At 33.4% G+C, this 72,089-nt stretch overlaps 3 protein-coding genes across 3 annotated transcripts; all 3 read right to left on the bottom strand.

Moving 5' to 3' along the window:
- Positions 1-8,238: 8,238 nt before the first annotated feature.
- LOC112000000 (UPF0481 protein At3g47200) lies at positions 8,239-10,576 on the bottom strand. Its single transcript, XM_024032108.2, has 2 exons — positions 10,059-10,576; positions 8,239-9,076 (listed from the first exon to the last, which is right to left on the bottom strand). Exons 1-2 carry the CDS (start codon positions 10,574-10,576, stop codon positions 8,251-8,253), a joined length of 1,344 nt encoding a protein of 447 aa, XP_023887876.1. The 3' UTR covers positions 8,239-8,250.
- Positions 10,577-25,247: 14,671 nt separating this feature from the next.
- On the bottom strand, positions 25,248-32,186 carry LOC111999999 (UPF0481 protein At3g47200). Its single transcript, XM_024032107.2, has 2 exons — positions 30,843-32,186; positions 25,248-25,472 (listed from the first exon to the last, which is right to left on the bottom strand). Exons 1-2 carry the CDS (start codon positions 32,184-32,186, stop codon positions 25,248-25,250), a joined length of 1,569 nt encoding a protein of 522 aa, XP_023887875.1.
- A 13,527-nt stretch (positions 32,187-45,713) lies between these two features.
- On the bottom strand, positions 45,714-50,069 carry LOC111999973 (UPF0481 protein At3g47200). Its single transcript, XM_024032074.2, has 2 exons — positions 49,764-50,069; positions 45,714-47,227 (listed from the first exon to the last, which is right to left on the bottom strand). The coding sequence occupies exon 2, from the start codon at positions 47,207-47,209 to the stop codon at positions 45,806-45,808; it is 1,404 nt and encodes a 467-aa protein (XP_023887842.1). The 5' UTR covers positions 47,210-47,227; positions 49,764-50,069; the 3' UTR covers positions 45,714-45,805.
- Positions 50,070-72,089: the final 22,020 nt, after the last annotated feature.

The following is a 72,089-nucleotide window of genomic DNA, read 5'->3' on the forward strand; positions in this document are numbered from 1 at the left end:
ATTAGCTACTTTAAAATTAAACAATGAAAACAAAATCAAAGCATAAGTGAAAGAAAAGATACTCACTCGATACTAGACCGTACCAAATCCTTTATTCCACTTTGTAATGTCCCAAAATGAAGCCATCTTTGAGAATTTAATAAATAAATTTCCTAATGTACACTTTTTACTTATTTAAAAAAGGAAATACCCCTCTTTCACTAAAGTTTAAATTAAGGAGAGTACTTTGGAAACTTATACATTTTTATGTACAAGATAGTGCATTAAATGATGTACTCTTAAAAAGTGGGATTTTATAAACAAGTCTACCAATATGAGATTGAGAGAATACTAAATAACATATGCAATCGATAATTAAAAGACTATTAAATGTGTGCTTAAGTTAGTAAAAAAGTAAAACATTTTTCTATCCACTTAAGAAATACATTCAAATAAAATATTTTTCTATCCACTTAAGAAATACATTCATATTCCTAACTATATTAGTCTTAAAAACCTCTATTCTAGTGACATGTGATGTAATAGAAATCAATTCATTTTTTTTAAGAAACAAACACACACACACACAAGAGAGAGGGAAAGGGGGTTTAACACAAAGGTACACCACAACTCCACTCAAAAGTTATGGTAACTTTTAAGGGAGGGTGGGGCAAGTTATACTACACACAACACATTTTCTTAAGTAATGTAGGATAATCATCCTTTTTTTTTTTTTTGAGAAACAAACACACACATACAGAAGGGAAAGGGAAATGAGTTCTAACACAAAGGCACACGACAACTCCACTCAAAAGCTATGATAACCTTTAAGGGAGGGCGGGCCAAGTTATACTAGACACAACACAATCTCTTAAACAATGTGAGACAATTACCTTTTTTTTTTCTTTTTTTTTTTCTTTTTTTTTTTTTTCTTGAGAAACAAGCGCGCGCACACACGCACACACACAAGGGAGAGGTGAAGGGGTTCTAACATAAAAGCACACCATAACTCCACTTAAAAGTCATGGTAACTTTTAAGGGAGGGCGGAGCCACACAACACACTCTTAAGTAATGTGGGACAATTACGAATTAAACTCTCAAACTTTATCTAAATATCAGTTTAGTCATATAACTTTTGATTTATTCATTTCAGTCCTATTACTTTAAATTTTTATCAATGTAGTGCTTATATCTATTTCATTAAGTGGGTTTCTATTAACTTCCCCGAAAACTATATCGTTTTGAAATCTAAAAACTAGTAAAACAATTTCGTTAAGCTCAAATGATTTGTAGATAAACCCTATCCCCTTTGATCCATTCTATACACACAATCTCTTCTCCATTGACACACCCCGCAATTTGTACTTAAATTCGTTTTGTACTTGCTTGTTCAGTTAACTGAAAAACGTTTTTCATTACTTTTTAAAATGAAGTTCTATTCTTTAATTTCCGGGCTATAAATTCTGTGAGAATATAAGGCGTAACGACATATTGTAATGGAATAAGACAAAAGGACTACATTAAAAATGGAAGAAGATATAAGAATGAAAAATCGGAGGTTGCATGACTAAATTAAATTTTGGCAAAATTAGACTGTTTAATTTATAATTTTCAAAATGAGTTCCTATTAAAATAAGTCAGTGAAATAATTTCTTATTAAAATTTTCAAAATGAACTGTTAACATACACGTGCAACACACCGAACATTGACTAGTTATTCTTAAAAGTTAATCACCAGTAGGCATTAACCTTACAAGAAACAATGATATTATTATTAGCATTTAGTAGTAAAGTGAAAAAACAGTTGATAAACATTATCGGCTAAAATACATACTCAGTTATATGGTAATTAGGAACGAAAGGTATCATAGGATTAAAAAAATGACAATCCAAGAGATCTGAAGGTGGTTTGAAGCTGAAGTCGTTTTACAATTGGAGAAAACGTGTGTCATTTTAAGAAAACGTGTCTCATTTTTTATAAAATTTGATGAAGAATGAATTATATTCTCACGCTTCTAACTGTACAAACAGAGGAGGTATTTATACAAGTTGAATTTCTAACTAATCCCTAAATATACGGATCTAAAACTAACAATACCTATCAGCTACTTACACGTGTCCATAAATATCACCACTGTTAACTACAACTAAAACTACCAGTGACATAGAAAATTACAATATAATGCTACAGGTCATTTAGATAGAACCAATAGCTGATTCTTTGTGCTTGTCCTGCTCAGATTGCAACTTGTAGTTTCGAGCTTGAAGCTGACCCTTCTGATACTCCCCCTCAAGAGGAACAGGGGAATGTATATTCAACAAGTTCATCTTGGACAGCAAATGATGAAACTGTTGTGAACTGAGAGCTTTTGTTAACAAATCTCCAACTTGAGACTTAGTTCGAACATGTAACAGCCTTATCACCTTAGCTAAAACTTTATCCCTGACAATGTGGCAGTCTATTTCAATGTGTTTCGTCCTCTCATGGAACACAGGATTTGCCCTAATGTGTAAAGCAGCCTGACTGTCACTGAAGAGCAAGGCTGCCTTAGAAGAAAACTAATCAACCACACAATTTCACAAACAGCAACAGCCATTGCTCTATATTCTGATTCTGCTGATGATCTTGAGACAGTGTGTTGCTTCTTAGATTTCCAAGAAACAAGTGAATCTCCAATAAAGACACAATAGCCTGTAGTTGACCTTCGAGTATCAGGGCATGCAGCCCAATCCGCATCAGCAAATGCCTTGATATGCAACTCAGACTGACTAGAGTACAATAAACCCTGTCCAGGTGATCCTTTGATGTAGTGCAGAACCCTATGTGCAGCTTGAAGATGTGGCAATCTAGGCTTACCCATAAACTGACTTAGCTTATGGACTGCAAATGTGATATCAGGTCTTGTGATAGTTAAGTAAAGCAACCTTCCAACCAATCTTCTATACAAACTAGGATCCTTCAACTCCTTTCCTTCAAACTTACTCAATTTCAAATTCTGCTCCATAGGTGTCTTTGCTGGTTTACAACCTAACAAGCCTGCATCCTCCAAAAGCTCTAAGGCATACTTCCTTTGACACAAGTGTATTCCTTCTTTGGATCTGGCTACCTCCAAGCCCAAAAAGAACTTCAAGTCACCCAAGTCTTTAAGCTTGAACTGTCTATTCAGCAACACCTTAAGTTCATCTACTGCCTTCACATTATCACTAGCAATAAGAACATCATCCACATACACCAATAGTGCAATAAAACTACTAGAATTGCTCCTTGTGGAAAGGGAGTAATTTGCCTTGGACTGTTGAAAACCCAGCTGGACCAAAGCATGAGAAAACTTAGAGAACCATTGCCTGGATGCTTGCTTAAGACCATACAAAGACTTATTCAGCTTACAAACAGCCTCCCCCTTGCTGTGAAAGCCTGGAGGTAAAACCATATAAACCTCTTCGTCAAGCTCTCCATGGAGGAAAGCATTATTCACATCAAGCTGAGACAAAAACCACCCTTTCACAGCAGCCACAGCAAGTAAAGCCTTAACAGAAACCAGTTTAGCTACTGGGGAAAAAGTTTCAAAGTAATCTAGACCCTCCCTTTGGGTGAACCCCTTGGCAACAAGTCTAGCTTTATACCTCTCTATACTCCCATCTGCCTTATGTTTGATTTTATACACCCATTTACAGCCTATAGGCTTCTTATGAGTAGGCAAAGAAGTCAAGGACCAAGTATTGTTAGCTTCCAAGGCAGCAATTTTTGCAGCCATAGCCTCCCTCCACTTAGGATCCTGAACAGCCTGGGCATAGGTAGTAGGTTCCACAACAGAAGAGATAGAATTGCAAAAATGTCTATGGGAGGCAGAAAGTTTAGAGTAAGAAAGAAAGTGTTGAAGTGGATGAGAAGTACCTTTCTTGAGAAGAGTGGAAAGGAAAGGTGAAGCATGCACTTGGTTGCAATGATAAGACTGCAAATAGGAGGGTTTGTGGGAAACCCTGTCAGACCTAAGAAGACCTTGGACAAGAAGTTGGGGCTGGTCAACCAATGATGGCTCAATTGAAGGAAGAGATTGGGTGGAAGATGTGGGAGAGGAATCAGTAGGTAAGGCAACAGGCTGAGAGGCAGCAGGCAGAGTGGACTGAGGAATAGTGGATGAAGGAGCTAAGAGAGTAGGATCAGCAAGATGAACACCCTGAAGTGAATCAGATGATGATGAGCTAGGAGCATCATCATCAAGATCAGAATCTGAATCAACATTAGATGCAAAATGCTGATCATTAAGAAAAGAATCATGAAACACAGGTGAGGAGTTAGAATCAAAAAGTAAGGTGGTAGTATCAGAATCTGACACAGGAGGAAGGGAAGTAGTAGAGGGAGTGGAATACACAGAATCTAAGGAAATGAAAGGAAAAATAGACTCATGGAAGACCACATCCCTAGAAATGAAAATCTGTTTAGAAGTGAGATTAAGAAGCTTATAACCCTTTGTGGCAGGAGGGTAACCTAATAGAACACAAGCTTGAGACCTAGGTTGAAACTTATCTCTATGAGCAGAAATAGTTGAAGAGTAACACAAGCAACCAAAAACTCTCAAATGGTTATATGAAGGTTTAATATGAAAAAGAAGCTCAAAAGGAGATTTGTTTTGAAGGATGGGAGAAGGTAATCTGTTGATAATATGAGCTGCAGTGAGAATGCAGTCTCCCCAATAGCACAAAGGGATATTTGACTGAATTCTAAGTGCTCTAGCTACTGACAAAAGATGCTGGTGCTTTCTCTCTACAACAGAATTCTGTTGAGGAGTATAAACACAGCTCTTCTAGTGTATGATGCCATGAGCAGAGTAAAAATCAGTAAGGAGAAACTCTTGTCCATTATCAGATCTAATAGATTTAATGTTGGCACCAAATTGGGTTTGAATCAATTTATGGAAAGCAATAAGGTACCTTCTAACCTCAGATTTAGCTTTTAAAAGGTAAATCCAAGTACATCTAGTAGCATCATCAACAATGGACAAGAAATATTTAAAACCTTCATAAGTAGGAATAGAGTAAGGTCCCTATACATCAACATGAACAAGATCAAATGCAGAAGCAGAAAAGTTATTATTAAATGGAAATGGTAACCTTTTTTGTTTTGCTTTAGGACAGATGTTACAAACATCATTACAAGTATCAAAGGAAACAGATAGACTATCTTGCAAAGATAGCAACTTATTCATGGAAGGATGACCTAACCTAAAATGCCACACTCTAGACATGCTAGTTACAGAATTAACAGAAGAAGAATGACCAGACTTGTGTTTGAGAAGATGATCTGCCAAGGAAGAAGGACTGATGCAGTCTGATCTTTGCAACAAATAGAGGCCATTGTGCACTTCACCTAATCCAATCGTCTTCCAAGATGAAAGGCCCTGAATAAAGCAAAATTTGGAGAGAAAAACAAGACAATATGGCAATTGTTGAGTCAGATTGCTAATGGACAACAAATTGAAAGAAAAGGAAAGGACACAAAGAACATGATCAAGAATTAAGGTTGCAGAAAGCTTGACTGTGCCAATATGAGTCACTTGAGCAGTTTCACCATTAGGCAACTCAACAACACGCTGGGTTAAGGTGGTGATAGAGGTTAATAAGTTCACAGAACAGATTATGTGATTAGTAGCACCTGTATCTAAAATCCAAGTATTGCAACTAAAGGCATTTCTATTCACTACCTTGGCAGCAAAAACAGAATGCTTTAAGTTGAAAGAAGTACCTGCAAGTGGAGTGGTGGCTGTGACACTGTTGGCCATTGCAGTGGGAACAGCTTCAGGTGCTGCCATATTACCATGACTAGTGCTTGAACCCCCAATCATAGCCAAAATCCTTTGACACTATTCTGCAGTAAAAGGGAAGACTTGGGAAGGAAAAGATTGTGACACAGAAGCAGAATCTGGCTCCATAACACCAAAGTTTGCCCCAAAATCAGGTCCTGCAACTTGATTAGCCTTTGCAGTCTTGCCCTTGGGTTTGTAACCAGGTGGATAGCCGTGGAGTTTGTAGCATTTCTCTACGGTGTGACCTATGACCCCACAATGGCTACATGTTGGCCTCTCCTTTGCTTTGTTCTTGTTACCCTTAGCACCTAAATTATTGCCATAAGTGTGTCCAAAACCAACAGCTCCAGCAGATGACTTGGTTGCCAAAGCAGTAGATTCAATGTAGGCACCAATAGAATGACCAATTGATCTTTGGCTCTCATCTTGAATCAATAGAGAGTTGACCCTATTGATTGAAGGAAGGGGATCCATCAACAAAATTTGGCCCCGAACTTGACTGTATGTCTCATTGAGTCCCATAAGAAACTGCATAACTGAATCTTGCAACTGATATTGTGTCAATTTCTCATTAATTGAGCAAGTGCAAGAACCACAGGTACAACATGGTAAAGCTCTGTAATTTTCAATTTCATCCCACAGAGCATTCAACTGAGTGAAATGATTTGTGACAGAGAGATCTCCCTGAGTAATCGTTGAAAGCTCCTTCTGAAGTTGAAAAAGCTTTGGTCCATTCTTTTGTGAAAACCGATTCTTGAGATCGATCCATACTTCTAAAGCAGTGTTCTTATAAACAACACTTGCAAGAATCTTTGGAGAAACACAATTCAGTATCCAAGATACAACCATGTTGTTGCATTTGGTCCAAGCTTGAACAAGCAATGGATTTTTCGCCATGGAAGGAGTCAATGAAAGACTTCCATCAATAAACCCTAACTTACTCTTAGCTCCCAAAGCTCTCTGCATTGATTTAGCCCAACTAGGATAGTTATCATTGACTAGAGGCTGAGCAACGAGAATCGCACCTGGATTCTCTCCGTAGTGCAAAAAAAACGGATGCGATTCATCAATTTTGGTAATAGAGGCAGAGGCTTCAGTGGTCGCCATTGAAGAAATTTCAAGCTTGGAAAGAAAATCTGATATAACTCTGAAGGAAAATTCGAGATTAAGGAGAAAAATCTGAGATGAATCTGCTTCAGAATGAAACCAAAATGAATCTGAAGCAAAATTCTAGAAGATCTCAGAAGAAAACTTGTAAGAAAAATCAAGTGTGAAAGAAAATCTGGAAAGAAACTAAGAAGAATCTAGAAGAGCTCAGAGTGCTCTGATACCATATAAAATTTGATGAAGAATGAATTATATTCTCACGCTTCTAACTGTACAAACAGAGGAGGTATTTATACAAGTTGAAGTTCTAACTAATCCCTAAATATACGGATCTAAAACTAACAATACCTATTAGCTACTTACACGTGTCCATAAATATCACCACTGTTAACTACAACTAAAACTACCAGTGACATAGAAAATTACAATATAATGCTACAGGTCGTTTAGATAGAACCAATAGCTGATTCTTTGTGCTTGTCCTGCTCAGATTGCAACTTGTAGTTTCGAGCTTGAAGCTGACCCTTCTGATATTTTTGCCGTTGGTATATGGACTCTTTGGAACCATCATAACAGGGTGGTTTTTAAGAATATGCCTGCTAGTGAAGCCATTCACAAAGATGTAATTCATAGGGCAGTGGAGTATGCCCTTGTTGCTCAGAATACCATTACCAGACAGCCTCGGATTGAAAGGAATATTCGTTGGGAGAGGCCAAATAGGGGTTGGCATAAACTAAACACAGATGACTCTTCATTAGGTAATCCTGGAATGGCTATTAGAGGTGGCATTCTTCGCAGTGAGTCAGGTACCTGGATTAAAGCCTTTACAAGGAAGATTGGGATAGCCACAAGCTTTGTTGCAGAGCTTTGGGCTCTTAGAGATGGACTCAACATGTGTCTAAATATGCAGATTAGTGCTCTAGAAATCGATTTGGATGCAAAAGTAGTTGCTGACTTGATGTGTAATGCTGAAACTTTGAAGAATGATAATGCTGCTATTGTATCTGACTGCAGGCTTCTTCTCTCCAAATTTCCTCAAGTCAAAGTGTCCCACTGCTATCGCGAAGCTAACCGGTGTGCTGATGCTCTAGCTAGACTAGGTTGCTCCCTTGTCACTGACTTTATGTACTTCAATTCCCCTCCCCCTTGTATTTTGAATGCTTTTCTTTCGGATTTGTATGGGCTGTCTCAGTTGAGGCTCTGTCCTATTTCCAATGTTTCAGGTTCTTTTTAGTTGAATAAAATTCCCTGTTTACCAAAAAAAAAAAAAAATGACAATCTCAGATGCAATTCATAACATGTAGACCAAACCCAATACACTCCAACGGATACTAAGCACAACTCATGTTTTGAATCTTTTTAATGACGTACGTAAGGCCTTATGAAATTCCAAAGAGTGAACCCCAGGACTATAAGACCAATAATAGTTGCAGTGCCTCTCCAAAGATTGGAGAAATAGCTACTTCTCAAGTTTCCCATATTACGATTGCAACATTCGTCATAGTGCTTGTTGAGGTCTTGAGTGAGACCAAAATAACAGGAACCCGTTTCCACAATTTCAAGTCCAAGTTTGTTTACCATTGTGGCAATTGCTTCATTGCTGCCTAACATGTTAATTATAATCTTTTTATCAACGAGCAGCTCCACATCTTCTCTAGTGTTGATAAGATAATCCAAGAGACATATATAATTGCATATGTAAGCTTCAGATGGATAATGACATTGTTCCAGGGCCATGAGGTTTCGAAAAAGGCCTTCAGTTTTGTCTTGTACCAAAAACTGAGGAACATACAGGAAAGTTTGAGTTCCTTCCAAGCAAGGAAAGCACTTCAAGCATGGTAAGCAATTTAAAAGCCATGAGCAATTGAAGCATGGACATCTTTTCAAGGGCATGTTTGGGAATTGAATGTCAAGTAACATTCTTCCCTTTTCACTTGTTTTGAATATAACTCCTGCCTCGTACAACTCTGTTGCACTATGTAGATCAGATATGATGTCATTTCCACTTTTAAGGGTAGATGGATAATAGAAATATCTGATCAAATCGGTGAAATGTTTTATTTCCTTCTCGAGCAATTTCTTGCCAGTGAGATGAAAAAACTTACATGCAAGCCTATGAAAGGAAATATTGTTGTTTTCTTCAGGCCTGGAAAATTGATTGTGCAACTCCTTGAGTATAAAAAATTGTTAGGACATATATGTTTTAACTTGTTTAAGAACATATGTCATTTAGTTATGTATATTGGCTAATCCTTTGACAAAACGCACTTTGCTTGTAATTGGGTAGTTCTAGGTGTTTTTAATACTTCAAGAAACAATGTTTCAAGGTCAAGTGTTGAAGTCATCAAGTCTGTCCAAGAGAAAGCAAGTTAAAGTGCAAAATTTATAAAGCTCGACACCTCTTGACAGCTACCTCGACACCTGCTATCTGTCGAGATTTAAAAAGTCAGATTTCCAATCTGATTTTCTTGGGATCCGTGAATATGTTTTTGGGCCCTCTTTTCTTTTAACCCTAAACATATAAAATGATTATTTTAAGAGCCATTTTGGGTGACACAAGTTGCATTATCATTGAGCAATCTCTGTTTAAGCAAATTGTGATCAACAGACGAAGTTTTTGATCTAGTTCATCTTCCATCAAGAAGTTGCTGTGTATTTGCACCATAGGGTTTTGTAACCAAGCATCTTCCTGCTATTCATCAGAAAGGATGATCTGAAAAACTTTGCAGCCAACCATTCTTCATCAGTTGGTGTTCTGAAGTCGCGTACTTGGATCCGCACATTGGTTAGTCACGTACTTGGGAGCCGTGCATCAAAGGTGGAGACTGTCACTACAGATCAAGTCCAATTGGGTATTGGGGTAAGGGTTCAACTGTAGGTTGGTAAGGTACTTGGGATTCCTTTACTTGTAACCGCTTGATTTGATAATAGTGGAGTTTCGAGAGTGGTGACCTGAAAATCACCCGGTGGGGTTTTTGCCATTAGGGTTTTCCCCATTCGTAAATAAATCACCGTGTTATTTTATTTTCCGCTGCATATTTAGTTGATTGGTGATTTGTTTGTGCTTCCATAAAATTGCATGATTAATTGATTAATTAATTACTTGGCTAAATTAATTAATTAGAGTTAATCACAAGGGGTCATTCAGATTGTGACCTATCAAAAATGGAAGCTGATTCTCAAGTAATATCAAGTCATGACTTATGCCTATCTTTAGCCATGGTTTACTTAATATATAATCATTTTCATTTTCATATTCTTCCTCCATGTAACTCCTCAAAAAGAGCTCAATGATAAATGTTGAATCCAATAGAACCATTTTCACGAAATCTTCATGGCAAATATCAAAGCTTTCTGAGTAACAACGACGAATCTTTTCTTCGTTTTCTTCAATGATCCTTGCTATTTCCTTTTGGGATTTCCTAGTTCGATTACAAAATTTCTTTAAGTAACCCACTTTCAGCTTTTCCATTTCCCTTTGTTCTCTTTCACCATCCTTGTCTCTTGGTTCTTTTCCACCATAGTGAAAAGGGCCTATTGAGATTAGCTTTGGAGTGTAGGCCTCTTTATTTACCTCGTGAAGTTTCTTGGGGGCCCTGTAGATGCAACACTCGGGCCACCAAGCTGGCTCCATGGCTAGTGAAACATCAATGATCGACTCGTGGCACATAAGATCATTTTCCATGACTATTGGAATGTTAATGCTTAGCTCTTTGCACATACGTTTATTTTTAAGTGAACCAGCAACAGTAGTAGGCAAAGTATCGCCAAGTTCCTTTTTTTTTTCCCTAATGACAAGCAGAATAATCACATGCACTGTAATAATATATATATATATATATATATATATTTATTTATTTATTTATAACTCAATTTTTATTGTGAATGAGGAGGGGAGATTCTAACCCTATTCTCCTAATAAAGAAAACCAGGTAATGCTATTAAATTACACAATTCTTAACCACTATAAGAATAATTTTAGGGACACATCCAACTATAGACCCAAATCCATAATATACTTAAGTGTTATCTTGTAATTGGAGCACCTAATTTCTTCTTCTTCTTCTTCTTCTTCTTCCTTTTTTTATTTATTTATTTATTTATTTTTTCAGCAAGTATTCAAGGTAGTTTCATGTGTAAGTCTGGAAATCTAATCAAAAGTTGATAGCTAAGCATGTTGTAAAATTAAGTGTGAGTCTAGGTGTGTCAGTAGGTGGATTGACTTTATAATGGAACCAATAGCTTTAATAATGATACCATCTTTTGCTCCTTTTTGGGAATTTTTAAAAAATTCATTAGAGTGAGGCCCACTGAAAATAAGATATTCAATTATACAATAGAAAACACACAATATTTTTGATAATGGTGAGCAACTACCTTCTTATGCATAACACAAGATGGGATACAAGATGAACATGTGACTATTTTAGAATAGTGTTAGTTTCAGTGCAAAAAGGAAGCAAAACCCTGAGGACAATAGTAAACCTTGGTGAAAGGGAAATAATATTTTGAACCTTTTTGTTAGGTTTCAAAGATTCTTTAATTTTGTAGTTTTTTTTTATTCGACATAGAACCTCTTGGAGACATGAACCATGTCCCTTGCCCCTCTCATCCAACGAAAATTTAGACTTGTGAAGTGATCACTACGTTAAGGGTGTATGATGATAACAATTTTGTAGATAATATCATTATTATTTGAAGAAAAGGAAAATTAATTAATAAACATTTAATGCCTTAAAAATATTGTGCAATTCTGCTTATAGAAAAATTTTCCAATTGCAATATTTTGTATAATACCATTAAAAAGAGAATAGTAAAGCTAATAATGTTTTTTATTAATATTTTATAGAATGATTATAGCATTTGATGTTGGCATCACAATTGTCAATAGAGAACTTTTATGTGAAATTTGACACATAATAATTACAACATGATGATGTGTATATTATCCTAAGCCAAGGAATGTAAAAGAGTGAAGCTCATGATTACAAAAGTATTCAATAAATAATTGACTTGATATTAGGAAGCTACAAATACAATATCAAATTAGAGCTAGAGAATCATTCACCTCTTAAAATTTTTTATTTGAGAGTAAATCAATAATATAGTATCAAATATATATTGAAATAATATTTTGAAAAATTCCTTACACTGTAACATTTGTATTTTCTTGAAAGCTTGGACTTCTATCATACCTTTTCTTGAAAGTTGATGGTTATAACAAATCACGAATGGACTTTTCTTTTCAAGTCTCTACTCTAGAGTCTAGACGTGGCTTTTTTTTAGTTGATAAAAACAATTACACACTATTACACACATAAAAAAGCAATTGAAATTATAATTTGAAGTTATAATTTTCAACTCAAAAATTATGTCTTCAAGTCATAGTTTTAGTTGCCTTTTCATGTGCGTGTATTAAATATGTGTGTAATAGAGTATAGGTAATATACACAATTTTTTCTCTCTCACTAAACTTACTTTAAACTCAAAATATTTTATAATATATATATATATATATACACATATATTAGGGCTATTTCAACGACAAGATCTAATTTATCAAAAATTTAAGTAGGCAGAAGTTTAAATAAAACTCATAGAAATTTTAAATCTCAATAACAGATCCAAGTATTACCAAGCAAAGAGGCCCGGAAATAACGAAAAGCTTTTACCCTTGAGAGTTGAGAGCACCTCATAAATAGTAAATAAGCACTTATATAATTGAGTCTTTCGCAGGTGATCTCTCTTCTTGCAATTCTATTTATACGCTTATAGATTTTGTGATCCTTTCTCTCTCTCTCTCTCAGACGAATAAACACTAAATACGTTATGGTACACCATCAAATAGTTGGAGAACATTCTTAGCTTGTTTAGAGAGTCGTACTTCAGTATAGCTTCTTGTTTAAAAAATCGAAATCAATTATACTCACATTTTCACGGAACTTCAATCTACATCGTGAGTTCAAAACAAAGAGTGTAATGTATGTATTGCAGAACAACCAAATCACTATCAAATAGTTGCAGAAACATTCTTAGCTTAGCTTCTACAATCTTATTGCAGCAGCTTCTTGATTTAAAAAGCATAGTTAGAAAACTTATCACAGTTACACAGTCTTTCAACCTACACTGTGTCCGTGACTTTAAAACAAAGAGCGTACTTGCATGAATGTATATTACATGTACGTAACACACTAACAACTTATTTCAAGGTGATTATCCTAGCTAATCGAGTTTATGATTGGCTTGGTTTTATTTAGATTCTTTGAGTGAAGTGGTATCAAGAAACCAAAATTGATCCTGCATGATCAAGNTGAGGAGGGGAGATTCTAACCCTATTCTCCTAATAAAGAAAACCAGGTAATGCTATTAAATTACACAATTCTTAACCACTATAAGAATAATTTTAGGGACACATCCAACTATAGACCCAAATCCATAATATACTTAAGTGTTATCTTGTAATTGGAGCACCTAATTTCTTCTTCTTCTTCTTCTTCTTCTTCCTTTTTTTATTTATTTATTTATTTATTTTTTCAGCAAGTATTCAAGGTAGTTTCATGTGTAAGTCTGGAAATCTAATCAAAAGTTGATAGCTAAGCATGTTGTAAAATTAAGTGTGAGTCTAGGTGTGTCAGTAGGTGGATTGACTTTATAATGGAACCAATAGCTTTAATAATGATACCATCTTTTGCTCCTTTTTGGGAATTTTTAAAAAATTCATTAGAGTGAGGCCCACTGAAAATAAGATATTCAATTATACAATAGAAAACACACAATATTTTTGATAATGGTGAGCAACTACCTTCTTATGCATAACACAAGATGGGATACAAGATGAACATGTGACTATTTTAGAATAGTGTTAGTTTCAGTGCAAAAAGGAAGCAAAACCCTGAGGACAATAGTAAACCTTGGTGAAAGGGAAATAATATTTTGAACCTTTTTGTTAGGTTTCAAAGATTCTTTAATTTTGTAGTTTTTTTTTATTCGACATAGAACCTCTTGGAGACATGAACCATGTCCCTTGCCCCTCTCATCCAACGAAAATTTAGACTTGTGAAGTGATCACTACGTTAAGGGTGTATGATGATAACAATTTTGTAGATAATATCATTATTATTTGAAGAAAAGGAAAATTAATTAATAAACATTTAATGCCTTAAAAATATTGTGCAATTCTGCTTATAGAAAAATTTTCCAATTGCAATATTTTGTATAATACCATTAAAAGAGAATAGTAAAGCTAATAATGTTTTTTATTAATATTTTATAGAATGATTATAGCATTTGATGTTGGCATCACAATTGTCAATAGAGAACTTTTATGTGAAATTTGACACATAATAATTACAACATGATGATGTGTATATTATCCTAAGCCAAGGAATGTAAAAGAGTGAAGCTCATGATTACAAAAGTATTCAATAAATAATTGACTTGATATTAGGAAGCTACAAATACAATATCAAATTAGAGCTAGAGAATCATTCACCTCTTAAAATTTTTTATTTGAGAGTAAATCAATAATATAGTATCAAATATATATTGAAATAATATTTTGAAAAATTCCTTACACTGTAACATTTGTATTTTCTTGAAAGCTTGGACTTCTATCATACCTTTTCTTGAAAGTTGATGGTTATAACAAATCACGAATGGACTTTTCTTTTCAAGTCTCTACTCTAGAGTCTAGACGTGGCTTTTTTTTAGTTGATAAAAACAATTACACACTATTACACACATAAAAAAGCAATTGAAATTATAATTTGAAGTTATAATTTTCAACTCAAAAATTATGTCTTCAAGTCATAGTTTTAGTTGCCTTTTCATGTGCGTGTATTAAATATGTGTGTAATAGAGTATAGGTAATATACACAATTTTTTCTCTCTCACTAAACTTACTTTAAACTCAAAATATTTTATAATATATATATATATATATACACATATATTAGGGCTATTTCAACGACAAGATCTAATTTATCAAAAATTTAAGTAGGCAGAAGTTTAAATAAAACTCATAGAAATTTTAAATCTCAATAACAGATCCAAGTATTACCAAGCAAAGAGGCCCGGAAATAACGAAAAGCTTTTACCCTTGAGAGTTGAGAGCACCTCATAAATAGTAAATAAGCACTTATATAATTGAGTCTTTCGCAGGTGATCTCTCTTCTTGCAATTCTATTTATACGCTTATAGATTTTGTGATCCTTTCTCTCTCTCTCTCTCAGACGAATAAACACTAAATACGTTATGGTACACCATCAAATAGTTGGAGAACATTCTTAGCTTGTTTAGAGAGTCGTACTTCAGTATAGCTTCTTGTTTAAAAAATCGAAATCAATTATACTCACATTTTCACGGAACTTCAATCTACATCGTGAGTTCAAAACAAAGAGTGTAATGTATGTATTGCAGAACAACCAAATCACTATCAAATAGTTGCAGAAACATTCTTAGCTTAGCTTCTACAATCTTATTGCAGCAGCTTCTTGATTTAAAAAGCATAGTTAGAAAACTTATCACAGTTACACAGTCTTTCAACCTACACTGTGTCCGTGACTTTAAAACAAAGAGCGTACTTGCATGAATGTATATTACATGTACGTAACACACTAACAACTTATTTCAAGGTGATTATCCTAGCTAATCGAGTTTATGATTGGCTTGGTTTTATTTAGATTCTTTGAGTGAAGTGGTCTCAAGGAACCAAAATTGATCCTGCATGATCAAGGTAGGGATCTATACCAAATTGGTTATTTTCTCTTGCATAACGCATTGGTCTTGGAACAAGTACACGAAAACCTATTCTTCACAATTTTAATGTGACAATTATGAGTAGTTACTTATCATTTTTACATAAACTTATTTTTCTTGATTACTTACAATCGATCACTTCAAAGTTATGACAAAATTTATGGTAGAAAAGTTGTGTTCATAAATTTTCTCAAACTCAATGGGTCCGGGCCTCAAATTTTCTCCACTAGCAAGCCTGATTTACGAAGTCCAGTCACTAAAGTACCGAACGCCTCTCTCAAGACAATTCACCAAACTTTTTTGGGCCCAAATCTTCCCCCCCCCCCCCCAAAAAAAAAAAAAAAAAAAAAACAAAGTCTTTGTAACCGGATCGCTTTAAGGGCAGGCTAGCCCATAGGACATCGGTGGATCTTCTATAAAGAGTCCAGTCACCTTACCTCACCTGGTCTCTCCCAACTTTGGTAGTATCATCACTTAGGAGAAACAAGAATGTGGACCTAAGGCCTGTGAGGCCCACGTACTTGTGGAAATTACTGCTATCTTTTCCAAACAAGGTGGTTTTGATTGGCTTATCAGATTGCTAATTAAACCGAACGTAGATATACTTACATTTTTAGATATCCAAGTTCTCATGCATCACAATCGATCCTAATAATAATTTAGATGTTTGGGGGCATATTAAATTCTTTAAACCAAACACAGGCTAAGTTTTTTATTTTATTTTTATCAACCCTATTTCAGGAAGTTATGGAAGGTTGAGTGTGTAGGTCAAAGCTTTTTCTCCTTCTTTACAATATCAAATCACATTATATTGTCTAATCCCTTAGTTAATTAGGGATGCCAATGGGTCATGTTTAATGGGTTTTTGAACTCAATTCGAATCTAATAGTAAAGGTTTGGGATTTTCTAAATACATTGACACTAGTTATGATTTAAAATTTTAAAATTTTAAATTCTAATAAGCTTGAAGATAAAATGGCTGTCGTTTAAGAGAGAACTTATTCATATGGTTGTAGCTTTGCTTATTTATATCTGGCATGTGAGAAGCACGTAATTACTAATTAGAGAAGTTAGTTAAAGATTCTAACAACTTCATTGCACAGTTATTCTATATATAGAACATAGTTGTATTGCTGAATGAATTACTTACAACCTTAGAGGAAATTTCCAATCTGTGTGCAGAATTTGATAAAATTCTATAGTAGGCATTACAAGCACAAGGAACAATGATATTATTAATAGCATTCAGTGGTAAAGTGAAATTACAGAAGATAGAACATTATTATTGGCTGAAATTCAAGAATGCTGAAACAATTTTTCAAAAACCCAACACTCAAATATTTTTCATCACTATCAACTTATATTCTCAGAGCCAAGGTCACCATTCCATTGTCCACCATGTTACTTCCTAGAAGATTGTCTTCTATTATCCAGTATTTTCTTAATCCCAAATTTTAAAATTTTCTCTTTTTTCATCAAAGATATCTCTATCATCAACTCCTTCATCACTCATGGAAAATAAGACAACCCTTGGCACTCCTTATTAATATCATCCTCACCCTCCATTAATTTCATTGAGAAAATCACTAAGACCTTCAAGTCATTTGTTTCAACCTCCATTGGAACATTAATTAGAATTGAGGTTGGGGTTGAACTAATTATCTTATGAGCTTGCTCGGGCTCATAAGATACGGGTTCTTGGGGTTGGGGCTCAGGTAGTAGTAATAAAGGAGGGTTGGCTATTTGGTTGGAGTATATATAATGGATTAACTCCTTGCTCAAGATACACCTGAATTATCCTATGATCCTCAATTCTCTATCTTATTCTTTACGGGTACAAATTGATTACTCTTAAAAAATAAAATTCAAAAAATAAAAATAATAAAATTGTCAAAATTCTCAAGAAAATAAGCTTGAAGATAAAACGGCTGTCGTTTAAAAAAGAACTTATTCATATTGTTGTAGCTTTGCTTATTTATATTTGGCATGTAAGAAGCACGTAATTACTAATTAGAGAAGTTAGTTAAAGATTCTAACAATATATATAGAACAGAGTTGTATTGCTGAATGAATTAGTTACAACCTTAGAGGAAATTTCCAATCTGCATGCAGAATTTGATAAAATTCTATATTAGGCATTACAAGCACCAGAAACAATGATATTATTAATAGCATTCAGTGGTAAAGTGAAATTACAGAAGATAGAACATTATTATTGGCTGAAATACATTATCTTCAAGGATGCTGAGACAACGTTTCAAACAACCAGCATCCAAATATTTTGTAGCAGACCCTGTTAGGAACAAGAGGATATCAAAAGCTACACAAAATGACTAGTTCAGATGCAATTCATACATGTAATCCAAACCAAAGCACTCAGATATTGAACTACACAAATTCTGAATCAATTTGATAGTAGACCTAACGAAATCCCAGAGAATGAATCCCAAGATTATAAGACCAACAACAGTTGCAGTGCCTCTCCAGAGATTGGAGAAATAGGTACTTTTCAAGTATCCAATATTACGGTTGCAACCTTTCTGATAGTGGTTCTTAAGATTTTTAGCAACATCACTGTAACAGGAATTTTCTTCCACAATTTCAACAGCAATTCTGTTAACCATAGTGGCAACTACTTCATAGCTTCCTAGCGCGTTAACAATAATCCCTTTGTCAGCAAGCAACTCTACATCTTCGCTAGTGTTGATAAGATGATCCAATAGCACCATATAATTGCATAAGTAAGCTTCAAATGGATAATGACACTGCTCCAGAGCCATTATGTTTCTGTAAATGTCTTCAGTTCTATTATCTGCCACAAAGCTTGGGAGATACAGTAATGATTGCATGTGGATTCCAAGCAAGTAAAACATTTCAAGCATGGTATGAAAATTAGGAGCCATGAGAAATTGAAGCATTGACATTTTCCCAAGGGCTTCCACTTCTTGAGCTTTATTTTATCAAACCTTCCCTCTTCAGTCACTTTGAATCTCACTCCTGTCTCATATAGCTTTGTTGCACTATATACATAAGAAACAGCATCTCCAGTTGTGAGCTCTGATGGATAGTAGATATATATCTAATCAAATCAGTTAAATGCTTTACTTTTTTCTCAGCTGGTTTTTGCTTCTCCGCTGAAAATAAATATTTCCAGAAATATTCGCAGGCAAGTTCAAAAAAGGAGTCTTCAGGATTTCGTCTGAAAAATTACTTGTATAACTTATGGAGAATAAAAAAAGGAATTTGATTCTCAAGTAATATTAAGTCTAGCATTATATGCCCTTTCAACCATGGTTTACTAACCGTACGTTCCATATGATTGTTCCCATTTTCTCCTCCAGCAGTAGCCCTAACGAAATACTCAACGATAAAGATGGAATCTAATAGAACAATTTTCAAGATATCTTGGCTGCTGATCTCTAAGCCCCCATCATAACAATAGATAATTTTCCGTTGCCTCTTTGCAATGATACTTGCTATATCCCGTGGGTCTGTCCCAGTCCGTTGAAGGAATTCCATGTAGTATGTCAATTTCAGCTTTTCCATGTCCTTTAGTTCTTCTTTATCGTGGTGAAAAGGGCCTATTGAGATTAGCTTTGGAGTGTAGGACTCTCCCTTTAACTGGCGAAGTCTCTTGGGGACTCTGTAGATGCAACACTTGGCCCACTGGGGCGGTGGCTCCAGGACTTGTGGTGGAAGGTCAATAATAATTTCTTCGCAATCAATTGGAGGTCTGGGCGCATTTTTTTTTTCATTTGCAGGTGAAGCAGCAGTAGAACTGGTTGCAAGTTTTTTTTCATTTGCAAGTGAATCAGCAGCAGTGGTAGAACTGGGCGCATTTTTTTTTTCATTTGCAAGTGAATCAGCAGCAGTAGTAGAACTGGGCTCCATCTTTAGCAATCGTCTACTTCCGTTTTCCTAGTGACAGATCACAAAGAAAAATCATATAGACTTCTTTAAATGTACATTAATAGAATCATTAATTTCACCGCTTATTCCAAGAGGCATTAATTGCAATTTGCAAATAGCTTCGACTTCGAGCTTATAGGTTCGGGTCAAAAAGCATTATTGTCGACAGTAGTGACAAACTTTGGCGAAAGGTTCATAAAATTAAGAACTTTTCCTTGTTGAAGTATAACATTTTTTTTTCTTTAAGAAAGATTTTATTCAAAAAAACTATAAGCATAATTCCCCTCCAAAACATTGAAGACAGATAGGGGCCAAATAGTAAATGAAATAGGGCCTGCAAATTACAAGAGAATGCCCATTTGACAAGGGCATGAGCAACGGCATTAACTTTCCTTTTGATACAAAGAAAACTATAGATCTATCAACAAAGTACAGATGTCTTGCACGAACCCTTTGTTAATTATTATCATTTTCATCCGAACACAGTGCAAGATTGAAAGATTAAAATAGTAAGGAAATTGTTTTTTTAATTAAAAAAATAAAAAAATTAATAAAAGAACATTTATTTTATTCTCTTAAAAAAAACGTGTACTTGTTTTCTAACTGCACCAATGTTTATTATAATTATAATATATATATATATATATAATAAGATTTTATTATAGAATGATTTTAGTTTGGCTAAATATCTTTCTAATGATTAATTGAGCAAAAGTGAATCAAAATAATTGAGCAAAATACTCCTAAGTCATAACATTTGCAAATTGAGCAAAATACTCTAAAATATCTTCCAAATACCACAAAATTTTCAAAATCATCAAAATAACTTTGAAACTTCCATAATAACAAGAATACATTCAAAACCTCCAACAAATTGAATACTTCCAAAAAGAAAAAAAAAAAAAAACTATTGTTGTATATGAACCGAGTTTTGTCAAATATTAAATGTTCAAGTTTGGCTTAAGTTTGAACCAAACATGTAAACAAAGTTTGAGTTTCAACTTGTCAAAAAAAAAAAAAATCAAAAAGCTTGAGCTTGGTTTGGCTTGATTTGATTCATTAGTCTAGCTGAGCTCGAGTTTAATATCAAACGCAAACTCAAGCTCAAGAGTTTGAAATCCAATACAAATACATTATCAAGCTTATTTAGTCTCAACTCGCAATTAATTAAAGGATTAGTAAAGTATGAATTCATTTTTCAAACTCATATCAAGTTCATTACCAAGCTTATAAACCAATCTAAACATGGCTTATCAAGTCCTATTATTCACGGTTTGTTCGTGAACATTTGTTTTTACTTAGCCTGTCATTAATTAGATGTGCATAAAATTATGAATCAAGCTTGACTTGTTTACAAACAAATAAACATGAAATGGGCTTTTTATCGACTCAAACATAAGTTGTTTATAAAAGGCTCAATTCATTTACACAACCTTATTTAAAACTACCTAATTGGGGAATAAAAATTTAAAACCAAACCCATTGAAATGATTACTAATATCTATATAAAAATATAAAAAATTAGTAAGGTTTTTTATATGAACCAAAGTTGGAAAATGTTTTGGAAAACATTTTAAAGAACACAGCTAAATACTAGGGAAAAAAATGTTTACCGTAGACATGTTTTCAATTAAAAACATTTTTTGATGACATTCAATGTAGAGAGAAATGAAGCATTCTACTTGACAAAATATATGGAATGGCCAAGATTTTGATTAAAAAAAAGAAAGACAATAGGGGAATAGAATTTATAACCACGCTACGTGCACCAAGAAATTCACCCTCCTGTGGTGAAAAATACGATTTAGCCTCTGCTTGTTTTGACATAAAATATTTTTCATTAGAAAATATTTCAACATACAACATTTTCAAGGAGGACTATTTATTTTCCTGCGTTTGGCTTCATTCATGACAATGCTCCTGAAAATATTTTCTGAAGTTGTACATAAAACCACAGGAAAAAGGAGATCAATATCACAACACATCAAAATTTAAACCCAAATAACCGTTATATATATGTATATATATATACAGCGGCGGCACTAGGATATATTTTTAGGGGGATCAATAAGAAGAAGTATTTTGGGTAAAAAAAAAAAAGAATCTTGCGGTCTATATGATTTCTTTATTACAAAATTTTTTCATAATATGTACTAGCAAGAGAATAAAAGATGAGAAGTGCTACATCTAAAACATTTTACAACACTTTTCTAACAAATTTTAGGTTATAAGTTGTTATTAGTTCTAATTTAAACTCACTACTGAAATTACTTTTTTCTCTCATTAGTAACAACCAGTGACAATTTACCAATTAGGCTTTATTATGAGCGTATTTTGATCATAACGTTCCTCATATAAGATAAACTATAAATTCATTGCATATTGTTTATTAATATGCTGAAGATAATAATTATTGATGCTAAGATTAAATCTTAGAAATCATCTTTTGTTTTTAAATACAATCAACATATGACTTATTGTTGTTAAGTGAACTCCAAGTGAGATCTAAATACAATAAACTTTTATGTATTAGTTTATTTCAAATTTGTTAAGATGTAAATGATGTTTTTTAGATTTAAGATGAAAAAATTTATACTTTTGTTGTTAAGCTTACTATTTTTTCCCCCCATATTTTTAGATCATATTGGTTTTTTTTTTTTTTTTTAATTAAAAAGACCAAGATATTTTTAAGATGATCATATTCAAATTCATTTATGCTAAGCTTAAAAAAAATTTAGGTCTAGAGGGTTCAAAATTTATTTTAGGAGGATAAAATTAAAAAATTTATATACAATTTTTTTTTGGCCCAGCTCAGGGGGTTCATTTGAACCCCCTGGGCTGCACCTAGAGCCGCCCATGTATATATACAAAAACACATCACTATTTCATAGAAATCCAACCAAAAATTTCTTTAGTATTTTTGTATTCATTCATATTAATTCATTCCTAAAATATTTCAAATAAAAAAAAAATGTCAGAAACATCAGTGGTAGAAGAGGTCATCAAAAGAACAAAGAATCCAGCAGATTGAGTGATGGGCAAGAGTGTGGAGGAGTTGCTCGATGATGGGCAAGAGTAGAGAATGCAAATTATCTGTACTACTTTTTGTATACCACTCTATATTCCACCAATCACTAATTACAATGTATATGATTGCTTTCCATTTTAGACTTCAATTATTTTATAAGGAAAGTAAAATCAAAATGTGGAAAGTCATAATTGGTGGAACACAAAGTAGTATAAAAAGAAAATTGTACAGATGGTCTATATTCAAGAGTAGAACCAATAATTTTGATTTGGGGAGCCAAGATAAAACTATCACGTTGATTTGCACCTCAAGAGATATTAATTCAAAGTAATATGTATATGTGTGTGTGAGTATGTTATTGTTAGAAAATTTTGAACAATGTAATTCTTATTAGCATTGAAATTATAGGGTAAATTATAACTTAGCTACATGTGGTTTAAAACTATAAGTAAGCAAATTAAATTTCAGTTAAACCACAGGTGGGTAACTTATTAATAAATCTAAATGACTAATTAAGCATCTTAAGTTCATTTTTAATCCAATTGAACTACAGATATGACATGCCATAATGGATGCCATTATATTGGAGTTATCGATCACTTGTAAACTACATATACAAGAAGATATAATAATAATAATAATAATAAATATAACAAAATCATTATGAAAAAAAACCATAAAATATATGAATAGAATTTAAATTCTATCAAATTGGACTACTATGGTAAAAGTAAAAAATAAAAAATTCAAAGTACTTACATACGTCACAACTAAATAGAAATTGAACTAAAGTGGAAATGAAAGAGGAAAAGAATTTTTGTAACACGCAAGATTCGCTTAACTTCAATTAAGAAAAATCTTTGTTAAGAGAGATGGAGGAGCAAAAGAAAATGTGACTATGTGATAGTCTTTTTGGTGGCTAGAAGGTGGAAGGACACTACGACTTTTGGAAATGAATTATGATAAAGATATATACAACAAATTTTATTATATAATGCTTACAAACTAATACATTAGTTTGTATACATTTTGAATGCATTTAAGAATAACTTATTTGTTTTAATTTATTTGCATAGTGTTTATCAAAAGTTATAGTTCTTGTAACTTTTATTTAAATGTGTGACGAAAAAATTAATAACTAGCTCTTAAAAAAAAAAAAAAAAACTAAAAGTTAGATTATTTGCAAAAAAGCAAGTAAATAAATAAATTAAATTGGGACAAAAAATAGGCAAAATAGTTTTTCCCAAACAGAAAATTGTAGTAAAATTTGTTGTTTATTTTAGCATTTTTCTGCATGAAAAGTTGAATGTAGCTTCTTTAGAGCTTTCACATCAAAGATGTGATAAATGCTAAAAAGCTATTTTAGCAACAAAATCACCAAAAATCCCTCTACATCAATGGTGCTAAACTTAAATTTTTTTAGCAACTTGTTACAATAAGTTGCTATTAGTAACAACCTACTATAAGAGCATTCATAGTAAGGGTGTTAAAAATCATAACTTTTAGCAACTCAAAATACTATTTTATTTATTTTATAATACACTCTACAACAAAAATTTTATATTTTTTACCACTTCATTAAAATATTATTTCTTTATTATTTTTTAATTCTTTATTATTATCAATCTCATCTCTTCCTCTCTTTTTCTTCTCCTCCCTTTCTCGGTGTGTATTTCTCTTTTTCCAAACAAAACAACCAAAACCCACTCTACCACAATAGATATTGTGAGCCACCACTACCATCAGACACTGCCAAGCCACCACCCACCATCAAAAACTCATTACAAAAACCAAAACCCACTGCCACACCCACTGTCACAACCCACCATCACAAACCAACTACAAAAACCAAAACCCACTGCCACACCCATGCCACCACTACCCACAACCACTGCCACAGCACCACCACCCATAGCCTCAACCCAAATCAAAACCCAATCACAAACCCAAAACCCACCAAATCGACCAAAACCACTAGATCAACTAAAACCCAAACAAACCCAAAAATTATCAGATCATTCAAGCTTGGATTCAGTCTAGAGAGAACCATGATCTGAACCACAATCCATGATTCACCACCACGACGATTGACCAGTGAAAAGGAAAGAGAACCGAAGAGAAGAGAGAAGGAAAACAAACAAAGAAAAAAAGAAGAAGAGAAAAACGACACTAAATAGAGGATAACAAAAGAGAGGAAAAGAAGAGAAAGAACAAAAAAATAAAAAATAAAAAAGAAGAAGAAAGAAACAACTTAGAGGAGGGGAGGGAAAAAAAGGGTGAGGGGAAAAACCGACATAACAGAGAGAAAATGAAAAAATATATTTTTTAAGTAAAAGAAGAGAGAAAGAGTAAATAAAATATTAATTTTATTTATAAGTTTGGTGCTACACTAGGTTGTCACTATTGTAGCTCTATTGCTATTGTTTTTTTTTTTTTTTTTTTTTTTTTTTTTTTTTTTTTTTTTTAATGTATAGCTCCTTTGTTGTAACTTGCATTTTGGTATTTTAGTTGCTAAAATAGCATTATAGCAATTACACCACCCTTGTTGTGAGTGCTCTAGCAAGTTGCTACCATTTTTTTTTTCTCTCTCTCTCTCTCTCTCAACAACACGTCAAGCTGACCCAATCCTCCAATCTTGGACTTCATTAGAGTCGTGACATAGTCAAGCAGGGTCAAAAAACCCAGGATAAGCAAATGCAACTTCTAAAGGTGCCTCATTTGGACCTTGAAAGTAACCATTTCCAAATGAGTTCATCACTGTCTGAGCTAAAAGACTAGCTAGGTTAATAACCATGCCATCTAGAGCCACATCATTGTTGAAACCAGTGAAGATGATAGAGAGGTAATGAAATAGGTGACAATGGCTTTTTGGGAAGGTTTGAACTTTCTGTACCAAATGAGAATAATGGAGATTTTGCCTGAAAGATCCTCCAATTTCTTCATTTAATTTGAGTTCTTCTGCTTGGGCTTGGTGGCAATGGTGGTAGTGATTGATTTTGGGTGTGAGTTTCGTGGGTTGGTGGCTGTGGTGGTAGTGGTGATTGATTTTGGTCGTGAGTTTTGTGGGTTGGTGGCTGTGGTGGCGGTGGTGGTTGATTTTAGGTGTGGGTTTTGTGGATAGGTGGTTGTGGTGGTGGTGGTGGTGGTGGCGGTGGGTTATGGTGATGGTGGGTTGTTGTGGCTGTGGCTGTGGCTGTGGCTAGTGGTGATGGTTATGGTTTTGTTTTGGTTTTTTCTTTTGCAATGTTGTAATTGCCATGGTACCACAAAGCTGGTGGAGTGGTGGGGGAGGTGGCTGTTTGTAGGTTTTTTGTTTTTTTTTTTAATATTATTTTCATGAGTTGTTTATATTATTTTAGATAAAGTTGTAAAAATATAGAACGTTTAATGTTGGGTGTATTGTAAAGTGGATTGTTAAAATATATAAAATAGATTTTTGAGTTGTTAAAAATTATATTTTTTAAAAGTTTTAGTGTGAATGCTCTAAAAAACGTTAATAGTGACAGGCTAAACGTTAGTAAAAATTAAGGGTAAAAGATAGTCAAAGTTATGGGATAGAGCTGACAGTTTAGGAGGATAATGGAGAAGACTATTGAAAGGATTTGGGATTAGGGAGGGGGTGGTGCAAACTTCAAATGGCGTACATGTAGGGTGGGGAGCGAAACTTTGTCAAGATTTTGTCATACCAAACACACCAAAACATTGAAAACATTTTCAAGAAAATATTTTATTCCACGCCAAATACAGCTTTAATTTGTCCTTTTTGAGAATATACAATAGAAATTATTTTCCTCCTAAACCATACATTTTATCACGTAAATAGAACTCATAAGCCATTCACAACAGAAATTTTTAGTAGCAACTACTAGCAATTGGACAAGATTTTACTATATAACTAATGGCCTGTTTGAATAGAGGAGGGAAGGAGGGAGAGTGAAGAAGAGTAGAGTAGAATTGGCTAAAAATAAGTTAATTTTATGCTAAATCTACTCTACTCTACTCTCTCTCCTTCTCTTTCAATCCAAACGGACCATAAGGTTACCGAACAAATTCATGATCTGATACGATGAAACCCAAACATCTACTTTCCATTTATAAAAATAAATATATAAAAATCATGCGCCCCCTAATACTTGTTATACGAAAATTAGTTGATTATAAAAACATTAAAATCCAACCTTGCAAGGTATATTTTTTTTTAACTAAAATCCCAAAATACACGTTAAAATATGAACTCAATTAAATTACTAAATTATAAATCTTTGGCTAACTTTATATTGAAGAACAAAAATAAAGTGAAAGGATGAAGAAAAGAACCTGCAGATTTTATTTGAAAGAAATTGCTTGTATACTTAATTCCAAGAAGCAGCAAAATCTTCTAGAGATCACGTCTAATGAAGCAAGCTTTTTTTTTTTTTTTTTTTGGGTAAGAATCCTCTCTCCTGATATTGCTAAAACTCACTCATAAAAAATAAATAAATAAACTTGTACACTTGATAGCTCTAGTTAAAATCCTCTTGTGCTCCAATTTATAGTGTGTTCCCTCTCTTAGAAAGAAAAAGCACAAAAGAAAACACGTCATAGCCATCACATCATTCTCAAAAATTCACAAGCATCACACAATTAGTGGGCTGGCGAAAACATTAATGATGAAGGGCCACACGTCAATATCTTGGCATTGCTGGGATTGACTTCTCAAGGTCCTTTGTGTGACAGGAAGAGAAACTGGATCCAAATAGAGTTGAACACATGAGCCACGCATTGTGGATGAATCATTAACGTTTACCAATGAGGGAAAAGATGATGTAGCAAGGATATGATATGGTCATGAAATCCTTACCACATAAGGCAGAAACAGTACTGAATATACTATAAACTAAAGATTACCAAATGGCAATCTGATTTGGGCTGAGACTCCACATAGGATTTTCATGGAGAAAAGCGCATGTCAAGCTACCATGGAGATAATGTGTGGCAATGACGAAATTCGAAGTTTTCTAAGGAAGAGGGCGAGCAAAATGGCAAGCATGATTTCCCAACTATATATGTGTACAACTTCACTTGGAATGTGCTAAAACTATGCAGAGAAGATCAATTGAGCAAGTAGATCAGAATGAATGATTGAGTTCATTAAATCGACTAATCTGTAAAAAGTTCCTTTGTTTTATACAATAAAAACAGAGGCTACTATTAAGTTACATAAATAACTAGCCATTAAAACATTAATAACAGCTTCTAACAAACTCATAGGACTACTTTAAGAACTCTAGCCAATTACAATCAAACACCTATACAAGTAAAAGCATAAGAGACGCAGATGAATTTTTTTTTTATATTTTTTTTTACAAGATATAAATTTTATTTTAGTTTAATCAAGTATATGTGTGTGTGAAGCTCCCTCCTTGAGACTTGAATCCCAGTCCTTTCCCTCCATACCTCCCAAACACTTATACTTGTGGAGTGACCATCACACCCAGAGTGTGCAGTGGTACGCAAATTACTTTTTCAGCTATTTATAATGTCAGATGATAGAAAAATGGAAATGACCCGTAGCTTGTGTAAGTTCCTCAAGACATGTTGCACAGCTGCTATGCTACTCGCCCTCACATGATGGGGAAAAAAAAAAAGTTTGAACTCTGTTTGTTTCAACATAAAATATTTTCCGCTCAAAAATATTTTCAATTGAAAATATATTCTAGGAAAATACTTATTTTCAATTGGACAAATTTTCTTGATAATTCAAAAATCTTTTTGGTTTTTATCAAATCAAGGTGATATTTGGAGTTTCTATTTAATTCTTATCTAGTATTTTTCCTACATATATTCTAGAGTGTTATGCTCATATATTATATTGAAGGGAAAATTACACTTTACTCTCTTTTATACTTACTTCCTAAATTACAAGAATGAATACTTTATTCCTTCTAAATTATTTTCCGTATAATATTTGCCCCCATAAACCATGAAAGTGTCCATTTAGCCCTTAAATTATTAATAGTGTAACACTTAGCCCCCCATCCAATGAGTAATAGTTTACAAAAGTAAGCTTGCATTCTCATATTTTAAGGGAATAAATGTAAAAATGGTATAATTTAGGGGAGTATAATGTGTATTTTCATCATTTATGATGGAAAGTATAAAAAAAAAATTATAGCGTCTACTAATTGATATCCACACAAATCTTCGTCCAACGAAAAAATAAAAAAGAAAAGGGAAAAAAAAATACATCTCTTAAAACTTTGTGTGTGTGTGTGGAGAATAGCGTCTCCTAAATTATAATTTTGAAATATGAACTCAATTACTTACTAAATTATAAAAAATAAAAAATAAAATAAATTATCAATTTTTAGCTAACTTTATATTGTAGAACAAAATTAAAGTGAAACGGAGTAAAGAATCAGCCACCTGCAAATTTTATTTAAACAAAAATAAAGTGAAAGAATGGAGTAAAGAACCTGCAAATTATATTTGAAAGAAAATGCTTCAGCCTTCTAAACTTAACTCCAAGAAACAGCAGAATATGATAGAGATCATTTCCAACGAAGCAAGGCTATGGCTATTTGATTCTCTCTCTTCTCACTCATAGCTTAAACTCACTCATCTGAGAAACAATCTTCTACTTCTGTATACTTCAAAGCAATTCTCAAAACCTTCTTGCCCTCATATTTATTGAGTGAATCCCCAACCCTTATTATCTCTACGTCATTACTATGACGTCTTTTCTGACAAACATACAACTGTCTCATTTACTTGTCATTATTGGTCACAACTAACAAGCACCATTATTGCCATTGTCTTTTTTCACTCAGGGCAACAATTCTTAAGGTTGTCACTGTTCAACTTCACAAGCTGGCCTGTGAAAACAAACAGTCAAGATAAAGGGCCACACCCCATAAATGATTAAAGTTGTCTTGACTTGTTTTTAGTCTTTGTGACAAGAGAAACATGATCTACACACATGACCTGAATTTTTTTTTAGTAAACATCACATGACCTTATTCACTTACATCTTTTTTTTTTTTTTTTTTTTTTTTGAGGAACTATTCACTTACATCTTAATCACACAGAATGGTAGCTAGAAGCAGGACCCCATGTAACCTATAAGAGAAATATGCACGTTGCATTGTGGATGCATTTGGTTGGTTGTTAAAATGTCGGTGATTAAAAATATGAAGGAAAAAAGGTGAGTGATGGAAAAGATCTTAATTTTTACTTATGATGTTTTGTTTCTGGGATGAAAAGTTGAGGACTATTAAATTCTTTTTTGTTGTTGTTGGTTTTTTTTATTGAGAAAAAAAATGAGATGATGAAAAATGTAGTTTGCGAAAATTTATTTGCATACCACTATTAGATTAAAACAAAGTGATGAAATATTTTTATGTGGATAAGCATTTCATTAACAAAAGAAAAACAAAGTATAAGGAAAAAAACCAAAATAGATGAACACAAATAAAAATAAAAAACCCAAAATGAGAAGCAACATAAAAGGAAAAAAATTTCAGAAGAAAAAGACAAAAGCTAAAATAAAAGCAAGTTTATATTTTATGTATAATTTTAAATTACAAAAAATAGCAATTTAAACAATTGGTTGATGACATAGCTATTAATATTTAATTTTTTAGAAATTTTGCAAGCATGGAGGAAATAAGAAAAAGATGTTATCTAATGGTAGAATTTTCAAAGTTTATCTCCAATAAAAAGATATTGAGTAAAGTTGTAAGGGTACAACCAATTTTGTAACTAAATTTTGTCATTTTCTCTCCAATTTCCTCACCCCCTAAAATTATCCCAACTAAATAGATCCTAAGAGATGCATGCACACATGAAATATGCATTTAGTTTCACATGCCTACAACATGATAGGCTCTATTGTGAGTGAATATGTACCATAGATGCACCAAGTTAGAATTATTGAAATAATTAGGTACTCACTCCACCTCCCCTTCCTCTACTATTTTTATTTATCTAAAAAAATCGACAAACGTAATCAGGTATACAATTTGATTTAAAATTTATTGTGACAACAATTTGTTTTCTAATCTAATAGCTATAATAATGGGAGAAGGGCATGAGAGGGAAACAAAAAAAAAAAAATGGTGTGAGACTCCAACAAAAAACAAAAACTTAACATATTGGCAATTTTGAAACCAAATACAAGCAATGCCATGAAACTTACAACTAATTGACAATATCACAATAAAAATTATTAAATATTAATCTTGAAGAAAAAAGGCCTAAGGAAAGTCAAGATTGTTACAAGCAGGACTATTGTCCCTATAAAAGTTGCAGTGCCTCTCCAAATATCACCAAAATATATTGTTCTCAAGGATCCCATATTACGATTGCAATCGTTGGCATAGTACCGATTAAGTTGTTGAGCAAGTTCTAGGTAACAGGATCCCTTTTGCTCTATTTCAAGGCCAAGTTTGTTAACCATAATGGCAACTGCTTTATTGCTACCTAACTTGTTAACAATAATCCCTTTCTCAACAAGCAACTCCACATCTTCTCTAGTGTTGATAAGAAAATCCAATAGCACCATATAATTGCATATGAAAGCTTTAAATGGATAGTGGCACTGCTCCAAGGCCATGAGATTTCTGAAAATGCCTTCAGTTTCGTCATGTAACTCCAAGCGTGGGACTTCTAAGAAAGTTTGAGTATTCACCAAGAACGGAAAGTGTTTCAAGAACGGTAAGCAACGCAAGAGCCATGAGCAAGTGAAGCAAGGAAATATTTCCGTAAGGTTACTCTTCTTGAATTGTATATCAAGTAACCTTCTCCCATCAGCCTTTTTGAAAATCACTCCTGCCTCGTCCAGCTTTTTTGCATTATGAAGAGTTTCAATAGGTTGTCTAGTGCTTTTAAACTCCCAAGGATAATAGAAATATCTCATCAAATCAGTAAAATGTTCTACCTTCTTCTTATCATTGTTTGTTTTTTTCTCAAAAGAAGAGAAAAAGTAATTATGGGCAAGCTCAAGAAAGGAAATACGTATGTTTTGTTCAGACTTGGAAAATTGTGTGTGTAACTCGTCGAGAATAAAAAATGGAAGCTGATTTTCAAGTAATAACAAGTCTTGTTGCATATGTTTCCTCAGCAATGGCTTACTTAATATGCAATCCTTTCCATCTCCTCTCGCATTGCTGCATCCATCTTCTTCACTTGCATAGCTTTCTTCTTCTCCACAGGCAGGGGTCCTATTAAAAAGCCCATCACTCGCAGCAGCCCTCAAGAAGTGCTCAATGATAAAGATTGAATCCAATACAACCATTTTCACAAAATCTTCGCTACTGGTATCAAAGATCTCTTCATAACAGCGACGGATCTTTAATTCGTTTGTTTCAATGACACCTGCAATATCCTTGTGGCATGTCCTAGTTCGATAACAGAATTCCCTGAGATATCTTAGTTTCAACATTTCCATGGCATGTAGTTCACATTCCCCATGGTGGAGAGGGCCTATTGAAATTAGTTTTGGAGTGTAGGCATCTTTATTTACCTCACGAAGCTTCTTGGGGACCCGGTAGATGCAGCACTCAGGCCACTGGACTGGCTCCATGACTAGTGGCATGTCAATGGCTAACTCTTTGCAACCCATTTCTTTTTCTAGTGTATCCAGCCAAAGAAATAAATTCTTTTCTAAATGATTCAGTAGATTGGCCGTTTTTTCCAAAAATAAATAAGTTTACTTTTCCTAGTGTCAGGCAAATAACAATCATAAGCACCGGGATAAAATATTTAATTACAAAGGTATTAAAAACATTTATTGATAATTACACGCAGTAACAAATGAGATTAAACAGGGCTATGTCCTATATGCAAAAAAATTGATAAATTCTTGGTAAATTATAAAATTATTTCTTATTTTTTACACTATATGTTAATATAGTTCTTATCTTTCAATTATGTCAATTTGATGCTTAATATTTTTAATATCGTATTAATTTAGCCTCTATTATTATCTTTTGAATGAAAAAAACTGTTATGTTAAACAGAATTATAAAAAATTACCCCATATGCCACATCAATTGCTAACGGTATTACCACATCATGTTTAAAAAAAATAAAATAAAATAAAATTAAAATATTCTCCCTCATCCTCACACGAATTAGAAGTGTCAAGACATGAATTTGCAGACGGCGGTGGCTATAGGTTTGTTTCTCTCTATCTCACGATTTCTCTCTTGTCTCCCTCTTCGGCGGTGCGTTTTCTCTCTCTCGAGTGGGTCACGGGTTGTGGGTCATTTCTCTCGTTGAACGAGAACCTGAATAGCTTGTTGGTGCTACTATGCTGCTTGATTTTTTGTGGGTCACAGTCTTGATTGCCATTGGATCCGTCCTCGATGGCCACATCGGAGGAGCTTGAAGTTGACACGAATAAGACCCATTTGCCCTTATCATTGTCTCCATCAAAAGAAGTCTTTTGGGAGGAGTAGGTTTCAGATTCATTGTTTCTTTGTTGATTAGGCGAGTCATTTAGATCCCACATTTTTTGTTTTGATCTGTGAAAGACAGATTTGTTATTTTATGGGGGAAGATGAACCTTTAGTGTTTTGTTTTTGTACAAATTCTGATCATTCTTTAGTCTCCCTCTCATATAAACACCGGAATATATGTTTGTCTTTGGTACAAAAGTTTATTAAAAAAAAAAAATTGTTTCAGGGTAAATAAGAAGAGATGTGTAAGGTCTCAGCCAAAATAATAATAATAATAATAATAATAATAAATAAAATAAAATAAGGAAGACAATAGTGAAGCGAAGTGAAGAAGGTAAGACAATTATTCAAGAAAAAGAAGAAGAAGATGATAAGACAATTACAAAAAAGAAAGAAAGATGACTGGCCTCTGTGAACATTTTAATTTGTGTTTATTTTTTTAATATGATGCGGCAATCCTGTTGGTAGATGATGCGACCTGAAAAGCAATTTTATATTGAGTAATGCTGCAACTATAAACTATTTTACAATATTTTTACAAAATGTTGACGTAGCCAACTTTTTATTGGTTTTCATCTAATCCCACCATTAATATCATTTTTTTATTTATCAATAATTATTCAGTACTCAATAGTTTGTAAAATTTTTCGTAAAATAATTTGTATCTCTAGCATTATTCTTTTATATTATTCTGTTCGACACATCATCAGTTGTTTCCATCTAATAGGTAATGGAAAAGACTAAATTTATGCGACATTAAGAAGTTAGAAACCAAATTGAGACTATTAAAATGTTAGAGACCAAATTAATCTATACATGATGTAAAGCATAAAAACCAAATTTGTAGTTTTCCCTTAATTCTTTTCTAAGTGATTAAGTAGATTGGCAAATAATCCAGTTTACTTTTCCTAGTGTCAGACAAATAACAATCATAAGCACCGGGATAGAGTCTTTAACTACAAAGGTAATTTCAATTACAAACATTTATTGATAATTTACTCGCAGTTACCAATAAGATCAAACCCGTGGTCAATTGCATTAAGGATGGAATACCGGGCTGCATTCTATATGCCAAAAAAAAAAAAAAAAGATATAATTTTTCTCATACATTTTTTTTTTAAAATTTTATTTTTTGTAGTTATCATCTTTACCATCATCATCCCTGGGGCAAGATTGGAATATAACTCGTAGGCAATTTAATTCGAAAAAATTAGTGAAGACAAAATTTAGTGTCTTTAAATAGTGTGAAATTTTTAAGTTTTCTATATAATATGTGCTTATAGAAAAGTTATCCAATTGCATCAAATTGACATTTTATTAGTATTATGTAAAAAAATAAAGCTAATTAAGGTTTTGTAGTAGAATGAATTTAATTCATGAGAAATTTACTGACTAACTATTACAGTTGCAATATGATGATATGATCATATGAACATTATCTTAAGCCGAGAGAATAAATTAACTTGACATTTGGAGTTTCCTCAAAAAAAAAAAAAAAAAAAACCTTGACATTTGGAAGCTACAAGTCCAAGATCAAATTAGAGCAAATCAATTATTCACCTATTAAAACTTTAGTTTCATAATATATCAATAAGAGTATTTAATATAAATCTTTATAAAATGTAGAAATGAAAAAAAAGAAAAAAAAGAAAAAAAGAGAGAAGTAAATACTAAATAGATGTATAAATAGATATAAAATTAGAGAAAATTGGTATTATTTTTAAAAAAATCTATATAAATAATAGAAATGAAAAAGAATAAGAGTAAATAGACATATAAATGGATAGAAAATAAATTTGAATGAAAAAATATGGAATTAAAAGAATGGCTAAATTTATCAAGTAGTTTCATTTATATTTTTAGATTAACTTGTGTATGTTAGTATTCTTACCGATTTTGGCCAATAGCACCATATGTGTTAGTGGATGGCTTGAGTCAAGGATATTAAATGACATGGATCAGTCCTAATATGTCTTATTTAATAATTATGTCAAAAATTTTCAACCTTAACATGACATGTTTATTAAGGGACTTGACATGACATGATCCATGTAATATGTTGGGTTGATACAACCAAAACATTTTTTTAACCCATTTTAAAAAAACCAAAATGATTAATATATTTTTAATTAGAACATAATTATAAGTATAATAATTGTAAACAAATAAATTCTACACAAATTATATTTTAGAACAACATTGATTAAAGTGCTATTAACATATAATCTAAATTTTCTTATTGCATCCCAATGATACCACCCAAAAAAAAAAAAAACTTTCACATATAATTCAAACATTTTGATTTTTAATTATTTAAAATCTAATATACCTAATTAACTTAGATCTAATCCTTTGGATTATTAAAAAAATAAAACTTATAGATTAAAGAAATAATTCACGATCATAAAAATTGAAAGTGTTGATGTTTAGTAATAAATAGTAAAACATGGAAATTGAAATAAGGATCTTCTAATTTTATACTCCTATATATATATATATATAATAACAAAAATTATCACAGTAAAGAATTATGTTGGCAATATGAGTACTATAGTTTAGTCAAGGGGCTGGTCGACAATGTTGCAACAACATGGAAAGAGAATTGCATCGACATTTGTTGAGAAAAAAAAGAAAAAAAGAAAAAAGAGAGAGAGAGAGAGAGAGTCTGGTAAGTTAGTGAAAATTTCCAATTCTCCCAAAGAAAAGAATGAGTTCGAATCTACCAAATTAAAAGAGGAAATTAGTTTAATTAGTATAAAAATATTTAGAGACCCAACATACAAGGTTATATTTTTTAATTAAAATCTCAAAGTTTATATGAACTCAATTAAATTAGTAAATGATCAGTTTTTGGATAAACTTTATCTTGAAGAACAAAAGATAAAGTGAAAAGATGGAGTAAAGTACCTGCAAATATTTATCTTGAAAAGAATTATTGTATTCTAAACTCCAAGGGACAGTAGTGTCAGCTAGAGATTATGCCTGATGAAGCAAGCTTTGCTAATTTGGATCTTTCGCTTTCTCTATGCAGTGCTCATACCTAAAACTCAATTATAAAAGAAAATATATTGTGCACTTGATCGCACTTCTTAATATCTTATTGGGCTCCTATTTATAGAGTAATCTCTCTCTCTCTCTCTCTGTGAAAGCTAAAAATACGTCATGCTTATGCTCTGTGAAAGCTAAGAATACGTCATGCTTATGATGACATTATTCTAACAAGTCTACGGGAGTAACTTTTTTACCTAATAAAGCAACAAAACTTTGGTCCCAATTATAACATGTGCATAATGTGGTTAGTAATTTGTCACTTTCACATGAAATCATTATTTAAATTTTTACATTAAAAAATCATAATTTTTTTTCACTGCTCATAATCTTTTACATGGACTATCAGAGTCTGTTTAATATTAGCTTTAACTTTTAGCTTTTATTTTTTATATATAGAACTTTTTAAAATCACACTTTTTTCAATTTCTTTTTCACTTTTTTTTTTCACATTTTTCAAGGTACAAGTATAATTTAGTATATTTTTAGTAAAACGTTTTTAATAAAAAACTAAATAAGTTTTTCTCAAACAGAATACTTAGTTATGACAAAAATTGTGATATTTTATATGATACTAGAATTTTTGAATTTAGTCAATTTACAAACATCTCATATACGGTATTTTTCACCTTTATCCAGCTTTAAAGTTACAATTTAAAAAAAAAAAAAAAGATAAGGCAATCAAATTTTATGGAACCATTATGAATAATATTTTTCATTTTTTTTTATATTATTTATTTATATTTTAAATTTTAAATTACACAAATATGTATAACATTATTAAAGACACTGTAACAATGTACTTATTCATGCAAATAAGTACAATTATATTAACTTTACATGAACAACAGTGTAAACTTACAATCCTACACTTTACAGGACTAGCATTATTTTTATGCAACATGAAACTTGCACTAATATGTTCATTAGTCATTCCCACCACCACCAACAACAACCCCCAAAAAAAAAAAAAAAAAAAAAGCACTAATATGTTCATTAGTCATTCCCACCACCACCAACAACAACCCCCAAAAAAAAAAAAAAAAAAATCATTAGTCATATTGAGGACCAATGGACCATTGCTGCTGTCATTTTCCCGAGCACAATAATTAACGTGCGATTGACTAAAAAAAGCAAGACTTGCTAAAGATAACTTGGTGTACCACAAGAGAACATGGTCCACAGTCCACTCACACCTGACTAGCTTGACCGTTTACTTTTACATCTTATTCACCCATAATTGAAGAAACAAGACCCAGCAATAAGTCTTTTTTTAATGTTTCTTTTTTTGGATTAATCACCTAAAAAGTCTTTTTTTTTTTTTTGAATGTTTTTTTTTTGAATGAATTGCCCAATAAGTTTGTCAATAGTAAGAAATGAACACTCGTTTAGATAGATGCACATGCGTGCCAAATGGTTGGTGCCATTGTGATTTTTTTTTATGCGACCATTGTGAATATTGAATAATGCATATAAAAGGTGGACCAAACTTGTAGTTAGGATTATTGAATTAGTTAGGTACAAAAATTTTAAAAAAATTTCACGTGACCACTAGTTTTTTTTTTTTTTTTTTTTTTGGTTATGGTAGTTATTATGATTATGTTTGTGTCTAAATACCATTGGAATAAGTCAATAAGATATGACATGGCAAGATTAAGGTCGGGTATAAAAATATGATGAGGTTGTATAAGAAAGAATTTTAGAATTCAAACTCAATTAATTAATACAAACACATGCTCCCTGATGTACAATTTTATGACATGATTTCAATTTAGTTTGCTATCTTTTGTTATAGTATTAGAGCCATAATTTTGAGCCCTCCCAGAGTAATCTTCTCACTACGTTAGCTTTTTTATAGAACTTTTTGTTAATAACAAAAATCCTCTAACATGTCAATAACTCTTATGGTCTTGCCTCTTGTCTCTCAAGTCTCAATCATTTTTTTTTTTAAAGAAATAATTATAACATGTTACTAACCCCGCAACTCAAACCTTTTTTCCCCTAGACCCCTAAGCACTTTGTGCATAAGGAGGTGTCAATTCAGTTACAAGGCTTTTGACAATCATAGTATTAAGAGTTCCAACAAATGTTTCCCCTGTAGAGCTTTAACTAAGGATCTAGTGATGAAATCCTTACCACATAAGGCAGAAACAATACTTAATACACTATAAACTCAAGATTTTTATGTCTATAATTAATTGTAAATAGTTTAAGAAATTATGCATATAATTTTAAATATATGTTTTTAACTCAAAATTGAGGTTAGGTATTTTACGGGTCGGGTCAGGTCAACAAATTTTGACCCGTTTTGCCATATCTATATGCTACTCGCCCTCACATGATGTGGAAGAAAAAAAAGTTTGAACTCTATTTTTTTCAACATAAAATATTTTCCATTCAAAAATATTTTCAATTGAAAATATATTTTATGAAACTTCTTATTTTCTAGTATTAGGTTGCATTCTTAAGAATGCTCATCAAAATAATTTCCGAAGCTTGACTTCTATAGAAAGCCACCGTGGAAAAGGACATCAATATTACTACAAATCCAGTTTAAATCAAATACCTTAATAGGTGAGGTGGGAGGTGGGAGGTGGGTGGAGAGGGGAGGGATCGTCGAAAAAGTGGCTAAGCAACTGACTAAGCAACTGGCTGCCTGCCATTGTGGGGAGGGAGTGGTTTGGACAAATTTTCTTGATAATTAAAAAAATCTTTTGGTTTTTATCAAATTAAGTTGATATTTGGAGTTTCTATTTAATTCTTATCTAGTATTTTTCCTTCATGCTCATATATTATATTGAAGTGACTGAACTAATCTACATTCCAACGAGAAAAAAAAATGCATCTCCTGAAACTTTTATTTATTTATTTGAGATTAGCGTCTCCTAATACTTGTTAGAGGAAGTTAATTAGTTGAGTGAAAAAACCACATTAGAAAGTATAAACTATAAAATATAATTAACCACTTTAAAATGTATATTTTTTAATTAAAATTTTTAAATATGAACTCAATTAAATTACTAAATTATAAAAAATAAGAAATAAACTAGATTATCAGTTTTTGGCGAACTTTATATTGTAGAACAAAATTAAAGTGAAACGATGTACTAAAGAACATGCAAATTCTAGTTGCAAGAAAAAGCTAGCACAATATGATAGAGATCATGTCTGACGAAGCAAGGCTAATACCATTTGAGTCTCTCACTTCTCACTTGTAGCTTAAACTCACTCATCTGAGAAACAATCTTCTACTTCTGTACACTTCATAGCCAATCTCAAAACCTTCTTGCCCTCCTATTTATTGAGTGAACCCCTCAACCCTTATTTTATCTACGTCATAACCATGACGTCTTTTCTGACATACATACAACTGTCGTATTTACTTGTCATTAATTTGTGCATTTTTTGTAACAAGCACCATCGCCATTGTCTTTTTTCACTCAGAGCAACAATTATTATAAGGTTGTTACTATTCAGCTTCACAAGCTGGCCGGTGAAAACAAACAGTCAAGTATCATTATTGGAGGGCCACACCCCATGAATGATTGAATGATTAACGTCGTCTTGACTTGTTTTTAGTCTTTGTGACAAGAGAAATATGATCCGATTTATTTTGTGATGTTTACACTCTTTTGTGAGAGAGTGTGCACTTCACACTCTCTCACACATAACCTTTACATTATTCCCACCTAAATACGGGGCTTCTAAATGCTGAATTACAAACAAATTTGGTATGAAATAAAACCAATACAATGTTGAATAAATTCAACTTTACAATCTTGCTCTTTGGCTATTTCGTAACAAAACCCTAAAACATACTCTAGAATTAAAAATGTGAGTTGGGAACAGTTGCCAAAACTCACTCACACGTAATTCTAGATCTGTGAAGCTCTTGAACCATACAAGCAAGTTTCTTGAAAACAATATCACAAAAATTTCATTATAAGCAGAAATCTTAAAATGCATATGGAGCAATCACAATACAATCAAGCAAGTATGAATATGACAATTAAGCATAACTAGACCACACAAGAACAATCACTATAAATAGTTACTACAATGAACATTCACACGGTGAATGAACATCTAGACATGCAAGCTAATACACTCAATGCAAAGTATTATTTGCATGTCCAACACTCAACCGATGCAAGAACACTAAAGCAATTACATCAAGGATACAAGATCCAACAAGGGCACAAGAGTACTTAAGAAAATGCAACACATTAACTAAAAATACTAAGCTACATAAGCAAATGTACAAAATAAAGCATAGTTTAAATAGCTAGAACATCCAAGTATCCATAACACAAAATATCCAAGCATTTTAAAACTAAAGTACTAAAACCATAGAATACTAAAATAAGTGCTATGAAAAACCATAAAAACTATGAAAACCATAAGTGCTATGAAAACTTTAAATGTTCTCCACCTTAAGATAGGCTCCCCCACAAGAGCTACCCCAATATTGCTCCCCCTCAAGAGCTCCCACTTTTTGACCGGAATGGCCAAAAGGCTCCAGCTGGTGAGTGAAGCTATCGAACTTGGCTGCCAACAAATTGATTTGATCCTAGATAGCTACAAGGCTATTAGAGTGCTCAGTTGCTACATCCTTTAGACCATCGATCCTCTCAAGAATAATTTAAAAAGCATCTGGAGACACTGATGAAGACGATGATGCTCCGCTCTTGCCTCGACCACCACCTCATCTTGGAGGACGTTGTTGTCCTTCCGCTTTAGTCTCAGTATCAATAGGAGGAACTTCTTCATGTTCTTCAACTTGTGCTTCTCCCAGAAGTTGAACTCTACTCCTTAGGATTGTTTGAGAGTTGATGGAAGGAGGTGAAGTCATTAGGCTTATGTCCTGTGGAGTCTCCACACCATTTTCATGAAGAGTCCTTATTATCAGACTTCAGAGAACAAGCTTTGCCCTTGAGGTTGTCTTTGTAGCTTCAGCAATGATAGTGTATAAGTGCACACCAATGTCAATGTAGATTTTTCATGAAGCTCCATGAGAAAGATGACTCTAGCATTGTTGATGGTGGTCAACTTCCTCACCGAATACAAGTTGAACATCATGATATAGGTGAGGCATCTCAAATTCAGAGGAAAGGCGGTTGTGTTAAGAAATCTTCCTTCCCTATAGCCACCAAGGTAGAGTTGTACCGATTCTAGAGAGACCATTCTGGCCTTGAATGGAATGAACTCTTCATGATCTTGTTCTTCATGCCCAAGCTTACCATCAAAGTCCCCCATGTCAAGAGTGAATGCACGACCTCTAACCCATCATTCTATGTGATCTTCTTTAAGTGATACATTTGAACAGAACTCTCTAATCAAAGGTTCACAAACTCTGGGGAGATCACCAAGGAGTTTTTCCTAGCCTTGTCCTTTAAAACAACTAGGGATGAAGGAATCCTTGAGGTTAGCAGGATTCTCAAATCTCTCTTGAATGATTGGAGCTATTTCAAATTGATGGGAATATCGCTCATAGTGTTGAGGGGAGTGAAACAAGCTATTGTCAAAGCGTTTTCTCTTGTCACCACGCTCAGCAGTGGTTTTTCATGGAGCCAACTACAAAACATAGTAGCAAATACCACAAAAACAAAGCACAATAGTCGGTAACAATCTTGATTAGTAACAAGTTAGTACCAAAACTAATAAACTAAGAATTAAACCCTAAAAACTAGAATTTAAAGAGCAATTCAAAAAAATTGACATGTGAAGATGCTAAACATAAAAATGTACTATAATCATGGTATAAGTCATTCAATATGTCAAAGATTGTGTGTGTGTGCATCATATGAAAAAATGTGAAACATAATTATTTGATTTTTCAAAACAAGGAAACATGATTATCCCCAAAATTTTTGTACTCAATGGAGTCCAAAAATACACACAAAAACATCTAAAAAGACATTTTATCGCCAACATGGTATGCACAACACAACACAAAACATATTATAATGCATGAGCATGTAATAAAAACATGTAAAACAAGCATTATACCATCATCCTCAGCAAAACCTATACATCAATTTCATCAAAGAAAACAAAAACCCATGTTCGTCAACCATATTTCAATATTTCAACATAAACAACAAATCTGTTAGACTCTAAGGAATTAGGAACTAATATATTAGAACTTCATTTTGTAATGTTGGCAAACCATGATCAAAACGTTTTAGTCTTATTTAGACTTGCTCAAAGTATATGTTTTTTTTTCATGTAAAGTTGGAATCGAGTTACAGCAAGATTTACTGTGTAAATCTGCTTGGCTTGATCTATCAAGAATTAGACTCGACCGATTGAAAGTCGTGCAATTTGATTTTTCTGCAGAATTTCCAACTCAGCCCAAGCCCGTTTGATGTGTAGGGTTTTATATTTTGCTTTAAATATAAAAGGGAAAACCCTAGCCACATTTTGTGGTTGCTCTTTATGCTGTGTATGTGAATCTTCTGTGAGATCTAGAGGTGTTTGCCTTCACACATACTTAGGGTTTCCAAGATTCAAGATTATGTCAAGAACTTGGTGATCGTTTCAGTTGTAAATTCAAGAGCTTAAAGATACATAAGCGGGAGTGCTTGTACTTGTTGGGAATCCAAGAAAGAAGTAGTCCATGGACTCAGAGCTGTCACGTGGTCGTGGTAGTAAATTTCCTATTCAAGGTAGCAATAGGATGTTAGTGGTCTAAGTCACTATTGTGTAAACTTCAATTCTTTCATAGTGGAGTCAGTTTACCTTAAGGATAGCTAGGTTAAATCCTCCCTAAGTTTTTTACCGATTTGATTTTCCTGGATCATCATATCTTTGTATTCTTTATTTTCGACACTTTACATTGATATGATTTACCTGTGTTAACCTAGAACTGCATAATTTAACTAAGTAATCACTAGGCTAATTAATTAGATTAATCTGGTTCTATTGTAAGGGGTCTAAAAACAAACAAAATCCATGAAAAAAAAAAGGCTTTAAACTTGAAACAGAGTGAAAATAAGTGAAAACCCATACATTTTCTTGAAGATTGAGTGAAGATTGAAGATGAAAATGGAGGTTTTTGGAGTGAAAATGGCGGTTTTGAGAGAGGGAGAGGCGGAGAAGACAAAGAAGAAGGCACCTGATGCAAGGGAAACTGAAAAGTTTTTGAAAAACTGTCTGAGTTTTAACCCTATTTGTGCAAAACACGCGATTTTCGTGACTCAACTGACTCACGAGTGAGTCACCAAAATCCTTTGAATAAGATTTTGAAAAATTTTTCTAAGTTTTTTTCACGATTGGGACTTCCACACGCCAGTGAGTTGGATAAATCATTTCCATAATTTATTTATAATAAAAAAATCATCAAAATTTGGACCCTTTTTGAAAATATCATCTCATAGCCAAAAAGTCATGAAATTTTCAAAATATCTTTTAAAATATCTAAGAGAATACACTCTCCTTCAAAAATTCAAACAATAATTTCCCTTTTCACAAATCCAATTAAAAAATATTTCCCTATACAAATTAAAATGCGACTTTTCAAAAACTCAAGAAGTTTTCCTTCTCAAAATATGTCTTAAAAAATTATTTTTCAAAAATGATCTTAAAAGCGAGAAATTTGTCCGTAGTCTAAATCAATTGGGCCTATGGACACAAAATTGAAGTCAAGCCTACAGAATCCCTCTCCCTTAAATCAAACCTTTGTCTTTGTTGTCGTTGTTGTAGTTTCTCTTTTATTTGTTTGGCATGAGAAAATTAATATTAAATTGCTTTTCATTTAAAGGATAAAGGTAATAAGCCCATACGAACTTGTATATGCAATGAAAATTGAGTGAATTTATAATATCTTTGAAGGAAGTGTGAAAAGTTTGAACCATTTTTTCAAAAATTTCAAAGTTTAGTCCCATTTTAAAATTCTATTTTAATTTTGGACAAAGTTTGGCTACAACTCTTATTAAAAAAATTCTTATAAAAAAATTCTTACTAAAAAAATTAATATGGCTACAAATTTTGAAAATTTAATCATGTTCTTTATATTCTTAATACGTACGTCAAATTTTGTGCCAATTGTGTTTATTATTCGATCTATAAAAATTTTTTATGCATAATTTTAGACTAGAAGAACTTGAAATTTCACCATTCAATTGATAACATAGCTATTGAATTTTAATATTTTGAAAATTTTGTAATGCATGGAGGACATAAGAAAAAAAAAAAGTAATCCAATGGTGTATTTGTCAAAGTTTACATTCAATGAAAAAATATATTGAGTAGAATTGTAATCATTACCTAAAACAAAATACACAAAAAAAATCAAAATAATTGTAAAAAAAATCAAAATAGATAATTATTTTTAAGTATCTACCCCACTATTATTATTATTATTATTATTAGATTAAATTGTTGGTTATACTTTAATATTTTAGGTAAGGCATACATTTATATTTTTAAAGTTTTTATATATATATATATATAGCGGTAATTTCAAAATGGTATATTTGTATTGATGAGTAATAAAATATATCATTCCCTACTTCTCTTAGCAAAACTAAAAGGCATCCGGTATGAAATTGACTCTTTTGATATAAAAAAATTAATTAAAAAAAATTACTAATAATACATGTTACAATTGCGTCTATAAAACAAAGTTTTTAAAAATTAAAGTTGATAAAATTCTATTTTAGTTCAACTATGTTACAAGAAAAATTAATTGGATTAGCAATATTAAATTGAAAATAAAATATTAGCAAAATTTGAATACAAAGACTTAATTGGTAATTTTATATCTCAAAAATCAAGAAAAATAGATTTTTAAAAAAAATATGTATATATATAATTAAATAAATATTATTTAATTTATATTTAAATATTAAAAAAATGCCTCTCTTAAAGTTGTCCCCATATGCCTTGAAGCACATTGAGCAGGCCCTGATTTAGCCTGAGTTGGGGTGCGTCCGTGCAGGTCATCTAGCCAAGCTTAGGAACAGACCATCTAGCTTGACGGGTCAATTAGTGAATCGTTTAGTTCATTTGTACAAAATCAAATATTTGGGTCTAAAGCCCACTAATTAGAGGAGAAATTCCAAGCTCATAGGTTTTGGGTCTATTTGTCGGCTTTGTTCATGCCCCACCCACGCCTTACATTAAGTGGCACTTTTTTAACATGCTGGATCATGGAAGCTTGCCACTAAATAATGTGCACAAATACAAATAATGTGTTTAAACACTTTTTGTGTTCTACATTTTGTGCTTCACCAATCATAACTATGTGTTTCAATTTTTTTTTTTCATTTTATACCTTAGTTATTTTACTAGAAAAGTCAAACGAAATATATGATAAGTTGTAATAAGTAGAATATATGTTAGAACACAAACACTTGGATAGATAATTTTGTATTCATGTACACAATACATATGGTGCTGAAGTGATATGTATTGTGCCGAAGTGAAATGGGGAAGTAACCACAAGGAAAGTGTCCGTAGTATTGTTGGAGGGTATACCTCTAGGAGGGTAAAACTTATTAGCCCAAATGCAGACTATGGATGGGTGCTGAAATAACCTTTGAAACATTCAATATGTAAAGTCGAAAGTATAACTTGTTAGGAGAGAAAGGATATCACAAGCTAAACTCTTTTTTTTTTTTTTTTGTTTTTTGAGAAACCACAAACTAAACTTAATCATAGTTATTTTCAAAAACAACTACAACCAAAGCCAGATTTCCAACTGATATTACAGTACCATAGTAAAGGAAACTTATTTGTGATAGACAAAAGGCCTAAGGAAATTTCCGATTGTTACAAGCAGGACTATAATTCCAACAAAAGTTGCGGTGCCTCTCCAAATATCACGGAAATATACTGTTTTCAAGGCTGCGATATTTTTATTCCACCAGTTTTCATAATGTTCATTAAGATTTTTAGCGAGCTGATGGTAACATGAATTTTTTTCCACAATTTCTTTGCCAAGTTTGTTAACCATTTTGGCAACTTCTTTATTGCTGCCTAGCGAGTGAACAATAATCTTTTTGTCAACAAGCAACTCCGCATCGCCTCTAGTGTTTATAAGAAAATCCAATAGCACGATATAATTGCATATGTAAGCTTCTTTTGGATAATGACACTGCTCCAAGGCCATGATGTTTCGGAAAATGTGTTCAGTTCCATGATTTATCACAAAGGGTGGGATTACCAAGCTAGTTTGCATACGTTTCAAGCACCAAAAGCATTTCAAGCAAGGTAAGCAATGCAAGAGCCATGAGCAATTGAAGCATGGAAAAATTTCCGAGAGATCCGGCTTCTTGATTTGAATGTCAAGCAAACGTCTGTCTTCTTCTGGTGGTTTTTTCTCCCACTTCTTGAAATTCAATCCTGCCGTGTCCAGCTTTGTTGCACTATGTAGATGTTCAATGATTTCTCCAGTTTTCAGGTTGGGGGGAATGTAGAAATATCTCTGCAAATCAGTGAAATGTTTTACTTCCTTCTCTTTGGGTATGATCTTGCAATTGTCAATGTGAAAAAAGTAATTACAGGCAAGCTCAATAAAGGACTTATGAATGCTTGGAGAACTTTCAATGTGATGATGTAACTCGTCAAGAATGAAAAATGGAAGCTGATTCTCAAGTAATATCAAGTCATGCTTTATGCCTTCCTCCAGCCATGGTTTACTTAATATATAATCATCATTTTCACATTCTTGCCTTGCATCAGTCCTCAAGAAGAGCTCAATGATAAAGATAGAATCCAATAGAATCATTTTCACGAAATCTTCCTTTTTGGGTAAAGAGATCTCTTCTGCATAACAATGGCGGATATTCTTTTCTCTTTTCTCAATGATGTTAGCAAATTCCTTCTGACCTTTACAAGTTGTCCGGCCAAAGAATTCCTTGAAATATCTTAGTTTCAAACTTTCCATATTCTCCGGTTCCTTCTTGTGGTCCTGTTCCTTTTCGGTATCCTGTTCCTTGTTGTTGTCCTGTTCCTTCTTGTTGTGATGAACAGGGCCTATTGAAATAAGCTTTGGAGTGTAGGCTTCTTCCCTTACCTCGCGAAGTTTGTTGGGGACCTTGTAGATGCAACACTTAAGGTGCCGCTTGGCAGGCCTGACATCTTTAACGTCAATGATAAACTCTGAAGCATCAGACATGGACATCTTTTTCATATACCAGGTTCCTTTTTCCTAATGATAGACAAACAACAATCATAAACATAAGAAATAAATCACCAAACAGTCTAAACCCAAATTTATTCCAAGAAGTACCATTTAGAATAGCTTCTATTATGACCATCAGATTTTTTATTGCAGAAGATACGTAATCCTCTGTCTCACAATTGTAGGATACACAAATTATCAAACAGAGAATACATAATTGTATTTCACTTTATGTTCCACTAATTAAGGTATATTATGAGCTTGATTATTATTTTTTTTTAACTTTTTTTTTTAATTTTATAAAAAAATTAAACAAATACATGATAAATTATAATTAGTGAAATATAAAATACAACACAAAAAATGAAACAAGATTTGTATTTAACGATACATATATGTGAAACATGAGATAATATAGCATTATGACAACTTGTCAAGTTCCATCCCAACCCCAACCCAAACAACTGCTTTAAGAACTCTAGCCAATTACAATCTAACACCTATACATGTAAAAGTATATGAGACACAGATGACTTCTTAAGCTATTTATAATGTAAGATAACAGAAAAATGGACACGACCCGTAGCTTGTGTAGAGTTCCTCAAGACGTTGCACAGCAGCTATGCTACTACTCGGCCTCACATGACGGGAAAAAAAGTTTGAACTCTGTTCTTTTTTTTTTGGTTTCGACATAAAATATTTTCCACCCAAAAGTATTTTCAATTGAAAATATATTCTAGGAAATTACCTATATTCAATTGGACATTTTCTTGACAATTCAAAAATCTCTTCGGTTTTTATCAAATCAAGATGATATTTGGAGTTTCTATTTAATTCTTATTTAATATTTTTCCTTCCTATATTCTAGGGTTTGAGCATGCCTTCACGTGTGTGCTCAAAGCAGGGATGGAGCTTGAGTTTTGAGTTAAGGGGGCAGTTTTATTGTTAACTACGTGCAGTAGTTTCAACCTTTGACTCTGCTACTACTTAGTTGTTTAGATTTTTTTTTTAATTTTTTTTTTTTTTGCGTGTCGATAAGAACAAAATTATTTTTGTTTAGAATTTTTTACATGACCAAGTTGTTTATTTTAAATAAAATTGGCTAATTGAGCCTTTTTTTTTTTTTTTTTTTTAGTTTTACCATTGGTAATTTTTGTTGTTGAGCTTTTTTTTTTGGCTTATATATTTTGTTTTAGATTTTAGATTTATAAATTTTTTTATAGCCACTTAAATGAGGAAAATACTAGCACTACAAACTTTTGCTGCTAAAATCGTTTATAAAAACGTTATAAAAAAAGTTTGTGAGTATAACATTATTCTTAAAAGAATCAATGATATTGTTTAAGGGAAAAAAAATGTAATTTTATAAAACAAAATGTTAAAATTAATACACATATATAATAATATTTTTTTTAAAAATTCAGGGGGGGCCATTGTCCCCCTAGTCCAAAGCTAGCCACATTCCTAGCTTAGAGGCTCTTCTATTTTTTTAGGTAAAAGTTAATAATTTGTATCTATTATAATTTAGAAATATATATATATTTTTTATTTTTAAACAAATAAAAAGAATAAACTTTAGAGATAAGCAGTTTTTGTAATTTCTTTTTTGAACGTAAAGAAAAAAACCTAATTTTAAGAATTTTATTTTTTTGAATTCAAAATAAAATTTGTTATTTGACATTTATGACCCTATTTCTAAATAAAGTTACCCTTCATTAATGAGAGGGTAGTTTTGAATCATAAAAAAGTAAAATTCAATTGAAAGAGGAAAATCCTCTTATATATAGTATAGATTAAAAGGGAAATTATACTTTAACCTGTTTTATATTTACCCCTAAATTATGAGAATGAATACTTTATTCCCTCTAAATTATTTTCCGTATAATACTTGCCCCCATAAATTATTTTCCCTATGGGTAATAGTTTAGGCAAGTAAGCTTATATTCTCATATTGTAAGTGAATAAATGTAAAAGGGGTATAGTTTAGGAAAGTAAAATGTGTATTTTTTAAGTTCAAATGGAATGTATAAAAAAAATCTATAGTTTTAATAATTGTGCATTCTCATAGTATAAAGAGTAAGTGTAAAAAGAATATAGTTTAGGGGTGTAGACTATAATTTTCAATATATTATATTAAATTATTGAGATACCCAAAAAAAAATTAACATTTTCTTTTCATTAATTCTATTTATCGTGTAAATTGAAGTCAATCAATTTAGTAAATAATTGAGGTGACTGAACTGGTTGATATCCACACAAATCTATCTACCTCAAACAACAGGAGAAGAAGAAGAAGAAAAGAGGAAAAAAAAAAAATCCTTTCTTTTGTGTGTGTGTGTGTTGTGTGTGTGTGTGTGTGTGTGTGTGTAGAGAATAGCGTCTCCTAAATTAGAATTTTGAAATATGAACTCAATTACTTACTAAATTATAAAAAATAAACTAAATTATCAATTTTTGGCGAATTTATATTGTAGAAAAGATTAAAGTGAAACGAAGGAGTAAAGAACCAGCCACCTGCAAATTTTATTAAACAAAAATAAAGTGAAAGGATGGAGCAAAGAACCTGCAAATTGTATTTGAAAGAAAATGCTTCAGCCTTCTAAACTTAACTCCAAGAAACAGCAGAGTCTGATAGAGATCATGTCCATCGAAGCAAAGCTAAGACTCTTTGATTCTCTCTCTTCTCCCTCATAGCTCAAACTCACTCATCGAAGAAACAATCTTCTATACCTGTGTATACTTCATAGCAATTCTCAAAACCTTCTTGCCCTCCTATTTATTGAGTGAACCCCCCAACCCTTATTTTCTCTACGTCATAACCATGACGTCTTTTCTGACAAACACACAACTGTCGCATTTACTTGTCATTACTTTGTGCATTATTGGTAACAACAGCAGCACAGCTAAAGGTAAAAATTTTACCTTCATTGTTGTAGTGCACATCTATAAATAAATATACACGATAGTTAAAAGCTAAAAAAAAAAAATTTATTCTCCCTTTTATTAAAATATTTTTTTTTCTTTTTTTTCTTTTCTTTTTCTTTTCTTCTCACAACTCTCACAACTCTCAACTCCCTCTCTCTCAACTTTTAGACCTCTCACGCCGCCGTCGTCGCCCCCAACCTACGCTGCCACTGAAAGCTTGAAAATGTATCGAAAACACAAGAGCTGTTTAGACCCCCAAATTAAAATTACGGCTTGATAGATTTTATACTAACTTAATACTAAGTGCTGAATAGTGTAAAAGCGAGTGGATAAATAAACAAGTTACTCTAATCCATATTATAAGCAACACAGCAGTATAATGGAATATAAAAGAGTAGGAAAGAAGGATGCAAACATAAGATAACACGCCGATGTGTTATCGAAGAGGAAACCGAAGAACTCGGCGAAAAACTTCTCCGCCGCCCTCCAAGCGGTAATCGATCTACTAGACAATCAATTGGGATACATGGGTTAGCAAGAGACCCTCCAAGCCTAATCTACTCGATGTACCTAAACCCTCCAAGCTCCTACTCCAACAAGACTTCTCGGAATCGTGTCTTGTCTAGCTCTCCGGATCCCGCAACAAGCTCCATGTTGCATCTGCCATCCTTGGCTTCTTCCAATTGCTTCCCAGCAGTACCAAAACGTCACTCAACACTCTCAAAGGGTGTGATAAGTGTTTGGGTTATCAACCTCTCAATGGTATGGAAATGGAAAGGGAAGAATTGAGGAAATACCACAAGCAAGTGTATAGAGAAATGTGGGGATAACAATCTCTAATTCTCAATGTGTTTGGCTAGGGTTTTCTCTCTGAAGCACTCCTCAACATTTGTGGGTAATGTGGGTATAAATAGTGTAGGCACAGAAAGTGTAAATCAGACTGGACAGGCTGGCAGAACAGAATGCCTCGCAGGAAGGTCTTACCCGCGAGATACTCGCAAGACATAGCTGTCTCCACCTGGCCTGACTCTTCACATTCCAGCATATGCAAGGCATATGTGTCACTTCACTGGAAGCTTAGTCGCGACATACCCGCGAGAAATCTTCAATCTTCAAATACTTGAGTCTTCACATTCTCTCTCTATCACACAACTCTTATAATCAAATCCCACAATAAATACAGGGTATAAACGATTGAGAACAATTACAATCAAATTTGGCACGGAATAAAAGCCAACGAAATACATAGTTGTAAATAACAACTTTACAGCCACAAACCCAACTCCGACCCAACTCGCCAACCCAAGCCCCAAGTCCCAAGTCGAAAGAGAGATGTACGGGTAGAGCGATGAGATTGAAGCATAATCGGAAACCAAAGCACGGCAAGGATGTTGACAGCGTGGGCAGCATCGACGCAGGGTTGATTCTCCACTGAACCCACAGTAACATCAGTTCCAGCTCGTCGCAGAATGTCAATGGTAATTAGTAACATCGCTTGTCCCTACGACGCCATGATTGACGACGACGGGAATTCTGGGTTCATGGGTCTTAGATTGCTGGGTTTGTGGGTTTTCGATTTTTTTTTTTTTTTTTTTTTTGTGGGTTTGGTTGTGACCGTGGATTGTGGTTGAAATGGCAGTTTGTTGGCTGTGTTTGTGGTCGTCATGGGCTGTGTTGGTGGTTGTGGTTGTGTTGGTGGTGGTTTTATTTTTTATTTTTTATTTTTTTTCTTGTCGTGGGTTGTGGTTGTCACATGGAGGCTACTGCAAGTGGAGTGGTGGTGGAGGTGAATGTGGCTGGTTGAAAGATATTTGTGGGTGGTTGTTCTTGGTTGGCGGTGGTTGTGAATTGTGACGATGATCAGTTTGTGGTGTTTTTTTTTAGTAAGATGTAGTATTTTATTGTAGTAGATATATTATTTTATTGGGATATTTATATTATTTTATTGTGTTGAAAGTTAAAATAGATCTACTACTGCAGCATATAAGTAAGTAAAATAGATAAATTAACTTTTTGTGATGTCAAATAATTAAATTTTTAACTCCATTGCTGTGGATGCTCTGCAAGCACCATCATCATTGTCTTTTTTCATCCAGAGCAACAATTATTAAGGTTGTTACTATTCAACTTCACCAGCTGGCCTGTGAAAACAAACAGTCAAGATGCAGGGCCATACCCCATAAATGATTAACGTTCTATTGACTTGTTTTTAGTCTTTGTCATGACAAGAGAAATATGATCCCCACACACATAACCTGATTTCTTTCTTTCTTTTTTTAGTAAACATCACATGGCCTTATTCACTTACATCTTAATCACACAGAATGGTAGCTAGAAGCAGGACCCGGGTGTAACCTATAAGAGAAATATACACATTGCATTATGGATGCGTTTGGTTGGCGGTTAAAAAGTCAGTGATTAAAAATATGAAGGAGATTAAAAAGTGGGTGATAGAAGAGATCTTAATGTTTACTCTTAATGTTTGGTTTGGGTTGAAAAGTTGAGGAATAGTAAATTCTTTTTTATTGTTTTTTTTTTTTTTTAACTTTTTTGAGAAACTTTGTTTTTTGATTTTTAGAAGAAAAATAAGATGATGAAAAATGTAGTTTGCGAAAATTTATTTGCATACCCCTATTAGATTAAAAAAAAGTAGTAAAACATTTTTATTGGAAAATTATGTGTGGATAAGCATTTCATTAACAAAAAAAGAAAGTATAAAAACCCGCTAATGAGGAGGAAAAAAACCAAAATAGATGAACACAAATAAAAATAAAAATAAAAAACCCAAAATGAGAAGCAACTGAAAAGGACAAAAATGGAAGAAGAAAAAGACAAAAGCTAAAATAAAAACAAAACATTCTGCAATGGGCATTTTAATCCAAGGTACCCCAACCATTTTTGCAGCCCTGTTTCTTTCCAATTTCTCCCTAATTTATGGAGATTGCATTTTAATGGGCTTAGGAGAAAATAGCTAGGCCCCTATTGTTTTCCCTCACATTTTATTCTGCAATTAAACACTCAAATATATAATTTTCTCTCTAATTTCTCCACCCCCTAAAATTATCCCAACTGTTAGGTTCATATTTTTATGTAATTGGCATATCCTATGAAAAAACGCACTTTACTTGTATTTTGGTAAATTCAAGTAACTCCAAGATGATTATTATAAGTGGTTACTGTATGTTCATTTAGACCCCTTAAAATAGATTGTTTAACCTAATTTATTAACCAAGTAATTACTTAGATTAATTTTCAGACCTAGGTTAAACACAAATAAATCATAACATGCAAAGATGCAGAAAAGTAAATAATACCATGATATGATGACTCAGAAAAACCAATGAAACTAATCATTTCAAGGTAAAAACTTGAGGATGATTTGAAATAACTATTCTCAAGGTAAAATAAATCCACTATAAGAGAATTGAAGTTTTTACAAAAGATTTAACTCTAAATCTAATGCTACTTCCAGTAGTAACTTATTGACATGACCATATGCAAGTTCCGAATCCACAGACTTCTTCTCTTCTTGGATTTTCAACAACACAAACTGCATTGCTTGTGACTTTGAGATCCCACTCAAAGGTTTTAGATCACCTTCACTTGTTGATCTTGATGCAGCAACTATATTCTACCAATGCTTGATTCTACGGTAGATTCTTGTGTAGTTAGAAGGTACAAAACCTCTCAAATCTCACAAAGAGTAACATACAAGTCTTCTTCAGCAAACCCAAAACATGGCTAGGGTTTCCCTTTTATATGTGGAGAAATTTTAGTGAAACCCTAAACATTTTCGCCGGCTTTGAGCCTGTTTAAAAATTCTGCAAAAACTGTGCCTGCGATTTTCGATCGGTCGAGAAAGGCAGAACTTCACTTTTCTTTTCTGCAATCAACTGGACTTCAAAACTTGAAACAACCTTATTTAAGCATTGCCTAAACACCTAGACTAGACATGTTTTATTCTCGGTTTGCCAACGCAATACAATAATGATTCTAAATATTTAATTCTAAATCTTTAGAACCTAACAATCTCCCCATTTGGCAATTCGTGACAAAACACACATACAACATGTAATGCTTAAATCAAAAACTACCTCAAATACAAATTACTGCCCTAATACAAATCTTACACAACTACTAACTATTAGTTGCTAGTATAGACAGCAGTTGTAGAAAGAATTAACCTATAATTTCCTAAAATACTAAAAACAAACCATAAACGCATGTGTGGAAAATACAGTATAACAATCTAAATCAAAATTTGAACTTTGAATTCACAAAACATATTAGATAGTGAACACATCAAAATGAATAACCTCATCATCATCATCATCTACAATAAGTCTACTCCCCTTATGTACAAAAGTCCTAAACGCTACTCCCCCTTTTGTTATGTATTGCCAAAGGCAAAATCAATCCTCAAAGGATGGAGGAGGTGGAAAAGCACTCCTATAGTCCGTAAAATCAGCTCTCAACGAGGCAACCTTGATCAACAACTCATCAAGAAACTGTCCATAAGCAGCAAGAGTAGTCATGATGGACTGCATCATAGCATGGAGTGCAAGTGAAGGAGCAACTATAGGATCAACATCCTCAGCATCACTAGCAGGATCCACAGTTGCAATCGGATCCACAAAAGTCTCCTCAGTAGCAGGCATAGTACTAGAGGTAGTAGCAGCATCTCCTCGTGATCTTTTAGAAGTCCCAGTGCTTTGCTCAGCATTCTTCATCTATGCTTGTCTCTATCTAAGGTAGTGGCTCCTATAGGGGCAGTAATATGCACTAACTTTAGGGGAGGAAAATATGACAAATCTAAGAACCTCAAAATCCTAAAAATGAACATAAGAAAGAATAATTTCTGACTCTTACTCTTACTCCTATAGATATGAACAATAATTTGTATAAACATGGACAGAAAACACATATAACCATCAATAATGAAAGCATAAAGGAAAGAATATCTCTCTACGGGAACAATATGAACATGTGAAATGGGATAGATGTTATAACATGTGATCCTTAAGTATAAAGAGATAAGCTCAGTGAACTCAAAAGAATTGATTCTTGGTTCAAAACCCTAAGAAACAGGACGGCCACAAAGAAGAGACATCATATCAACAACAGGAAACTCAATGTATGGATATGTGGGTTTACGAACTAAAGGTACTCCTAAAGCCTCAGAAACAGTTTGCTTAGTGATGGTAAACTCCTAACCACGAATCCAGAAGTCAAATAATGGCCACCTGTAACCTTAAAATAGATAGAGAGATTAGAGTAAAACTCTCTAATTAAGACTACAGGAGGATGATCAAAAACCTCACACAAGGAAACCCAATTCCTAGACACGAAGTTCCTACGTATAGAAGGATCTAGTTCACTTAACACTATCTCCCTCTCACCCCAAATAGACCTTGTAAAGTTGTTATTTACAACTATGTATTTTGTTGGCTTTTATTCCGTACCAAATTTGATTGTAATTGTTTTCAATTTGTTATACCTTATATTAATGTGGGATTTGATTATAAGGGTTGTGTGATAAAGAGAGAGTGTGAAGACTCAAGCAATTGAAGAATGAAGTGTTCTCGCGGGTAGCTCGCGACTTAGCATCCCGCGAAGTAACTCATGTGCCCTGCACATGTTGGAATGCGAAGAGTCAGGCCAGATGGAGACAACTGTGTCTCGCAAGTATCTCGCGGGTAAGACCTTCCCGTGAGACACCCGCGAAGTATTCTGTTCTGCCAGCCTGTCCAGTCTGATACACACTTTCTGTGCCTACACTATTTATACCCACATTACCCATAAATGTTGAGGAGTGCTTCTGAGAGAAAACCCTAGCCAAACACATTGAGAATTAGAGATTGTCATACCCACAATTTTCTACAAACTTGCTTGTGGTATTTCCTCAACTCCTACCTCTCCATATCCATACCATTGAGAGGTTGATAGCCCAAACACTTACCACACCCTTTGAGAGTGTCAAGTGACGTTTTGGAGCTGTTGGAAAGCGTTGGAAGAAGCCAAGGATGGCAGATGCAACATGGAGCTTGTTACGGGATCCAGAGAGCTAGACAAGACACGGTTCCGAGAAGCCTTGTTGGAGTAGGAGCTTGGAGGGCTTAGGTATATCGGGTAGATTAGGCTTGGAGGGTCTATTGCTAACCCATGTATCCCAACTGATTGTCTAGTGGATCGATTTTCGCTTGGAGGGCGGGGGAGAGGTTTTTCGCCGAGTTCTTCGGTTTCCTCTTCGATAACACATCGGCGTGTTATCTTGTGTTTGCATCCTTCTTACCTGCTCTTTTATATTCCATTATACTGCTGTGTTGCTTAGATTATGGATTAGAGTAGCTTGTTTGTTTATCCGCTCGCATTTACACTATTCCGCACTTATTATTAAGTTAGTGTAAAATCTATCGAGCCGTAATTTTAATTTGGGGGTTTAAACAGTTCTTGTGTTTTCAACACATATTCGAGCATTCAGACCTATAAGTCAATGTCTCATATGTTTCCTCAGACTTAGAAGATAGAAAACAGTCTCTATCACATAAGACTAAACCTGAAGAGGAAGACCCAGGGTTCCTATTGGCTTTAGTTTTGAATTTCCTACCAACCTTAGGAGCCATGACTAAGAGTTAGAAACAAGGAAAACAACAAAAACCAAGGGCAGACTGCATAAGAAGGATTGGAGACAAGATAACATGCAATTTGAAAAAACTATATGATGCATGACAGTTTAACTCATATGATGCATGATCTAATGCTTTTAAATAGTCTAAATCCATCATAATTTGAAAATTTGACAAAGGAAATTCAAGAATTTTAAAAAATCCCCAATTTTGAACAACCTAATTCTCAAAAATCCTTATATTGACTAATTGAACAACACAACAAGTATAATACAAGATATAATCACGCAATCCATCAATATCAAAAGCCAATTTCACCCAGTTTTGCTCAATTTCATAAAACTTCGAATTTCTCAAGAACCAAGAATCCTAATTTCAAAATTTTCAATTAAACATAAATTTTTTGAAATTAAAGTATGTGAAACATGCTTAAATGATGCATGAACAAAAACCCATGGTTCAGAATTGATCAAAAACCCTATTTTCAACAAAAACCCCCAAAATTGATATATGCAAAAATCCCTAAAAATTTCATGAAAAATGCATGTAATCATGTAAAACAGATGAAAAAGGAACATTAACCTTAAGTGTATGAAGAAAACCTTTGAATATTTGACCACAAAAACGACCAAAAATAAAATTTGAGAAGAGGAATTAAGAGAGAAATCAAAGAGAGACAAAAAGCTCTTTTGAAAAAGTCGGATCTGATACCTATATGTTTTTAAAATTCAAAATCCAATCGGTCGAGTGGAATCGAGTAGGAATCGAAATACACATGAAAACAGGTTTTGCTTATCAAAAGGAATCGGGCAAGAATCGAAGGGACCCGAGACTTTTAAAAGAAGAAGCTATTTTTCTCCTTCACATTTTGATCAGTCGAAAACAAGTTCGATCGGTCAAATTTCAAAGACACAAAAATTTTGAAAATTTCTGGAAAATTTTTCAGTAGAATCATTTGAAAAACCGCTTTTTTATGATATGGCATGAATGTTCATGACTTCAAATGATCTTCAAAATCAAAATTTTCAAAGAAAAACTCAATTGTATCAAATTTTCTCACTCTTTTCTTTTCTCACACCCCGAAAATACATTAAACACATCAAGAAGTTTAATTTTGGTAGGCCACAAAACATAACACACAATCATATGTACCATATTTAACAAAGTTTTGCTTGTGGTGTGTGCAACTAGTAAGTGCATGAGTTACTCACAAGGTGACATGTAAACAGAGAATAAACATGCTTTCTACATTATTCATCACATAAGTTTGAAAGTGACTATTACCTAAAGAGTTACATCATATAACCCCCACATCTCCTAGAAAACACACTTGCAACCATACATTTTTTCTTTTTCTTTTGAAGCATATTTTTCTTTGTTTTTCATTTTTCTTTTTGCTTCTTTTAACTAATGTACAATGACACCTTTAAGAATTTTGTTGTGCAAGTGCTACACCTTACCGAGCACGGCTTTTATGATTTGCACACAGGTGTTCATGATTGGAGAGTAACAATGATGAGATGATTATTTATGCATTTCTCCTAGGATTTTTTTGTCCTTACAATCAAAAGTATGTGACTTCAAAATCAAGAGCATGTGTTTAAAAACCATAAACAACTCAGACAATATAAGCACTACATAGCACAAACTAGCGAAGTACAGAAAAATAAAGCTCCTCAAAGCTAAACTAGGTACACAGTCATGAAATGTAGATTTCATAGGCCAACCTCAATTACACATCTTGAAGATGCATAATACAAAAGCCCCTTTTTATTTATTTATTTTTTCTATTTTAAAAAAAAAAAACTTAAAAACATGAAACAAAAAAATCCTAGAATGCAATGTATGAATGTTATGCAAATGCAAACCTAAAAAAAAAAAAATAGTTTTGGTCACAAGAGATAGAAAGAATTTTCACAAGGACCATGTTAGATAGACTCACTGAGATTGATTCTTTTGCATCTAGACCCTTTTAGATGCAAAATTGGAGTTGGGATTTGTCCTAATTTCAGCTCCAACATTGGTATAAAGGTTAAGAATCTTCACCAACTCATGAATAAGTGCAACAGGACCTTGTGCTTTTGGCACAAGCACTTTTTGTTTAGGAGAATGCTTTAAAGCTTGCAACTTAAATCAATTTGGTCTAGTATGTCCAGCTTTACCACAAAAGTGACAAAACCATTGAGGTTTGTGGTTTTTCTTGCTTCTAGAATTATTAGAATTTTTAGTTTCAAGCTCACTCAGATCTACCCTAGTTCTCCTAGAAGCAAGAGCTACTTCCTTATGAATAACATCAGAAAGAATTGACAGACAATAGAAGATAATATAGCAGGTACAAACTTAGGAGGATTCACTACGACAGTAGATCCATTCTCAACAAACCTTAGACCTGTCTTATTAGAAACAGACTTTTAAACATGCAACATCTCATCTAGTTTAGAGGTAGAAGTTCTATCTATTCGTTCTCTAGCAACAAATAATTCTAATTCTAAACTTTTAACCTTTTTAAGCAAAAACATGTTCTCAATCTTAACAGAGTTCAAAAGTTCATTAGCATGAAACAACTTTAGCAGCAAATTTTTCTTTTCTTGTTCAAGAGTATTTATCTTTTTCAACCCTGATTTAACACTCATAGCATCTTTAGCTTCTATCTTGCAAAGCTTATTTTAAGCTTCTTGCAAGTCTGCATTCTTAGAGAGTTCCCCATCAGAAGGGTTCTCATCAGCAATCTCAATTTCACTTGCTGCAGCGGTAGTAGTGAAAGCCATGAAGTTTCCTTCTCGATCACTTTCAGACTCATGATCAGAAACTTCATCATCACTCAAACAGCCATAGCCTTACCTTTTGATCCCAAGAAGGTTTGACACTCAGAGTTCATATGACTGTAACCTTGACATCCATAACATTTGTGAGTTTTTAGACCCCTTAAAACACAATTGGATTAACCTAGTTAAAAAGCCAAGTTATTACTTAGTCCAAATTCCAAATCTAGGTTAACACAATAACAATCATATCAATGTCAAGTGCGGAATATAAAGATCACAAAGATATTATAACCCAGGAAAACCAAACTGGTAAAAAACCTGGGGAGGATTTAACCTAGCTATTCTCAAGGTAAACCTGAATCCACTTTGAAAGAATTGAAGTTTTACAATAGCGACTTAGACCACTAACTATTGCTACCTCATGTAGAAAACTTACTGACACAACCACGTGCAAGCTCCAAGACCACGGACTCCTTCTTTCTTGGATTCTCCAGCAAGTACAAGCACTCCCGCTTGTATATCTTTAAGCTCTTTAGTGCAGCAATTGAATGATCATCAAGCTCTCAATGGAATCTCCTTCTTGATAATCCTAAGCATGTGTGAAGGCAACCACCTCTCAGATCTTACAAGAGATTCACACACATAGCAAGCAGAGTAACCTCAAAAACATGGCTCGGGTTTCCCTTTTATACCTAGGGCAAAACATAAAACCCTACACATCATATGCGCTTAGGGCTGAGTTGAAAATTCTGCAGAAAAAACATTCTGCCTGACTTTCTATTGGTCGAGTCTAATTCTCGATCGACCGAGCCAGACCAAATTGCACAATGAATCCTACAGTAGCTCGATTCTAACTTTACATAAATCACATACTTTGAGCAAGTCTAAAACAAGACTAAACAACGTGTTTTGATCATGGTTTGCTAACAATACAAATTAGAGTTCTAATATATTAGTTCCTAATTACTTAGACAACAGACTAACAAACACAATGCTCAAAGTTAGAGTACTAACAAACTCTCCCTTTGGCAATCCGTGACAAAACACAAACACAGTACTCAAAGTTACAAGTAAAAGTCCTTTACAAAATTAATGCCCATTACAAAATAATCCAACCTAACTACTATCCATCAGTTGTAAGTGTAGACAACAGCACTACTGAATCAACCTGTATATTTCCTAAAATACTCAACAAACACATAAACGCATGTGTGGAAAATACAAGTAAAACAAAATAAATTCTTGACTTCACAAAACACAAAACAAAGACATATATCATTAATAACTCATAAATATAAATCAATGAACAATGAAATAAGAAACATAGATAACAATGTATTTACCCCTAACATGAATAGCCAAAAAACAATACATCAAGAGCCAAAAAGGATACAACCATAGTGAAGCACCTAGATACAATTTAAGCTCCACAAGCTCCAAAACAAAATCTCTCCCCCTAACTACAAAAAATCTCTACAAAAGTCCAAATGTACTCCCCCTTTTTGTGATGGAGTGCCAAATGGGCAATCAAAATCCATCATTAAAAGGAGGTGGTGAAGGCGAACGTCGAAGATGCGCCAAATTTGCTTGCAAAGCATGAAGCTCATCAAGCATGTCCACCAAAATCTGACCATGAGCCGCCTAAACGGTCATGACAGTCTCCAATGTACGACAAATGTCAACGTCTTCTGAAGTAGATGGTGGAGGAACAGCAGTAGCAACAGCACCACCAACAGGATTAGCAGACGCCTCACCAACAGTAGTACCTGTAGAAGAAGGAGGGGTGCGGTACTAGAAGGCTCAACACGAGGGCGTTTAGAGCTCTCTCTCATCTGAGCAGCCCTTTGCCTAAGAAAAGTGGCACCTATGGGAGCAATAATGTGTATGGGCTTAGAAGCGGGGAAGTCATCTAAACCTAAAAACAACAAAATCCTATGAATGAAAACATGATGAAAAAGAGCATGAGCGGTAGAGGAACTCCTATGAACTTTGTTCAAAGAATGAAGAAACCGTTAAGGAAAACTAATAGGAGCATCCGTAACAAGAGCATACAAAAATGCACATCGCTCCAAAGGAATGGTGTGCAGATGAGAGATAGGCCACAAGAAATGATATGATATCCTAAAGAAAAGATAGGTAGTCCTAGTGAGCTCAACAGAAGTGATCCAAGGATCAGAACCCCACCGGATAGAAGACCCAATGATGTATGATATGATGTCATCCAAGGGAGGAGACTCATCATAGGGATAGACAGGATGCTGGACCAAAGGTACCCCAAGAGCATCAGCCACTATATCAGGAGTAATGGTGAACTCTACACCTTGTATCCAACTCTTGAATAAAATGTTGGAATCATAGACGTGGATAGAGAGGTTCAAGTAGAACTCTCTAATCAGGGTAGTTGGAGGAGGATAATCAATATCCAAAAGTGGCAACCAGCTCCGATGCTCAAAGTTTGCCCTAATGGCAGGATCAAGCTCATCTAACAAAACCTTATGCTTAGCCCAAATCTTTCTCTTAAGGATAAGTGTCTTAAAGGTCTCTTGGTTTTTTGCACTCGAAAACCTCTCACTATCAAAAGACAGAGCAGGAGGTGGGGGAGCAGACCTATTAGTTCTAGTCTTCCTAGGCATAATGCTAGGGTAAGGATAAGACACAAGGACAGAGCCAAAAAGATCAAAAAGAAAAACTAAGAGCAGACTGCAAGTTAGCACACAAAAAATATAGAAATAACAATCTATATGATGCATGAACAGGTAATGTCATGATGCATGCTCTAATGCAGTGATAACAAGTTCAATTTAAGTTAAGAATCACAAAATTGGCTTGAGCATAGAGTTTATAACAAAAACCCCAAAATTTTGAAAAACCACTTGTTCAATTTGTACTAAATTGACCAATTGATCATCACACAAGTTAGAAAACAGTTTATAATGATCAAATTAATCAATCCAACAAGCTAATTTCATCAATTAAACTCAATATGAACAAAAACCCCAAATCGGGTATATTCAAGCCCTAGAATTTTCAATTTCCCACAATACAACAAATTGATCAAATTAAACACCAAGGATCATGTTTATATCATCCCCTAACAAAAATCCATTAATCAATTTCAAGAAATAAGGCTTGAATCATCAAAAACCCCAATTATGCACAAGTTCGAATTTTCCCAAAGAAATGCATGAAAAATGCATGAAACTTGAAAATAAATGAAAAAGGAAGGGTCAAATAGTCTTACCGGCCTTGGGAGAGAAAAAAAACTTGCAAAAAGATCGGAGGAAAACAACAAAAATCTTGATTGGTAGCCTTGACCGATCGGATAGAGAGAGAAAAGCTTTTGAAAAAGTTGAATAGTGATAAACACGTGAAAAGCTAGAGGTTTTTAAAGAACTCTCCATACGATTTTTGATCGATCGAAAAACAGATTCGATCGGTTGAAAATGCTTCGATTGATCCAATACCAATCTAGCACTGATCGAAACAGACAGAGGTTGACCAAATTTTTTAATCGCAATTTCAATCGATCGAAAAACAGGTTCGATTGGTCGAAATTTTGGAAAAATTAGATTTTTGAAAAACACAGCATTTTTATGTAGAAACTCCTCAAAGCATTGATTTTTATAAATAAAATGCATGAGTATGAGATGAAATGCTTTTCAAAAACACATGTTTTGAACCTAGATTTCCCAAAATTAAGATTTTCAATCAATTTTCCTTAAATTCTCAAGCTTCAAACATGTTTTGCATAAAACTCAAGGAATTTTCAAACTTGGTTGACCAAACCAAAATCACACATCATAACATGTACAAAGTTTAGCAAAGAGTAACTTGTGTGGTGTGTGCAACTAGCAAAAACTTGAGATACATGTGAAGTGATATGTAAAAATAGAAATCAAGCACAAAGTCTACAAAATCCATCATATAGAATTTGAGAGAGACTATCACCTAAAGAGTTACATCATATAACTCCCACATCTCCTAGAATAAAAGCTAGCAATCATGTAAGTTTCTTGATTTGCCTCATATTATACACACCAATTTTAATTGAGCAGAAACTTATTAAAATAGCCGGGATAATGTACACACCAAATTTATTTGATTGATTTAATTAAAGTTCAATAATGTACACATCAATTTTAGCATTTAAACCGAGGCTACACCTTGTGTTCTTTTTATGCATGTGCTAAACTTTCTCGAGCACAAAATCTTACGATATGCACTAAGGTGTTTATAATTAGCTAGTAAACAGTGGTGAGATAGTTATTTATGCCTTTTTCAAAAGGATCAAGTCTGACAATCAAAAGCATGTGATTTCAAGATAAGACAAAGTGATCAAAAATTATAAATATCTTTCCCACACAACATGCACTACAAAGCTCAAACTAGTAAAGCACAAGAAATAAGCTCATTAAAGCTAAACAAGGTACATAAACATGTTATGCAAAAATAAATTGGCCAACCTTGATTTCAAATCCAAGAAAATAATGCAAAACACAATTTGCTTCCCTTTTTTTTTTTTTTTTTTTTTTTTTAAAAAAAAAAAAAAAAAAAAAACCAAAAAACAATGGTTACAAAGAGTAGAGGAATGAAGCATAAGGACCATGTCAGAAAGACTCAATTAGATTGAGCCTTTTGCATCCAAAACGTTTTAGATGCACCTCGAGCGTTGGATTTCTTATTCACATTAGAGTGATTTCCAACTCCAAGATTGGAATAAAGGTTAAGAGCCTTTACCAATTCACCAATAAGTATCATAAGATCTTGTACTTGAGGCACAAGCACTTTTGGCTTATTTGCTCTCTTAGTAGCTTGCAACTTAAAACAGTTTGGACGAATGTGCCCAGACTTTTCACAAAAATGACAAACCCAAGCAGGCTTACCATGCAACTTGTCCTTAGAAAGGGTGGACTCCTTAGGTTTAGACTCTTTCAAATCAACCCTAATCTTCCTAGGTTTAACAATCTCACTCACAACCTCACTTACAGGGTGTTCAAAGGAAGAAGAAGGAGCAAAGTTTGTGGAATGGGGTGCAGATATAGAGATGCTTTCTACAAAACCTAATCCAGATTTGTCAGAATGAGACTTTTGAACACTTAGCATATGATCAAGTATGGAACTAGCATCTACTAGTTTGTTCTCTAGCAACAGATAGTTCAAGTTCCAAATTCTTAACTTTATCAAGCAAAAGTATATTCTCGGTTTTCACATTTTTCAAAAGTTCATTAACATCAAACAGTTTCACAAGCAAATTTTTCTTATCAAGCTCAAGTGATGCAATTTTCTTTAAGCCAAGATCAACATTCATAGCATCTTTTGTAGCAACTTTGCAAAGTTCATTGTAGACTTCTTGAAGATCTGCATCCTCAAAGAGTTCCCCATTATAAGGGTTCTCTTTAACAGACAAACTTTCATTGACTACAGCAGTAGCAGTGAAAGCAACAAAGTTTTAATTCTCGTCAGAACCAGACTCATCATCGAAAACTTCATTATCACTAAAGGTTACAGCCATAACCTTACCCTTAGACCTCAAGTATGTAGGACATTCAGATTTCATGTGACTATACCCTTGACATCCAAAACATTGAGGACCCATAGAATTATTAGAAGATTAACCAACTTTTTCCCTAGGTTTCTCAATGTTGCTAACCTTAGCGGGATCATTCTTCCTAAAATTTCTAGGTTCAGCAGTGTTCTTACCTCTTGCCCTTCTGTTGTTGTTTCTAAGAAAATTCCTAAAGTTCTTGGCAAGGTAAGCAATCTCTGTAGCAGAGAGATCATCATCAAATCCACCAACATCAACATCATCAACTGACTTAAGAGCCATTAATTTGGATTTGCTAGTTTTGGGTAGGTCTAACTCATAGGACTGAAGAGATCCTACAAGTTCATCAACATGGATGGAGTCCGCATCCTTGCTTTCAGTGATGGCAGTCACTTTGGGTCTAAAGTTTTCAGTCAAAGATCTAAGAATTTTCCTAACAATTTTAGATTGATCATAGATTTCACCCAGATTATATGCAGAATTAACAATATCATTAAGCTTAGTATAGAATTCATCAAAAGATTCATCTTCAGACATCCTAATGCTTTCAAATCTATTAGTTAATTACTACAACTTATTAATTTTAACTGCCTTTGTGCCTTCATGCATAGTCTGGAGGATATTCCAAGCATTGTAAGCAACCTCAACATTAGAGATTCTCTTAAATTCATCCATAGAAACAACATTAAAAATAGCATTCATAGCTTTGCTATTAAAAGCGACTGCTTCTTTTTGAGAAGTTTGCCACTCACTCACAGGAGTAGTGGGCTTCTCCCATTCGTACTCAACGGAGTTCCAGACTCTCTCATCAATAGATTTCAGGAATACTTTCATCCTTACTTTTCAATAACCATAATTATTCCCATCAGAGTGAGGAGGAATGACCAGAGAGTGTCCGTATTCCATGACAACAGGGGTCAAGGATCAGCTCAGAGATCAAAAGATCTACAACACGTGAGCAACCCGCTCTGATATCACTTGTGAGTTTTTAGACCCCTTAAAACACAATTGGATTAATCTAGTTAATAAGCCAAGTTATTATTTAGTCTAAATTCCAGATCTAGGTTAACACAATAACAATCATATCAATGTAAAGTGCCGAATATAAAGAACACAAGGATATGATGACCCAGGAAAACCAAACCGGTAAAAAACCTGGAGAGGATTCAACCTAACTATCCTCAATGTAAACCTGAATTCACTATGAAAGAATCGAAATTTTATAATAGCAACTTAGACCACTAACATCCTATTGCTACCTTATGTAGAAAACTTACTGACACGACCATGTGCAAGTTCCGAGACCACGGACTCCTTCTTTCTTAGATTCTCCAGCAAGTACAAGCACTCCCGCTTGTATATCTTTAAGCTCTTTAGTGTAGCAACTAAATGATCATTAAGCTCTCAATGGAATCTCCTTCTTGATAATCCTAAGCATGTGTGAAGGCAACCACCTCTCAGATATTACAAGAGATTCACACACACAGCAAGTAGAGCAACCTCAAAAACGTGACTAGGGTTTCCCTTTTATACCTAGGACAAAACATAAAACCCTACACATCATATGGGCTTAGGGCTGAGTTGGAAATTCAGCAGAAAAAACTTTCTGCCCAACTTTTAATCAGTTGAGTCTAATTCTCGATCGATCGAGTCAAACCGAATTGCACAATGAATTCTGCAGCAGCTCAATTCCAACTTTACATAAATCATATACTTTGAGCAAATCTAAAATAAGACTAAACAACTAGTTTTGATCATGGTTTGTCAACAATACAAATTAGAGTTCTAATACATTAGTTCCTAAGTACTTAGAACCTAACAACATTGTTGTCCTAAAGAATTATTTGAAGATTGACCTACTTTTTCTTTTGATTTTTCAGCATTATTGTTTTTGGCAGAGTCATTCTTCTTCACATTCTTAGTATCAACATTATTTCTATTTCTTGACCTCCTATTATTATTTCTCAGTAAATTTCTAAAGTTCTTGGCAAGATAAACAATCTCAGCAGATGAGAGTTCATCATCCAATCCACAATCGTCAACATCATCAATAGATTTTAAAGCCATAGATTTGGATTTATTAGTCTTTGGAAAATCAGATTCATAGGACTGAAGAGATCCTACAAGTTCATCTACAAGGATAGAGTCAACATCTTTACTTTCAATTATGGCAGTCACTTTGGGTCTAAAATCCTCAATCAAAGATTTAAGAATTTTCCTAACAATTTCAGGTTGATCATAAACTTCACCCAAATTAAAAGCAGAATTGACAATATCATTCAACTTAGCACAGAATTCATCAAAAGATTCATAATCAGACATTCTAATACTTTCAAATCTAGATGTCAATTGCTGCAATTTATTAATTTTCACTGCCTTAGTGCCTTCATGCACTGTTTGCAAAATGTTCCATGCTGTATGAGCAATCTCCACATTTGAAATTCTCTTAAATTCTTCCATAGACACAATATTGAATATTGCATTCATGGCCTTGCTATTGAAGTTTGTTGCTTCCTTTTGGGCAGTTGTCCATTCACCAATAGCAGTGGTTGGTGTTTCCCAACGGTTCTCAACAGATAGCCATACTCTCTCATTAACGATTTCAAGAAGGCTTTCATCCTAACTTTCTAGTAAGCATAGTTATTTCCATCAAAGTTTGGGGGGATCACAAGAGATTGACCGTGTTCCATGACAGCAGGGGTCAAGGATCAACTATAGGTAAAAAATATCTATAAACAAGAGCTAACCTACTCTGATTCCAACTGTATGTTTATTTAAACCCCTTAAAACAGATTGTTTAACCTAATTTATTAACCAAGTGATTACTTAGATTAATTTTCAGACCTAGGTTAAACACAAATAAATCATATCATGCAAAGATGCAGAAAAACAAATAATACCTTGATATGATGACTCAGGAAAACCAATGAAACTAACCGTTTCAAGGTAAAAACTTGGGGATGATTTAACCTATCTATCCTCAAGGTAAAGTAAATCCACTATAAGAGAATTGAAGTTTTTACAAAAGATTTAACCTTAAATCTATTGCTACCTCCAGTAGTAATTTACTGACACGACCACGTGCAAATTTCAAATCCACGGACTCCTTTTCTTCTTGGATTTACAACAACACAAGCCACCTTGCTTGTGATTTTGAGATCCCACTCAAAGGTTTCAGATCACCTTCACTTGTTGATCTTGATGCAGCAACTATGTCTTACCAATGCTTGATTGTAGTTTTGATAGATTCTTGTGTAGTTAGAAAGTACAAAACCTCTCAAATCTCACAAAGAGTAACACACAAGTTTTCTTCAGCACACTCAAAACGTGGCTAGAGTTTCTCTTTTATATGTGGAGAAGTTTTAGTGAAACCTTAAACGTTTTTGTAGGCTTTGGGCCTATTTAAAAATTTTGCAGAAACTGTGCCTACGATTTTCGATCGGTTGAGCCTAATTCTCTATCGGTCGAGAAAGGAAAAACTTCACTTTCTTTTCTACAATCAGTTAGACTTCAAAACTTGAGACAACTTTATTTAAGCATTGCCTAAACACCTAGACTAGACATGTTTTGTTCTCGGTTTGCCAAAACAATACAATAATGATTCTAAATATTGAATTCTAAATATTTAGATTTTAACAATTACATTGAAGACATGGAGATTACTCAAGAATTGCTCAAGAAAAACTGAATCTGTAGGTCTCAATACCTATCGATCTATCGAGATTTAGTAAAGCTTGATACCTATTGAGCTATCAAGCTTACGGGATTTCTAATATAGCCTGCAACATTTTGATTCCTAAAGACTATTTTTTTATGGGTTTGCATTGTCCTTATAGGACTAGGAAAGCCCAAGGTTTGTGTAAACCTAATTGAAATAGGAAAGCCTATTTAAAAGGCCCATCAAGCTCCTATTTAAGTAAGAGGTGGAGAAAGAAAACCCTAAACCTAGAAAGCATCATAAGAGTTATTGCTTCGTTTCTTGTATGCTTTTGGGTTCTATAACCAAGCAAATTCTCTAGCACCAACATTGATTTTCTTATTGGTGTTTCTATGTGAAGCTATTGTAAATCAACTACAACAATCAAAGGGTTTCTGTGGAGTTAGTCATGAACTGAAATCTGTGTAAAGGAGTTAGTCACAAATTAGAGGTTTGTACATCAAGGGAAAGAAGGCTACTATAAGATCAAGTTCAATTGGGTATTAGAGCAAAGGTTCAACTGTAGGTTGGTATTTCGGGATAGGCCAGGGTAGTTAGTAAGATTCCTTATATTTGTAACTGCTTAATTGTTGATTAGTGGACTCTTGGAAGTGGTGACCTTAAAATCACCCGTTGAGGTTTTTGCCTTGTGAGATTTTCTCCATTTGTCAACAAATCACAGTGTTAAATTTATTTTCCACTACATTTAGTCTTTTTGGTGCCTCGTTGGTGCCTCCACGATTTGCATGCAACTGACCACAATTAATCAACTTGGATAATTGAATTAATTAACCGGGGTCAAGCTATCTTAATCCAACACCAACTAAACAGACCCTAAGAGATGCATGCACACATGAAACACGCAATTAGTTTCACATGCCTGCCACATGATAGGCTCTAAGTGAGTGAATGTGTACCATAGGAGCACCTAGTTAATATTACAAAAGTATTTAGGTACTCACTCCACCTTCCCTTCCTCTACTATATCAATTTCTCTAAAAAAATCAACAAACGTAATTAGGTATACAAGTTGATGCAAAATTTATTGTGACAACAATTTGTTTTTTAATCCAATAGTTATAATAATGGGAGAAGGGCACGAGGGAAACAAAAAATTGTGTGAGACTCCACAATGGTGTGAGACTCCTGTTAGGTTCTAAAAGTTTAGAACAATTGGCAAATCGTGAACACAAACTTGTCTAGATGTAGATCCTAGAGTCTATAGGTATTATTAGACAATGTTCAAGGTAATAAAAGTCAAGATTCAAGAATATACAAGCTGCAGAAAGAAGAATTTGAAATCTGCCTGGTTCGATCGATCGAAAAACAGGCTCAACCGATCGAAACACATATCTGCAGAATTTTAAGTTCGGCTCAACAGCAGTTCAAGTCCATTAATGATTAGGGTTTCAGATCTACTTCTTCCATAGTGGATCTGTTTTTATCTTGAAGATAGCTAGGTTAAATTCTCCCCAGGTTTTTTACTGGTTAGGTTTTCCTGGGTCATCATATCGTGGTGTTCTTTACATTTCCTCATTATTTGCATGATATGATATATATTATTGTGTTAACCAAGAACTGAATAATTTATCTAAGTAATCACTTGGCTAAATAACTAGGTTAAACAACTTATGTTAAGGGGTCTCAAAACGTACAAATAGGATTGCTGGCACTGGTCATTGAATTGGCAATCCAACCATCAAATGTTTATAAAATGTTTTACTAAGTTTTTAATGTTGTGTATTGTTCGATGAAAATTGATTTTAGAAAAATATTTTCGCATTTATGAGTGTTTGGGGCGATTGAAATTGGTGATCAATTGGTTGACAAATAAATTGTTGTTTTTCGTTAACTTTAAAATAAAGGCAATTCTGATGGAAAATTGTTTATCATTTGCAGTAAGACATTTTCTATCTCACCAAAAACTCATCAATCGAACCTCTACCCCCACTTTCAGCCACCCAACTACCACACCCTTGTCTCTGTTCACCTACCACTGTTGCAGCCGCCGCCGCCACGGTCACTAGTCACAAATATTTTTGATCTAAAATTCTCCTTAATCTAGTTTTTATTATATACGTTCTTAGGACATGAGAAAAATGTGAAAAAGTATTAGAGGTTTTTCTTATAGCATTTTTAGGAACATAGCCAAAAACTTAAAATATACTTTTAAGAGCATTTCAAAAAATGTGACTAAACCCTTGAAAATAAAAATTTATTGAAAAATATTTTACGTATAACTAAACATAATTTAGAGGTAAAACGTTTACACAATTTTAGAAAAAAATTTACGGTCAAAAGAAAACATATTCAGATTTAACCATTGCAAGCCGAACAAACGGAGCATTAACTTCCACGGAAATTTCATCTGCCCTTCACCAATTACCACGTGACTTAAAACCGAGAGATCTAAGTCCATGTTTACTTTTTTTTTTCAGGGAAGAATGACCTTTTCACTGCTATTATGTTTACCATATTTAAATTCAAGTCTGAAGATCGTTTGGTTGTTGAAGAATATTGAATATTCATAACCGCTACAGCTTTCACCACGGTACGTTGCCATTGTTTTTTTAACTCTTGCCGACACTTAGGTTATTGAAGCAATAATCATGGTGGCTAGACCTATCACCATAGTACGTTGCTATTGATTCATTGAAGAAAAAATAAATGAGAACTATGCATGATTTAGATTTATATAAACTAAAAATTTTATTAATATATTTTAAAATTAATGTCACCAAAAAGTGACAATACTCATTAATAGTAGTAAAAAGTGTAATGAGACATATAAATATTAAATAATAGTAAAAAGAAACTGAATATTAAATAATATTGTGTAAATCTTACTTATTTTTTTTATTGAGTTTGATTAATGTATGTTTTTAGAGCATATTTTAATAATTTATTTTAGAAATATTTTTATAAATTTTTTTTTAAAAATAATTTACTAATGTAGAGTGCCCTAGTAATTTTTTTAAAAAAAAAATACTGTATAGAGTGATGGCAAGTGCTGCCAAAAAAATTCACGTACCGAAAAGAGTTTAATATGATATAATATATTGACTAAAGGATGAAGTCTTTCTTTATGCAAACCACCAACCCTATGGACTGTTACTCTAGCTAAAAAATTTCCACATACCGAAAAGAGTTCATATTATATATTTACCGCAGCATGAAGTCTTTCATTTCTTTTCTATTTTTTGGTTTTTGCCGAATGATGATGAAAGTGAAACACACATCGCATTGTGTTTTTAAAAAAGGAGGGGCGAAAGTAAAATGTGTAATGAGACTCATAAATAGCAGTAAAAATAAATTGAATGGTAAATAAAAT

This window comes from Quercus suber, unplaced genomic scaffold (assembly GCF_002906115.3).
Source record: "Quercus suber isolate HL8 unplaced genomic scaffold, Cork oak 2.0 scaffold_461, whole genome shotgun sequence".
NCBI lineage: Eukaryota > Viridiplantae > Streptophyta > Magnoliopsida > Fagales > Fagaceae > Quercus > Quercus suber.

Bases quoted from the DNA above. Each gene is read 5' to 3' on its own strand.
- LOC112000000 (XM_024032108.2), bottom strand. From the start codon at position 10,576: ATGGAAAATGATCTTATGTGCCACGAGTCGATCATTGATGTTTCACTA. The intron at 9,077-10,058 runs ATTTTTGATAGG...TATGTCCTAACA, and splicing joins TTACTTGAGAATCAGCTTCC to ATTTTTTATACTCAAGGAGT.
- LOC111999999 (XM_024032107.2), bottom strand. From the start codon at position 32,186: ATGGGTTGCAAAGAGTTAGCCATTGACATGCCACTAGTCATGGAGCCA. The intron at 25,473-30,842 runs GTAACAATCTTG...CATTTGGTACAG, and splicing joins TAGGGACAATAGTCCTGCTT to AAAGTTCAAACCTTCCCAAA.
- LOC111999973 (XM_024032074.2), bottom strand. From the start codon at position 47,209: ATGAAAAAGATGTCCATGTCTGATGCTTCAGAGTTTATCATTGACGTT.